The sequence below is a fragment of the Hordeum vulgare genome, chromosome 3H, assembly GCF_904849725.1.
Source record: "Hordeum vulgare subsp. vulgare chromosome 3H, MorexV3_pseudomolecules_assembly, whole genome shotgun sequence".
NCBI lineage: Eukaryota > Viridiplantae > Streptophyta > Magnoliopsida > Poales > Poaceae > Hordeum > Hordeum vulgare.
This window is the reverse complement of record NC_058520.1, coordinates 387,733,852-387,805,940: the sequence shown is the minus strand read 5'-3', so window position 1 is coordinate 387,805,940 and position 72,089 is coordinate 387,733,852. Positions and strand designations below refer to the sequence as shown.

General features: G+C 45.9%; 2 protein-coding genes across 3 annotated transcripts; one reads left to right on the top strand and one right to left on the bottom strand.

The window, feature by feature from the left end:
* The first annotated feature begins 35,921 nt into the window (after positions 1-35,921).
* Positions 35,922-36,465, top strand: LOC123440006. The gene is made up of 2 exons (XM_045116600.1): positions 35,922-36,100; positions 36,184-36,465. The coding sequence occupies exons 1-2, from the start codon at positions 36,041-36,043 to the stop codon at positions 36,439-36,441; spliced, it is 318 nt and encodes a 105-aa protein (XP_044972535.1). The 5' UTR covers positions 35,922-36,040; the 3' UTR covers positions 36,442-36,465.
* A 5,998-nt stretch (positions 36,466-42,463) lies between these two features.
* Positions 42,464-48,250, bottom strand: LOC123443939 (protein RAE1-like). 2 transcript variants are annotated; one of them, XM_045120504.1, is made up of 11 exons: positions 48,117-48,250; positions 47,933-48,019; positions 47,749-47,817; positions 47,447-47,640; positions 47,026-47,167; positions 46,204-46,284; positions 45,233-45,361; positions 44,934-45,011; positions 44,209-44,280; positions 43,317-43,397; positions 42,464-42,789 (listed from the first exon to the last, which is right to left on the bottom strand). In XM_045120504.1, exons 1-11 carry the CDS (start codon positions 48,177-48,179, stop codon positions 42,748-42,750), a joined length of 1,038 nt encoding a protein of 345 aa, XP_044976439.1. In that variant the 5' UTR covers positions 48,180-48,250; the 3' UTR covers positions 42,464-42,747. The 2 variants fall into 2 exon arrangements, 1 of the variants encoding a protein (XP_044976439.1); XR_006630889.1 differs by lacking the exon at positions 42,464-42,789 and adding an exon at positions 43,493-43,573 and having other exon boundaries at positions 43,316-43,397.
* Between the last annotated feature and the right edge of the window lie 23,839 nt (positions 48,251-72,089).

The window sequence follows — 72,089 nt, the reverse complement described above, 5'->3', positions numbered from 1 at the left end:
TCGCTTCCTAAGTCGGCAATCTCATTTGTGATGAGAGCTAGCCTAGAATACATCTCAGCGACACCTTCACCATCCTTCATCTTGAACTTGTTCAGTTGACTTTGAAGCACATCCAACTTAGATTCTCTGACAGAATCGGTACCTTCGTGCATATCAATCAAAGTTTCCCAAATTTCCTTTGCATTCTCAAGGCTATTGATTTTGGTGAATTCTTCGGCACACAAGCAGTTGAACAGGATGTCTGAGGCTTGAGCATTGAATTACGGCATCTTTAATTCTTCTCCTCTCGCATCACGATCCGGTTCTCTTCCTTTTCTGAAGAAATCACCTTGCAAACCAACACGAACAACAGGCCAAACGGCAGGATTATGACCAAGAATATGCATTTTCATTAGTGTCATCGAAATATGGACCTCTACGATGGTAATTTCCCTCATTAGATGCCATACTCTTCTAGGTTGTGAAACCAATGCAATGGGGACCAAAACTCTGATACCACTTGTAGGATCAAAAGTATGTCTAGAAAGGGTGATTAGACTACTTGACAAGATAAAAACTTAGTCTTTTCCCAAATTTTAGTGTGGGTCTGTCTTAGCAACTATGACTAGTCAAGTACACCCTACACATGCATATCTAAGAGTATTGTAGCGGAAAGTAAAACATGTAAGTGTAAATAGAGGATAAGGCAGGGACCTCAAACGCAAAGGTTGACATGGCGATTTTTGGCATGGTTCCGATAGGTAGTGCTATCGTACGTCCATGTTAGTGGAGACTTCAACGCGCGGAGGGTAACGGCTGCGAGAGTCCATGGAGGGCTCCACCCACAAGGGGTCTATTCCACCACGGATTTCGTCCACACAGGACTAGCCTCGCTCACGGTAGATCTTCACAAAGTAGGCGATCTCCTTGCCCTTACAAACATCTTGGTTCAACTCCACAACACTAAGTAGGAGGCTCCCAAGCGACACCTAACCAATCTAGGAGGCACCATCCTCCAAAAGGTAATAGATGTGGTAGAACGATGAACTCATTACTCTTGTGCTTCAAAAGATAGTCTCCTCAACACTCAATCACTCTCTCTCAGATTTGGCAGGGGTAGGAGAGATTAAACTTGTGGAAAGCAACTTGGGGAGGCTAGAAATCAAGGTTCAAATGGTTGGAATAGAATCTCTTGATCTCAGCACATGAGTAGGTGGCTCTCTCTCAGAAAAATGGATCATGGCAAGTGTAAGTGTGTTCCGAGTGCTTCCTCTGCGGGTGAGAGGTAGGTGGAGGGGTATATATAGGCATCCCCCAAAATCCAACCGTTACAACATTATTGCCAAAATCGGTGACACCAAAATGAATCTCTCTGGTATCGAGTTGCACTAAATGTGCCAACTTTTGAATTCTCGGTGAGGCCGATATAGGAATCTTGGTGGTACTGATACGATCATCTACACTGGTTTTCAAACTCGGTGAGACCGACTTCAAACTCGAAAATTTCAAAACTTGAAATTATCTCAACAAAATGTTGATCACCCAATCTCGGTGGCACCGATAGGAATGTTGGTTGTATCGAGATGGTGGGTTTGGCATAGGATTTGTCTAAGTGTAAAATCGGTATGGCCGAGTAGGAAATGTTGGTGGCACCGATTTTGCATTTGTGGCTTGGGACAGATATATTTTGTGGACAAGTGGCTGAGTATTTTTTGTGGCTATCTCTAAGCACTTGAGAAACCAATTCATCATAATACCTCATCCCCTTTTAATAGTATTGGTTTTTCTATGGACTCAAAGTGATTTCCCATAAAGTTTAAAATGAAGAGTCTTGTTGCTTAAAGCTTTAATCAATCTTATCACTGGCGGAGCTATGTTGAGGCCGAGGGGGGCCGCTCCCCCCCCCCCAGCCTTAGATCAAACTCTAAAGAAATTTTATAAGGAAGGGCTTAGATGCGATTTGTTTTAGCAATTTGCATCCCAAAATACACATGTTTTTGCATTAGCCCCCCCCCCCCCAGCAATTTGTACCAAGCTCCGCCACTGAATCTTATTCCTTCCTTGCATCAAACGGGTATCTCCACATGATACTATAGCCAAAACATCTTTAAACTTTTCTGAAATATACTTGAATAAATTCATTAGTCTAATAATGCATATGTTCTGATTAATTACCAAAATCATCTTAGGTAGCAATTATGCTTTCATCGTTGCCTCAGCGGACATGGCCTAGCGCGGGCAGCTGCGGCCACGGCTTTGCACAGCGGGGCGCATGCAGCGACAGGGCCAGCGTGGCCAGGGCCACGCGCGACCACGGCCTGGCGAGATATAGATTGATTTCCTTCACTGAATCATCATGTACATGAGTGTTACATATATATAGCAAAGAGAGGGAGAGTGGCATCCGAGAGAAGTGGCACGCAGGCCATGGAGCCGGTCCAGATCCTATATACAAGGAGGACTAAGTACATGTCAGTTAACACCCCCCATCAGCCGGGACGCCATATGGATGAACGTTCAGGATGGATCGAAACTCGGTGAACACTGGTGTTGGTAAGTGATAACCCACAAGTATAGGGGATCACAATAGTTTTCGAGGGTAGAGTATTCAACCCAAATTTATTGATTCGACACAAGGGGAGCCAAAGAATACTCTCGAGTATTAGCAGTTGAGTTTTAAATTCAACCACACCTGAAAGACTTAGTATCTGCAGCAAAGTTTTAGTAGCGAAGTAGTATAATAGTAACGGTAGCGGCGGTAACAGTAGTAGTAGTAATTTGAATAGCAATTGTGACAGTAGTAGCGGTAAAGTAACTTAGCAAGGACCAGTACAGGAAAAGCTCGTAGGCATTGGATCGGTGATGGATAATTATGTCGGATGGCATTCATCATGTAACAGTTATAACATAGGGTGATATGTAACTAGCTCCAGTTCGTCAATGTAATGTAGGCATGTATTCTGTATTTAGTCATACGTGCTTATGGAAAAGAACTTGCATGACATCTTTTGTCCATCCCTCCCGTGGCAGCGGGGTCCTAATGGAAACTAAGGGATATTAAAGTCTCCTTTTGATAGAGAACCGGAACAAAGCATTAGCACATAGTGAATACATGAACTCCTAATACTATGGTCATCTTCGGGAGTGGTTCCGGCTATTGTCACTCCGGGGTTGCCGGGTCATAACACATAGTAGGTGACTACAAGTTGCAAGATAGGATCAAGAACACACATATATTGATGAAAACATAATAGGTTCAGATCTGAAATCATGGCACTCGGACCCTAGTGACAAGCATTAAGCATAGCAAAGTAGTAGCAACATCAATCTTAGAACATAGTGGATACTAGGGATCAAACCCCATCAAAACTAACTCGATTAAATGATAGATCTCATCTAACCCATCACCATCCAGCAAGCCTACGATGAGATTACTCACAAACGATGGACAGCATCATGGAATTGGCAATGGAGGATGGTTGATGATGACGACGGCGTCGATTTCCCCTCTCCGGAGCCCAAAACAGACTCCAGATCTGCCCTCCCGAGGAAGAACATGCGGTGGCGGTGGCTCCGTATCATGAAACGCGATGAACTCTTCTCTCCTGGTTTTTTCTGGGCGAGAGAGACTATATAGAGTTGGAGTTGGAGGCTGCGGAGCCACGTGGGCCCCACGAGCCTGCGAGGCACGCCCTAGGGGGGCACGCCTCCTGGGCTCGTGGGCCCCTGGCTCCGTGTCTTCGGGTAATTCTTGCGCCAGTATTTTTTATATATTCCACAAAAAATCCTCGTAAGTTTCCAGGTCATTCCGAGAACTTTTATTTCTCCACAAAAACAACACCATGGCAATTCTGCTGAAAACAGCGTCAGTCCGGGTTAGTTCCACTCAAATCATGCAAAATAGAGTCCAAAACAAGGGCAAAAGAGTTTGGAAAAGTAGATACGATGGAGACGTATCAGTAAGCCTTTGGTGAACAGATCGGCAAACTGCGAGCTGGATGGAACATGGAGAGCGCGAGTGTCGCCAAGAGCCACCTTGTCACGAACAAAATGCAGATCGATCTCGATGTGTTTAGTACGCTGGTGCTGCACCGGATTGCTGGCAAGGTAGGAGGCACTGACATTGTCGCAGTAGACAATTGTTGCTCGAGTCGGTGGACGCAGAAGCTCATGAAGAAGCTGGCATACCCAGCAAGTTTCTGCGATGCAATTAGCAATGCCCCTGTATTCAGCTTCTGCACTGGATCGACTCACCATGACCTGTCATTTCAACGACCAGGAAACAAGGTTCTGTCCAAGGAAGACGCAAAATCCAGAGGTGTAGCGACATGTATCCGGAGATCCAGCCCAGTCTGCGTCTGTGTAGGCGAGGAGATGTGGCGAGGAAGTTTTGTAGAGTTGTATGTCGAAGTGAGATGTGCCCTTGATATAGCAAAGAACTCGTTTGACGAGTTGCATGTGGGTGTCGCGAGGTTGATGCATAAACAGACAAATCTGCTGGACTGCATAGGAGATGTGTGGGCGTGTGAGGGTTAGGTATTGCAGAGCGCCGGCAAGACTCCTGTAATGCGTGGGGTTGGACAGTGGGCGACCAGCGGTAGCAGAAAGCTTAGAGGAGGTGTTGACGGGTGTGGGAACTGGTTTGCAGTTTAGCATGTCAGCGCGATCAAGAATCTCAAGGGCATACTGTTATTGGCACAAGAACAGGCCGGAGGAGTTCGGTGTGACATTTATGCCGAGGAAGTGATGAAGTTCCCCGAGATCAGTCAAGGAGAATTCCCGTTTGAGGGAGTGTATGACATGGTGAAGGGTATGAGTGGAGCTGGCTGTGAGGATTATGTCATCTACATAGACTAGTAGGTAGGCGACGGATGATCCGCGACGAAGGATGAAGCGGAAGGTGTCACTTTTGGACGAGGTGAAACCGAGAGAAACTAGGAAGGAGCAGAAGCGGTGGAACGAGGTGTGGGGTGCCTGTTTGAGACCGTAAAGAGATTTGCGAAGGAGACATACGTGGTTGGGAGAATGTGGATCAATGAACCCGGATGGTTGGGCACAGTAGACCATCTCCTTTAGATCGCCAAGGAGGAAAGCGTTCTTCACGTCGAGTTGGTGTATCGGCCAGCTGCTGGAGGTGGCAATGCTCAAGACGACGCGAATGGTGGCTGGTTTGACCACAGGGCTTAACGTCTCATTGTAATCGACCCCTTCTTGCCGAGTAAATCCATGGACAACCCACCGCGCCTTGTACCGTGCCAAGGATCCATCGGGATTGAATTTTTCTTGAAATATCCACTTGCCATTCACCACGTTGACACTTGCAGGTTTGGGAACCAAAGACCAAGTCGAGTTCTGAATTAAAGCATTATACTCATCTTGCATTGCGAGACGCGAATGAGGATCCTTTAGAGCGGAACGATATGTAGGTGGAATGGGGGAGATCTATGTGGTAGACGTGGCAGTCAGGAAGAGTCGCTTGGTTTGACAAAACCCAGCCTTTGATCGGGTGCGCATGGGATGGGAGTTCAGTGGTGGCGCGGTTGGTATTGCATGTGGAGGGACACGTGGAGGTGTTCTGTTGGCCGGCATAGAAACGGAGGAGGATTTGGTGGAGGGAATATGCGCGGCAGGGGAGGTAGGTGCGGGATCCGAGAAGGATGGTGTGGGAGGTGCGACAAAGTCGGGGATTGGCGCGTCAGGTGGAGATCCGGTGGGGTCGGCTAGAGCAGGTGAGTGCGGAACGGCGATCGAGGAGGATGCGGTCGTGGGTGTGCCAAGTGTGGGGCTAAGAGAGGGTGTTGTTGGCGCAATGATCGTGGTGGGTGAGTGGGATTGGATTTGAGCGACAGAACCGGACGGTTCGGTGCGGTACGAGGTAGGTGGGGTAGGTGGCGCTGGTAGTGGTGGCAGGTAGCGGATCAGGTGGGGAGGATGGGGTGTGGCTGGCAGCGGGGTGGGCGACTGTGTGTCTGGAGCGTACGAGAATGTTGCTTCATCAAAAATGACATGATGGGAGACAATGACGCGCCGTGAGGAGAGATTGTAGCAACGGTAGACCTTGTGCTCTAGAGGGTAGCCAAGAAACACACAACGTGTGGAGCGAGGGGAGAGTTTGTGATCTGTCGTGGCGTAAAGGTTGGGGAAGCATAGGCAACCGAATACTCGAAGGTGATCGTATGTGGGATGGATGCCGTAAAGACATAGGTAAGGTGTATGGCCATCAATGGCACTGGATGGTCGCAGTTGAGCAGGTATGCTGCGGTGTGGAGAGCCTCGACCCAAAACGGAGGAGGTGGGTGTGCTTGGACGAGGAGAGTGCGGATGACATCGTTTGTGGTGCGGACAAGGCGTTCGGCCTTGCCGTTTTGAGGGGATGTGTGAGGGCAGGAAAACCGATAGGCAATGCCATTGAGGGAGAAGAAGGAGCGAAGGTGTGTGTTGATGAACCCTCCGCCGTTGTCACATTGGAGAGCCTTGATAATCACGTTGTATTGAGTGCGTACGAACGAGAAGAAGCGTTCGAGGGTGAGAGAGGTGTCGGATTTGTTGCGTAGGGGAAACGACCATGAGAAATGAGAGTAATCATCCAAAACAATCAAGTAATATTTGTAGCCCGAAAAGCTTACAATGGGGGATGTCCAAAGATCACAATGGATTAACTCAAACCGAGAATAGATGCGGCTAGTAGAGGAGGGGAAGGAGATGCGATGTTGTCGACCTAATTGGCAGGCAGTACATGGCGTTGCCGGGGGTTTATTACAAGGGGGAAGAAAATCGCTAGTCATGGATGAAAAAGACTGGGAGCCAGGGTGGCCGAGACGGCGGTGCCACAGGTCGGCGGTGGAGGTGGTGGCGGAGAGCGTAGCTGGCCACGTCGAGTTATTGCCGAAGAATGGGTAGAGACCACCGGAGCTAGCGGAGATCATGAGAACCTTCCTGGTGCACAGATCCTTCAAAAGAAAGCCAAAGCGGTAAAATTCAATGGAACATGAGTTATCGTGTGTAAATTGGCGGACAGAGATGAGGTTGGTGATGATGTGTCACGCCCAAGATGCGACCCTATCCTCAATTTGGCACGAGGACCTCGTCAGGGATAGAAGCGCATCTCGTCGTGTCGCAAGAATGGATATCGTTACAAGTACATGTACTGAAAAGAAGAGATATATGTATATAATTGGCTTACACTCGCCACAAGCTACATCAGAGTCACAGCAGTACAATACATAATCATCATGAAGAAGAGCAGGGTCCGACTACGGATGAAAACGAACGAGAAAAGAAGAACGACGTCCATCCTTGCTATCCCAGGCTGCCAGCCTGGAACCCATCCTAGATCGATGAAGAAGAAGAAGAATAAGCAACTCCAAATAAACAATCAACGCGCTCGCGTCAAGTAACCTTTACCTGTACCTGCAACTGGTGTTGTAGTAATCCGTGAGCCACAGGGGACTCAGCAATCTCATTTACAAAGGTATCAAGACTAGCAAAGCTTAATGGGTGAGGCACGGTTAAGTGGTGAGGTTGCAGCAGCGGCTAAGCATATATTTGGTGGCTAACTTAGGAGTACAAGAAATAAGAAGGGGAAGAGCTACGCATAGCGGACGCGACTACTAATGATCAAATGAATGATCCTGAACACCTATCTACGCCAGACATAACCCCACAGTGTCCTTGATCGGAGAAGGAACTCACGAAAGAGACAGTCACGGCTACGCACACAGTTGGCATGTTTTAGTTAAGTTACTTCAAGTTGTCTAGAACCAGTGTTAAACAAAGTTTCCACGTTGCCACATAACCGCGGGCACGGCTTTCCGAAAGATTTAACCCTGCTGGGGTGCTCCAACTAGTCCATCACAAATTACCACAAGCCGCATAGAAATCCTCGATCACGACACTCGCGATCTCGTCGGACTCCTTAGTGGAAAACCTCAACTCTGAGATTACCCAAAGCATCACCGGAATCCCGATGCACAAGATATTTCGTCAAAGGTAAAACTAATCCAGCAAGGCCGCCCGACGTGTCGACGATCCCGATAGGAGCCGCGTATCTCGTTCTCAGGACACGACGGATGGGTCACACTAGGAGAAACCAAACCTCGGGTTGCCCCGCGGTGGCCCCATAGTCTGCCAGTTTGGACCAACACTCATGAGGAGCACTGGCCCTGGGGTTGATTAAATTATCCTCGGGGTCCGGAAAGTCCCTATGTAATTTTATTAGGTGTTTAGGCGAATGTAGTACCAAAGTTGGGCCTTGCCAGACCAACTTTAATCTAAAACGAATTATCAACGGGGTCCCCATAACAACCCCGATCGTGTTAGGAGCACTCAATTATGGAACATAACACCGGTAGCCGAAAAACTAAGGGGGCAAAGGTGGAACAAAACACCAGGCTAGAAAGCCCAAGCCTTCCACCTTTTACCAAGTATATAGGTGCATTAATTTAAATAGCAATTAATATGGTGATATAACAAGGAACCATGTTAAACATGGAAGTAACTGCACCTGCAACTAGGGTTAAACAAGCGGTAACATAGCCATTCAGTGGTTTGCTAGGTTGAACGGGTTGAAGGTTTTCATGGCATTGTTGAGAGGCTGATATTTAACATGTGGTAGGCAACGAGACATAATCGATAGAAACGTAAAACTAGCATGGCAATGATAGTAATGGTATCTGGGGAAATGGTCATCTTGCCTGAGATCCCGCCTGGAAGAAGAATGACTCCGTGAAGCAGATGAACCGATGTAGTCGAACGGGTCCTCACAATCCGACACGCTTGCGTAACTCTATCGAGACGAAGCAAACCGGAAACAAGAATCAACACACGATATTCACCACACGATGCACAACACAAATGATGCATGAGCAGTTGAACACATGGAAGACACGGCATGACAATTCACGACAAACAGACACTACACATTAAGTGAAGTTCAATATGCAACGAGTTGCATATTGACGAAACTCCACGTTTATTTATTTAGTTCTATCCTTATTAGATACATGGCAATGTTAAATGTGGTTAAACATGGCAAGAGGTGAATTGTAATTAAGCTACCTATCTAGGCATTTTAAATGAGGTCGGAAATGACATATAGCATCTCCAAAACGACCTCGTATGTTAATTTACAATATGTGTGCAACGACGGTCACGAGCACTTCAAAACATACAACCAGCAAGATAAAATGAAACTACACGAGATTCTAAGCAAGTTTCATATAGGACACGATCAAAACGGAGCTATGGTTCAACAACTACGAGCTAAACAAGAAATCACTACAATCTGCCAAAAACAGCCACATGGCATTTTCTAAACCCCACAACTATGAGCTACACAAACCCAATATGCTCAAGCAAGGCATGAGACGATAGAGGTCAAGAAGCACTACAACATACAACTAACAACAACTAGCATGGCAGCATGGAACACTAGGAAAAGAAGTCACAAAATGGCTTCTCACACACAGTTTCAGACTTAGTGAAAATAACAGTTTATGAAACTGCAGTTTTCGATCTGAAGGCATATTGACAGCAGCAAAATCATAAGCTACGGGACTCCAAATGGCATGAACATTCACAACATGCTACAGAATCCCAAAGTCTACAACTAACTCCATTCGACCAACCCCAAAAGAGCTACAGATCACAAGATAGAAGCAAGACAAGACAGCAACAAAATATAACAGATTTTAGACTTAGAAATATTCCAGCATCTCCAAATCAGCACTATTTCCTAGCAACTTGAGAGCAAACAAACCACACCTAAACATGGATTTCTATTGCAACCAAAAATACCAGGGGCTAGACTAACCATCAAAGGGTAAATCTCTAGCTGACAACTCCATCAAACGAAGGATGGAATAAATCCTACGAAATAGACAAGAGGGCAACATAGCAAAATATCGCGCGAACTAACTTGCTCAAAACCTAAAAAAAATACACAGAAAAATTGATTTTTCTACCCCGAAAACATATAAAACATGTGGGGTTGCACAACAATAATTTCACCACACGTAAATGCGAGATAATGTCCTAAACACGGAAAATAAACTAGCGTCAAAACCCTACATGCAAAAATACCAACGACTACTCTAAAATACATGGCAAAGGGGTTCCTAAAACATGGACATTTCCACTACGGCATTCGAGCAACCCGGACACGCGCGAAAAATAAATACGGGATGAATCCTATTGGAATAGCACGTAAAACTATGCATTCGGCACGTCAAACAACGTCAAACAATTATGCAAGTAGCAAAATCGTATTCTACACGCAAAACTACACAAAAACCATATGCTACACGTCGCGATCCGATTTACGGAAAAAAAAATACGGGCATTCTAATATATGTCTATTCCTTGGGATTTTAGATAATTCCGAAAATTACCTGAATTAGCTAACGGGCCGAGCTAGGGCGCAATTCATCTAAATCTCGCTATGGGCGAGGATATACGGCTCGGGCGGGGCTTACCTTGGGCCGGTTGGGAGGCTGGTGGAGACGGGTCGTAGCGGATGGCGCAAGGTGGGCCTTGGGGGCGAGGGAGGCGCTCGCGAGGCACTAGAGCTAGGCCGGCTCGGGGCCCAGCCGAGCGGTTGGGAGGCTGGCCTCGGGCGTCGTTGTGCTCGGGCGGTAAACGAGAGGGCTCGTCCTCTCGTGCAAGAGCCCTGGCGGCGGTCGGGCAGGACTACAGCGAAAGAGCGCAGCCGGCGAGGGGGGTCCGGCGAGGATCATGCAGTGGCGGGTGGATCCGGTCACCGGGGCTCCGTTCCCGATGGTGGCGGCACGAGGCGGCGGCCGGACAGGGAGATCGGCGGCGGGCACAGCTCCGGCCGATGAGCCACATGCGGCAGGGCGAGGCGCGAGCGGCGCGGAGAGGCGCAGGCAGAGGACGCGGGCAGCTCGGGCGCACCGGCCGGCGAGGGAGAAGGCGCGGGCGGCTGCTCCGGTTGCCGGCGAGGAGGATTGGCTCGGGCTGGAGAGGAGCTTCGGGCAGGAGCTCGGGAGGTAGATCGGGCGGCGGCGGCTCGGGCCCGGGGGGCCTGCGATGGGCTCCGCGGGCCCGCGGCGCTCGGAAGAGAGAGGCTGAGGGAGGAGGCTAGGGATTATGGTTTGGCGCGGATCCCGAGGTGGAAGGAGGGGGTTGTCTAGAAATGCAGAGGGGAACTATTTGTAGATAATTGGGGGGGATAGGTTTGGTGAAATTCCGCCCCGGTCTCAACCGCGCGGTCGGATTCGAATAATTCCAAACGCGGGATAGACTAAATGGCCGTGTAGTGCAGATATTCGGAGACGAGAGGGAAAACGGGCGGCGCGGCAACGATTTTTAAAACATCGAAAGACGTCCGACGATAGACCGAATACGGTGCCGCTACGGTCGACCGTTCGGGTACCAGACCGACTCCGATTGCGACGAAACTTGACAGGCTGCCTAGCTATAACTAATAAAGACCGCATGTCAAATCTCAACCCAATCAGAGAAAGTTTTACGCACACTTTTGAAAACAAGATTTAAACGTTGCCGCGGGCACGTGCGTGTGTGGTGGGGCTCAGAACGGACAACGACGATGAACCGGCAACTAACAACGGATGCAAGTTTTGAAAACTGGCAGCAATGGAGATGCTGATGCAATGGTGATGATGCGCATGATGCGATGATGATGCGACAAAAGAAAATAGACACACGACTAAAACGTAATAAAGTGGGGAATCTTCTGAAACGTCGGACTCGGTCTGTCACAACTCTCCTACACTACAAGAGGATCTCGCCCCGAGATCCAAGAATGAAAGGGGAAGAGGATTAGAAATAACAAGAGGTAAAAATTTAGTCGCTTCTTTGACAAACGAGTGAAACCAACGATCCTTGAAGGTTGCAAAGAGATGAGGAATGATATGATAAAGAAGCAAAAGATTCACGGAAAATTTCGGCAGCACTTCGGTAGGAAAATGGGACAAAAATTCGATAAGATGGGAGAATTAGACAATATTCATAACAAACAACTAAATAGAACTAGGGAACACCATGATCTTGATAGAACAACAAGATTGACCCAAAAGAGCAATATCACAATGCCTCCGGAACAATAGAATAGGAACTAGCTCATACGGAGTAAACGAATGAAGAAAAGAATGACAACTACTATCTCAAATGAACTTGGCAAGTATCCTTGCAAAAAGAATTGAATGGAGTTGTTGTTAAAATAACAACGAAAAGAACAAGATAGTAGTGGGCTTATGGAAACCTTTTCAAACAATTAGTTGACAACCAGCCACTAATAGAAACAAGATTGGTTGAAAGCAAGATATGAAAACTTCTTACACCAAGAGGGTGCACCGAGAACTTGGATTAATGACAAGAACCATAATTGCGACAATCCTTAGGAAAGGCATTAGGTGAAACTAAACCAAGATACTCAACCCGGAAATCATGAGTTGAAAAATATCTCATGATCAAAGAATTGGTGGGTTTAATTATCTCATTCTTGATAGGAAATCTCTTAGAGACTCCTACACTAACAAGAATGCTATAATACCACCTCAAAGGATTAGGAAGAACAAATGCACTTGGAAATGCAAGAGAAGAAAACTTGAGGTTCTCCAATAAGAATCTTGAAGAACACTTGAGAATGAATTGAAACCTTGATGAACCACCATGAAGGACCACCATATACAAATGAATGATGCAAAGATATGAAGGTAGAAAGAATAAGATTATGACCTTACCAAGATTTAGATGAAGCCTCACAAAGAAATACTTAAAAGAACTTGGAACTCCGAAAAAGAAAGATAAGCACACGAGAAAAGAATTGAAACCATGAGCCACTCCGGAAGAAGAATTCAGATTACTATGAACAAGAATAAGAATTATGTTATGCTTATCCTTCATCAAGTTTAATTAATGACAAGCAACGGATTTAGCGTAGCACTTATTCTTTTAGAAATGATTGAGGAGAGATATATGAGCACAAACTAGAAGAATTCTTGAAAGAAACACCGGTGAGAATTGAAATGAATGAGGCAACCATGAATGAATGGAGATACATGAGAATGAAGAGATCATGAGCCACCTGAGCGAAAACTAGAACAAGGCACCAGAATAATTGAGAGACGAACAAAGAGACAACAATTGAGAAGAATTAGAGAACGAAAGCTGCAAGCTGAGAACGAAGAAGTCTTCTGAAATGATGGCCTTCGGAGGAACGAGAAATAAATACAACTCAGAAATGCACCGGATAGCAAGAAAGGGATACTCATGATTGACAACATTAAGATGATGGCACAAAGCTGAAATGACGAATCTCCAAGAGAATGGACCAAGATTTGAGAGGAACACTCCTTCGGTCTTCCAAGCTTAAAATGACGAGAAGAACACCACCAAGAATAACTGAGACACTCCGGAATAATGCGGAATGAAAGGTTGAGCCAACGACGAGAATAAATTCAAATTGAACTTGAAGAAGGAATATGAATGATGAAATTCATGCTTACGTCATAGTTGAAAAGATTTAGAGATCTCCGGAAAATGATTACAAGAGCTAAATAAGATCCTAGGAAAGAACCTGTGGGTTATGGGCCCACTCAAAGAAACCACCGTTGAAAATATTGCTAGAAAGAGAGATATTGCACCGTTATAAAGAAAACTAGATGAGGCTGAGCACCTCGAAATAATTGAAAGGATTGAAAACAAGAAATTCTGAAATAACTTCAACGCTCCGGATAGAATAGAGATAATGACAACAGAAGACTTGATAAGAATCTCCAACACAGGAAAGAATTTAAAGGATGGCCAGGATATGATGAACACGGATAACCGAATTAAATTCACGGAAAAGATAACAAGATTGAATAAATATGAACACGAAGCTCCTAAGAATCTTCACAAGAATCACCGGCTACAAAAGGAAGAAGAGATAGCGGAAGCAACAATGAAATGAAATGCACTTGGATGACATCCAATCACTGAAGAAAAAGGGCGGGAGGGCGGGGAAAACAAAGACAACTTGGGACAGATGAGATGAACTCCGAAAAGAAAAGAGATATTGATCTTGCAAAATTGGAGAGGATAGAATTCACTTGGAGAGAAACACACCGGGTGGAAAAGAATTGATATGACAACTCTGATTGACAAGAATTGATAAGACAAATGATTAAACAAAAGGATTAGCACTCCCATATGAATATGAGAACACTGCTTAGAAAATATCTGAAATCACCACTTGACATCGAAGCAACACGAATTACCACATTCAACAAAACAAAGTATGTGGCTAGCAATTAGCCAGAACAAACTCATGAGAAAGATTTTCGTTCGATATTTTCATGGACAGGATCGCACGGGCTCGAACCTTACCGTAGCCATCAAGTGCAAGGCAGTGCACCCGACATATGAAGCGTCCCCGAGTCGTAGCAAGCTACAAGGACTCTTTAAGACACAACAAGAACATGTGTAAGACGACCGTCAACAAACGAATCCACTAGATGTCGAACCCCAACCTAACATCATGCATTTGTTGGAAGATTGTCCTATAAGCAACTACTTGAATTCCCACCTAAGAATTCCCGAAATTTCTGGTCATGCAATCTGGTACACGGATACAAGGAGTAATATGTCACACAACTCCTATACTGACCCGTCCAATGTATCACATCCGTCAACACATAACCAGAATCTCGGACCTTCATCTACTACAGACCCTCGTGATCACAACGATACAAAGTATGGTAGTACTCCCGAAATATCTGCACCAGTACTGGGGACATCGGGGTTATCTCGCCACTACTAGTATTGAAGCAATTACGAACATCCTTCGTCCTGAGATACTAAGAAATCTGAATGATAACGATGTGCTCAAGAATCCCCTGGAGCTCAACTCCCTGGAAGAAATCAAGTCAGACAGGAGGCACCAAGACAGAACTCCGTCACATCGGCATCATATAGATTCCAAAAATATCCGTGTGATCCTAAAAAAATTGAGTGAGAAGAGGAGTAGAATTAAATTATTACGTCAAGATTCCTCACCAGAGCATAGAAGAGGAGAAAAAAGAATCCTACTCTCCGATATATAACTAGACTCAAAGTAGTTTATCTCTAGACTCAACTCGGCCAAGTTCGATCAATCAAGGGGGCTCCTAGGTCGGTACTGCTCTGATACCAACTTGTCACGCCCAAGATGCGACCCTATCCTCAATTTGGCACGAGGGCCTCGTCAGGGATAAGAGCGCATCTCGTCGTGTCGCAAGAATGGATATCGTTACAAGTACATGTACTGAAAAGAAGAGATATACATATAGAATTAGCTTACACTCGCCACAAGCTACATCAGAGTCACAGCAGTACAATACATAATCATCATGAAGAAGAGCAGGGTCCGACTACGGACGAAAACAAACGAGAAAAGAAGAACGATGTCCATCCATGCTATCCCAGGCTGCCGGCCTGGAACCCATCCTAGATCGATGAAGAAGAAGAAGAAGAAGCAACTCCAAATGAACAATCAACACGCGCGCGTCAAGTAACCTTTACCTGTACCTGCAACTGGTGTTGTAGTAATCTGTGAGCCACAGGGGACTCAGCAATCTCATTTCCAAAGGTATCAATACTAGCAAAGCTTAATGGGTGAGGCATGGTTAGGTGGTGAGGTTGCAGCAGTGGCTAAGCATATATTTGGTGGCTAACTTACGAGTACAAGAAATAAGAAGGGGAAGAGTTACGCATAGCGGACGTGACGACTAATGATCAAATGAATGATCCTGAACACCTACCTACGCCAGACATAACCCCACCGTGTCCTCGATCGGAGAAGGAACTCACGAAAGAGACAGTCACGGTTACACACACAGTTGGCATGTTTTAATTAAGTTACTTCAAGTTGTCTAGAACCAGTGTTAAACAAAGTTTCCACGTTGCCACATAACCGTGGGCACGGCTTTCCGAAAGATTTAACCCTGCAGGGGTGCTCCAACTAATCCATCACAAATTACCACAAACCGCATAGAAATCCTCGATCACAACACTCACGATCTCGTCGGACTCCTTAGTGGAAAACCTCAACTCTGAAATTACCCAAAGCATCACCGGAATCCCGATGCACAAGATATTTCGTCAAAGGTAAAACTAATCCAGCAAGGTCGTCCGACGTGTCGACGATCCCGATAGGAGCCGCGTATCTCGTTCTCTGGACACGACGGATGGGTCACACTAGGAGAAACCAAACCTTGGGTTGCCCCGCGGTGGCCCCGTAGTCTGCCAGTTTGGACCAACACTCATGAGGAGCACTGGCCCGGGGGTTGATTAAATTATCCTCGGGGTCCAGAAAGTCCCTATGCAATTTTATTAGGTGTTTAAGCGAATGTAGTACCAAAGCTGGGCCTTGCCAGACCAGCTTTAATCTAAAATGAATTATCAAGGGGGTCCCCATAACAACCCCGATCGTGTTAGGAGCGCTCAATTATGGAACATAACACCGGTAGCCGAAAAACTAAGGGGACAAAGGTGGAACAAAACACCAGGCTAGAAAGCCCAAGCCTTCCACCTTTTACCAAGTATATAGGTGCATTAATTTAAATAGCAATTAATATGGTGATATAACAAGGAACCATGTTAAACATGGAAGTAACTGCACCTGCAACTAGCAACGCTATCACAGGGTTAAGCAAGTGGTAACATAGCCATTCAGTGGTTTGCTAGGTTGAACGGGTTGAAGGTTTTCATGGCATTGTTGAGAGGCTGATATTTAACATGTGGTAGGCAACGAGACATAATCGATAGAAACGTAAAACTAGCATGGCAATGATAGTAATGGTATCTGGGGAAATGGTCATCTTGCCTGAGATCCCGCTTGGAAGAAGAATGACTCCGTGAAGCAGACGAACCGATGTAGTCGAACGGGTCCTCACAATCCGACACGCTTGCGGAACTCTATCGGGACGAAGAAAACCAAAAACAAGAATCAACACACGATATTCACCACACGATGCACAACACAAATGATGCATGAGCAACTGAACAAATGCAAGACACGGCATGACAATTCACGACAAACAGACACTACACATTAAGTGAAGTTCAATATGCAACGAGTTGCATATTGACGAAACTCCACGTTTATTTATTTAGTTCTATCCCGATTAGATACACGGCAATATTAAATGTGGTTAAACATGGCAAGAGGTGAAGCGTAATTAAGCTACCTATCTAGGCATTTTAAATGAGGTCAGAAATGACATATAGCATCTCCGAAACGACCTCATATGTTAATTTACAATTCTGTCCAGATCTGAACTAACGCGTTTAAATAGTTGTTAAACAGCAAAACAACTAGGTTCATGTGATTCTACGCGTCGTTGCAAGCAATTTACACATAGAGAACATCTCCAAGGGAGCTACGGTTCAAAAGATACGGACACCGCAAGATATGATGGCATGAATGCAATATGTGTGCAACGACGGTCACGAGCACTTCAAAACATACAACCAGCAAGATAAAATGAAACTACACGAGATTCTAAGCAAATTTCATATAGGACACGATCAAAACGGAGCTACGGTTCAACAACTACGAGCTAAACAAGAAATCACTACAATCTGCCAAAAACAGCCACATGGCATTTTCTACACCCCACAACTACGAGCTACACAAACCCAATATGCTCAAGAAAGGCATGAGACAATAGAGGTCAAGAAGCACTACAACATACAACTAACAACAACTAGCATGGCAGCATGAAACGTTAGGAAAAGAAGTCACAAAATGGCTTCTCACACACAGTTTCAGACTTAGTGAAAATAACAGTTTATGAAACTGCAGTTTTCGATCTGAAGGCATATTGACAGCAGAAAAATCATAAGCTACAGGACTCCAAATGGCATGAACATTCACAACATGCTACAGAATCCCAAAGTCTACAACTAACTCCATTGGACCAACCCCAAAAGAGCTACAGATCACAAGATAGAAGCAAGACAAGACAGCAACAAAATATAACAGATTTCAGACTTAGAAATATTTCAGCATCTCCAAATCAGCACTATTTCCTAGCAATTTGAGAGCAAGCAAACCACACCTAAACATGGATTTCTATTGCAACCAAAAATACCAGGGGCTAGACTAACCATCAAAGGGTAAATCTCTAGTTGACAACTCCATCAAACGAAGCACGTAATAAATCCTACCAAATAGACAAGAGGGCAACATAGCAAAATATCGCGCGAACTAACTTGTTTAAAAGCTAAAACTAAATACACAGCCCAAAAACATATAAAACATGTGGGGTTGCACAACAATAATTTCACCACACGTAAATGCGAGATAATGTCCTAAACACGGAAAATAAACTAGCGGCAAAACCCTACATGCAAAAATACCAACTTAAAAGACCTCGATGACGCCTAGAGGGGGGTTGAATAGGCTATTTAAAAACTTCTTCGGATTTGGCTTGAAACTAATGCGGAAATAAACTAAGAGGGTACTTGTCAAGCACAAATCCTAAATGCACTAGGCACTGCAACGTGTATCTATAACACGATCTACCAAGATGGACACAATACAGTTACTAACAAGCCCAAGTAAGTTACACAAACTTACTTGAGCTATATCACACGACAAGTAGGTGAACAACACAAGATACTAGATCACATTATATCACACAATATATCAAAAGCTGCAAGTATGAACGTGTGGATATAGAAGGTATACTTGAATGATTAATCTTGTACAAGAAATAGCCAACACAATATAATGAGCACAAAGAATATGCAATGTATGTATGCTCAAGTAACACAAGTAAACCACAAGTAAGGAGTTAGGGTTAAGGATAACCAAGGTCACTGAGATGAAGACGTATCCCGATGTTCACTTCCTTGGAGGGAAGCTAGTCACCGTTAGAGAGGTGGATGTTACCACGAAGGCACACCAACGCCACGAAGGCTCACCCTATTCTCCCTTTGAGATAACACCACGAAGGCGTCTCTCAACCACTAGTGGTAAGCCTTTGAGGTGGCTTCCAAACCCTCACAAACTTTTCCGGGGGTAATCACACGGATTGATTCCTCTCCGAAGAACTCCTACCGCCTAGGAGTCTCCAACCTCCAAGAGTAACAAGATCACGGGAAATGCTCAAAACTTGCTCAAATCTCAAATAGCTTGGGTTGAGAGAAGGAGAGGGAGACGATCTATCTTTTGATTTTAACAACTCTCAAAGGGGCTCACAAATGCTCTTGGGATCTAAGATTTGATGTGAGCAAATGTGTGTGAGGTGGAAATGTGTTCTTATGAGGATATGGCTGTGTTGGGCACCCTCTCGCGAAGTGGGAGAGGGGTATATATAGTGGGGAGTGTAAAACAGCCGTTGGGGACACTTTAAGTCACATAGGGTCCGGACGTCCGGCAGTTTCCGGAAGTCCGGGCGTCCGCAAGGGGTCGGACATCCGACATGGGTCGGTCGTCCGAGAGCTGTAGATATGACTGGAACCCCTGTGAAATGAACAGCGACCGGACGTCCGGAGAAGACCGGAAATCCGAGTTATTCGACTCAACTTCTTCTGGTGGGAGGTTCCGGATTTCCGAAAGGGGGCGGACGTCCGGGCCTCGGACGTCTGGAGGGAGCCGGAAATCCGAGTTATAGAGCTTATGTTCTTCTGGTGCAGGGCTCCGGATTTCCGAAGCTGGTCGGACATCCGGCGCTCGGATGTCCGGAGGGAGCCGGAAATCCGAGTTATAGAACTCAATTTCTTCTGGTGGAGGGCTCCGGATTTCCGAAGCCTATCGGTCGTCCGGCCCACGGACGTCCGAAGGGAGCCGGAAGTCCGAGGCAATAGACCTGTTATGAGATAGGAGCAGAGTAGAGAATATGTGGTATTGAGTAGGATAGTGAATATCTAGTTTGAGCAAGTTCATCACAAAAACCTGTGATCCCCTCTTAATAGTGCGGGATCCCTAAAGACTCAAGAATTGTAAAAGGGATACCGATGATCCATACTTGAGTGTGTACTTTTATTCGTTGATCATCACTCCGCACCGCTAACATCAAAGTAACTGATACCTTGAGTTAGCCCTTTCACTTGAGCTTGATGTTGTTGTTTCTTCTTGGCTCAATGTTGAAAGCAAGACATGATGAAGTCTTCAAGTAGCTCTCCCATACACAATGTGGAAAGCCTAGCTTATATATTTATCTTGATTTGTCCACCATGTGAACATCCACAAGGATCAAGCATGTAGTGCTCAGGAATGCTTATCTTGATCTTGTCCTTGTTAGCACATGAGCTTGTCCTTATCAACACATGATCATTCACAGTAGCTTAAAAAGGGTTAGTGATTAATTATCTATGTGTTTGTTGTCAACAACACCAAAACATGATTAAGGGCATGACTGCACTTTCAATCTCCCCCTTTTTGGTAGTTGATGACAACATACATATAGCTCTCAACAATAGTAATAGACATGTGTGGCTTAGGAGAGTTTTGTTACGATGCTTATGAAGCTCCCCCTTATTATATGCATAGTAAAATAGGTAAGTGCGGGAGCTCCCCCTTAATGTGTGCATTGAAGATAATAGCATGATATAACACCATAATAGTTCAACAATACATAGCATATCATATGAATCAATAGGATAGCATAAAACTCCACATGATAGTTCAACAATACATCATCCATAGGTGATGGCATAGCACACCATCCATAAGTACCGTTACATGATGATACATCATTAAGTTCGACATAATACATCATACCATACATTGTGAGAGGAACTAAAATCGAAAACTAAGATAAGATAATGTTCTCCCCCTTTGGCATCAAGGACCAAAAAGGAGGGAAATCCGGCAATGCTATCACATACTCAAGGATCACCCTCATCAATATCATCATTAATCAGGCATCATCCTCAACATCATCATCCTCATCATCAGGTAGACCACTGCCACCAGCCTCGTCAAGGAAATCAGCCCACTCCGGACCAGATGGGAAGCCAAAGTCAGAAGGAGGAGCAGCAGGAGGGGCCTCATCATCACTCACATCAAGAGCACCCGAGGCTCTCAGACGAGCCTTGAGTGCATTCTTGGAGGAGACTAAGCGAGAAACCACATTATGGGTTTGACCACACTGGAAAGAGATGGCCTTCATCATAGCAGAATGTGCCTTGCCAAGGAATTTGGCAATGCGACCGAGCGAGCGGAGCTAGATGAGGGGGTGGCTGACCGGGAAGCAGTGCGGCGAGTGGATGTGGAGGATGGGGCTTTCTTGGGAGCATAGTTATCTGCCATGTGAGAGGGAATGACCCACTTGCGATGTGTGTGAGTGACAGCAACAGAGAAAGCAGCAACATGATTAATAAGAGCCTGGATGAAGGGGGCATGAGGAAAGCCTCACTTGTACTGAAAGCTAGCAAGCCGAATCTCATGCCATAGAAAGTGAGGCACATTAATTTTGCTCTTGGGGTGCTCGTACAAGTGAGACATGATGTCAATACAATAGCCACTGCAAGAGCCCTTATCACCCATCTTGGGATAGATGGTGCGGATGAGACACTGAAAGATGATGAAGTAAGGTGAGCGCCAGATGGATACCTGGTTAAGATCCTTCATGCGTTCATCCGCATCAAGCTCACTGAGAGGTTTAAGAAGATACCCACACGCCTCAATGGACTTAGGTGCATGGTTAGGATCATTCCTATGTATTTTGAAGCCGGAGTTGGGGAAACCAAGTGCGGCAACAAATGTATCATAAGAAGCTGTGAAGCGAACGTCAGAGGTGATCCAGCTGACAGTGTGGTTTGGAGCAAAGTAGCATGTGGCATAGAACTGGTGAATGGCAGCAGCATTAAAATCGCGATGAAAAGCAAACGAGGTGGCAAGCCCCGATGCCTCAATAAGCTCAATGGCACCTGGGTATTTCGCGGGGTGCATGCGAATATGCTCAAGATCTATATAGAGATGAACAGATAAACCCTTAGGAACTATGACTGTAGTAAAAATGTCCGCCTGGACGTGTGTGTGGAAACGTGAGTCCGTAGAGTCACGTACGACAGCGTATTGATCAATGTCGCGGCGGAAAGTGAGGTATGACGACTTGGCAAGTGTGGTGAAGTTCGTGATTGCACGACCTAAGGTAGCAGGGGATTCTAGTGAGATACGACGAGCTTCACCTGCGGGCTGAGCAGGAGGAGGTGGTGGCATGTAGGACGCCCTGCGAGTCCCGGGCTTTGCTTGGACCTTCGATCGGCGGGCTGGTCAGCAAGGTCCTCGGCAGCAAGTTCATCCTCGAAGTCGGAGTCATCACCATCAGACGACAAGGGGAGCTGTGGAGACGGAGAACGCCGGGCAGTCCGTTTGAAAGGACGACGTGGCCCGTCCGAGTCCGACCCCGTGCTAGTAGGGGCGCGAGAGGATGAGCCAGCAACGTTCTTCCGAGCGGCGTGCTTGGTCTTGGGCATGGTGCACAATATCCTACACGGATGGAAATCCCAAGTAAGGAACGAACATGTGGACTTGGGAGAGAGGGAACCAAACGCGAGGGGAACGGAGGAGCTACCTGTAGACGGATCCCGCGGAGGAAGAAGAGGAAGAAGAGAAGGATCCACGGAGGAGATCGGGCAGATCTCGGGAGTGGCGGCGCTGGCGAGAGCTCCTGGAGCTGGCGGCGGCGGCGGCAGGGGAAAAAAGGGGCGCGTGAGGGCTAGGGCAAAGCCCGGCCCCGCGCCCAGCTATTTATAGGCCCCGATGCGTCGGACGTCCGACAGGCGTCGGACGTCCGGAGAGGATTGTGCCGCCGGACGACCGACACTGGTCGGACGACCGGAAGGAGATTTGTCGCCGGACGTCCGAGACAAGTCGGACGACCGAGAGAGAGAGGAGGAGGCAGAAGCTGATTCTGGAATTTTTTTTATGATGAGGTGATACTAAGTATTCTCGCATGTGTAGCAGCCAAAGAGACCTCTCAACTAACATATTTTGGACATGGTCTGATGTAAGTCTTTTAGTACGATTACTACGATAAATGTGGGTCCAAAATACGTCAAACGCATGAGTGCATAGAATCATGCACAAGTTATCCTCTTATAAGAGCAAGGCACATGACACAAGGGTCATGGCACAAATTTGTCTCATTCATATGACCATGAAAAGCTAAGAGAACACCAACACTAAGCATTTCATCAATGTGATTGACAAGGACATGCAGGAAATTACAAAGTGGAAAAAGTATTATGTTCATGCCATGATGCAACCTACACAGTGTTGACTCTAATACTGTACATGCATGAAGTAAATACTTGTTACCAGAAAAGCATTGGTATGACGTAGAAGTAGCCGAGTCCTGTCTTGACTCTAATTTCTTCGTGACTAGCACCATCTTTTTCTGAGAATAAGTCAAAATAGCAATGCTTCTCCAAAGTACCTAAACCACCAATTGAGCACAATATGGTCCCCAAACTTATTGGGTCCGAAGTAGTTAGTCCAACTACATATATATATAGGGTAAGATCACTCAATTATGTGCATATAGATATAAGGTTTACTTTCAAGCACACCCTAACCTTTTTAATGAATACGTCTAATTTACCATATACATATATTGATCAAAGATACGATAGACACGGCATGTGCATCTACACATAGTAGATATGCTTACACAATCCTATCAAAATCCAAGGATGTACAATTTGGACAAATGAACACATAATTTTCTATTACAGAACATTCATGTCATCCAAAATGGATAAGGGTGACAAATCAACACATGGTAGCACCCCAAGTTCAACACATGAACTGGCCAAGGCATCAAGCCATGTAAGGCATGCATTTTGCACAACCTTACATGCATGTCTCACCCCAGTAGATTTATAGGTGTAGGTAATTTGATTATAACTCCCACAACATTATGAAATAAGTAGTGCAAGCTTTACCGGGAGACACATGAATTTCTCGGCACGTTATGTAGGTCAACTGAAGATAGAGCCGAAATAAAGTGACCATGAAAAACACTACCAAGCCAGAGATACCATGTGTGAGAGAACACATGACATTTAGAGTTATCAGTGGTGGTAGGTGCCAACGAGCACAAGGATCGTTTCATACTCACACAAGTGTGATATGGGAGTTCAACCATAAGCATAATGTTTAGATGACATACGTTAACATCCCAATTAGTTAGATCATAGTGTGGAGGATTAATTCGAAAGGCATGCATCAACAATGCCCTTCTTTTAGATACGATCTAGCGGCTAAGCCATGAGCATTAGTGTAGTAGGACATTATACTCACGCACATCTAAGGAATTTAGATACCAACAGGGCTTATTATGCGAATTAAGATATGTGTAGCATGACACGCCACACAGTTATAGGATAACCACATGTGGTGGATTCTGAGTGGCATACATCGGATGTTTTGTCTTACCAGGGGATGTGACATGCACAAAGCATATCATCCTCACATAATGTGATAATCCATGTATTTATCATACAAGGCAATCAATCATCCAACTAAGGTGATGGTGGATGCCAATTTAAACTTCGGATGGCCTTGACATCAAACTAATTGATTGGATAATCTTGCACCGAATACTACATGGAGTCCAACACATATGTACACATTTTGGGTTAGTGGTGTGCGTAGAGCTGAACACTCCCCCTTAATGTGATGAGCCATTAACGTCGCAAAAAACCCACACAACGGTGCAACTAGGATGCAAGTAATGATCAGGACTACACACAACTATGTGACATACGTAACGACCTACACATGATAGATAACATATAACAATCATACTAGTAGGCGCAACATGTCAAAGTACATGCTAGGAACCAAACCTAAACATGAGAGGGAGTGGGGCAGGCAACTTTCAATGTAAACAATTTAAGTACAAGTCACCGCAAAGAGGCACATTGGATATGGGATATGGGCTCGATAATCCAAGTGACTTGGCTTGAGATGATACGAATGATGAAGAGTCCTCAAATCTTCACTGTGTATCCAAGTCTCCAATGTCCTCCAGAGTCACCTATTGATCAAGTTTGAGCTTGTTGGTCCCCAACCACGTTGGGTCCTAAGAGGTTAGTCACAATAGGCTTGGCAACCCAAATGGTTCTTTTCTTGACACCATTTTGAGTTCCAACAAACTTGGCAAACACATTGCCAACCTTATCCTTCCCAAGGGAATAGCTATCATCAATGGTAATTGGGTTGGATAAGTTACCTCTCGTGCAAGACGAAGCGACATGACCCTTCTCACGACATAAGTAGCAACATCTACCCTTTATTTTCTTCCCAGATGATTTCTCACCTCGGGGAGTGTTGGCTTGGGTCTTATTGGGAAGAGGCCTACCTTCAACTTGTAGCTGAGTGTGTGATTGAGTTTGTGGCCGCTTCCCTTGTTGCTTGTGACTTTGAGACTTCGTCTTCAGAGGACAAGATCTAACATGGTGCCCTTTAACTTTGCACTTGAAGCAAATGATTTTGGCCGAATTCTTATCTCGTTCTAGGACACTCTTGTTCTTGTTTGAGTTTACTCCAACATCATTTTTGTCATTCGGAGATGTTTGCTCACACAGGACGTTGTTGAGTGTGGACATCCCTTCATGACACTGTTCCAAGTCATTCTTCAAACAAGTGACTTGGGCCTTGAGCTCTTTGATTTCCTCTGCACGGTTAGTGTCAATAAAAGTACTAGAGGAAGTGTAAGTTTCATTGTTAGAGCAACAAGGCAAGGAAAGTAATTCATCACACGAGGTAGCAACATTATGAGTAGACGAATTACGAGATCTGCCACATGGAGATATAGTACTTTGATTAGAAGTGGTGCCATTGTCCACATGAGTCTCACTTGATGTTACCTTGGTGATGATAGCCTCCTGAGCTAACTTTTGCACATTATGGGATGTTAGAAGATCGGCATGAGAGCTTGTGAGCATTGCATGGTTTTCTTCCAACTTCCCATAATTGCTAGTTAGTAAATCAAATTGAGCACGTAGCTCAACATTCTCCTTCAATGTTGATACTTCAAAAGAGATAGGGTTAGGTATACAAGTATCATCAACAATATGAGAGGAGTAAGTAGCGATTAGAGACTTCTCATGAGTAGATTGAAGCTCCTCATAGATCTTAGAGGTTTTGATGAGCTCTCCCTTGACACTCTTGCATTCAAGGAGAAGGACCTCAAAATCCTTTTTAAGTTTCTCATGAGCAACTTCAATCTCTCCTTTTGAAGATCTTAAGTCTCTACATGCTTGGTGACTCTTCTCAAGTTCATGTTCAAGTTGTTCACATTTAGCTTGTTCATGATTAAGTGAATCATTACAATTTTCAAAGTAAGCAAGAATATCTTGGAATCTTTGAAGAGCGTTATTTTTAGCTTTATGAAGAATTTTGCTGATCACATAGATGTTTTCAGTCAAGTCATCATCATCATCCTCATCGCAAATATCATCGTTATTGCACAGGGAAGATGATACCTCATTATTACCTCTTGCCATGAGGCACATGTGAACTGGAGGAGTTGATGATGATTCTTTTGGTGAATCAGATTCTTCATTAGTCAAAAGTAATTCATATTTCTTGGTTTCCCCTAAATGATTAGTCATAGAACAACAAGGGAGAAACAAGATATTTTGATCAAGAGGACACGGGAAAGCAGGCATATCACCACAGACATTTGTCGAGGGATCTTTAGGTGAAATGCATGACCTATCAGCACAGTAGTTTACACTATGTGTGGTGCTAGATATGCGCGTGTCCATGGAGGCAATGAGATTTTCATCAACATGTATTTCTTCACTCACCATATCGTTACCTTGTGAGATTGAAGATGCGGAGGTGTGCAAGCAATCGGATATGGAAGTAGTGGTGGACTCTTTATGATCGAAAAGAGTGAAGAGCTCATGCACCAACTCCTTCATCATAATATCGTCTTCATCAAGATTGGACCCACCATATATATCTTCAAGTTTAGTCCAAACTTCATGAGCTGACTTGCAAGTCGAGATAGACTTAAACACTTCAGGACTTATGGTTCGATGAATGGCAAGAAAAGCCTCACAATCAAGATACATTTCATTAGTAGATGAAGATGCACCATTCTTTTTGTCGGCAATACCTACAAGAACAATTCGTAAAGTATTTGGGCCCATGGCCCGAAAGTAATGAAGCATACGAATTCTCCATATGGTATAATTTGTGCCATCAAAGTCAAAGGTGTCATTGTGCACTAATCCAATAGTCGACATCGATACTCTCTAGGTCGTGAAACCTAATTAAAGAGAGACCTTGCTCTGATACCAATTGAAAAGACCTCGATGACGCCTAGAGGGGGGTGAATAGGCTATTTAAAAACTTCTTCGGATTTGGCTTGAAACTAATGCGGAAATAAACTAAGAGGGTACTTGTCAAGCACAAATCTTAAATGCACTAGGCACTGCAACGTGTATCAACAACACGATCTACCAAGATGGACACAATACAGTTACTAACAAGCCCAAGTAAGTTACACAAACTTACTTGAGCTATATCACACGACAAGTAGGTGAACAACACAAGATACTAGATCACACTATATCACACAATATATCAAAAGCTGCAAGTATGAACGTGTGGATATAGAAGGTATGCTTGAATGATTAATCTTGTACAAGAAATAGCCAACACAATATAATGAGCAGAAACAATATGCAATGTATGTATGCTCAAGTAACACAAGTAAACCACAAGTAAGGAGTTAGGGTTAAGGATAACCAAGGTCACTCAGACAAAGATGTACCCCGATGTTCACTTCCTTGGAGGGAAGCTAGTCACCGTTAGAGAGGTGGATGTTACCACGAAGGCACACCAACGCCACGAAGGCTCACCCTATTCTCCCTTTGAGATAACACCACGAAGGCGTTTCTCGACCACTAGTGGTAAGCCGTTGAGGTGGCTTCCAAACCCTCACAAACTTTTCCGAGGGTAATCACACGGATTGATTCCTCTCCAAAGAACTCCTACCGCCTAGGAGTCTCCAACCTCCAAGAGTAACAAGATCACAGGAAATGCTCAAAACTTGCTCAAATCTCAAATAGCTTGGGTTGAGAGAAGGAGAGGGAGATGATCTATCTTTTGATTGGAACAACTCTCAAAGGGGCTCACAAATGCTCTTGGGATCTAAGATTTGATGTGAGCAAATGTGTGTGAGGTGGAAATGTGTTTATGAGGATATGGCTGTGTTGGGCACCCTCTCGCGAAGTGGGAGAGGGGTATATATAGTGGGGAGTGTAAAACAGCCGTTGGGGACACTTTAAATCACATAGGGTCCGGACGTCCGGCAGTTTCCGGAAGTCAGGGCGTCCGCAAGGGGTCGAACATCCGACAGGGGTCGGTCGTCCGAGGGCTGTAGATATGACTGGAACCCCTGTGAAATGAACAGCGACCGGACGTCCGGAGAAGACCGAAAATCCGAGTTATTCGACTCAACTTCTTCTGGTGGGAGGTTCCGGATTTCCGAAAGGGGGCGGACGTCCGGGCCTCGGACGTCCGGAGGGAGCCGGAAATCCGAGTTATAGAGCTTATGTTCTTCTGGTGCAGGGCTCCGGATTTCCGAAGCTGGTCGGACGTCCGGCGCTCGGATGTCCGGAGGGAGCCGGAAATCCGAGTTATAGAACTCAATTTCTTCTGGTGGAGGGCTCCGGATTTCCGAAGCCTATCGGCCGTCCGGCCCACGGACGTCCGGAGGGAGCCGGAAGTCCGAGGCAATAGACATGTTATGAGATAGGAGCAGAGTAGAGAATATGTGGTATTGAGTAGGATAGTGAATATCTAGTTTGAGCAAGTTCATCACAAAAACCTGTGATCCCCTCTTAATAGTGTGGGATCCCTAAAGACTCAAGAATTGTAAAAGGGATACCGATGATCCATACTTGAGTGTGTACTTTTATTCGCTGATCATCACTCCGCACCGCTAACATCAAAGTAACTGATACCTTGAGTTAGCCCTTTCACTTGAGCTTGATGTTGTTGTTTCTTCTTGGCTCAATGTTGAAAGCAAGACATGATGAAGTCTTCAAGTAGCTCTCCCATACACAATGTGGAAAGCCTAGCTTATATATTTATCTTCATTTGTCCACCATGTGAACATCCACAAGGATCAAGCATGTAGTGCTCAGGAATGCTTATCTTGATCTTGTCCTTGTTAGCACATGAGCTTGTCCTTATCAACACATGATCATTCACAGTAGCTTAAAAAGGGTTAGTGATTAATTATCTATATGTAAGTTGTCAGCAACACCAAAACATGATTAAGGGCATGACTGCACTTTCACCAACGACTACTCTAAAATACATGGCAAATGGGTTCCTAAAACATGGACATTTCTACTACGGCATTCGAGCAACCCGTACACGCGCGAAAAATAAATACGGGACGAATCATATTGGAACAGCACGTAAAACTATGCATTCCGCACGTCAAACAACGTCAAACAATTATGCAAGTAGCAAAATCGTATTCTACACGCAAAACTACACAAAAAGCATATGCTACACGTCGCGATCGATTTACGGAAAAAAATACGGGCATTCTAATATATGTCTATTCCCTGGGATTTTAGATAATTCCGAAAATTAGCTGAATTAGCTAACGGGCCGAGCTGGAGCGCAATTCATCTAAATCTCGCTACGGGCGAGGATATACGACTCGGGCGGGGCTTACCTTGGGCCGGTTGGGAGGCTGATGGAGACGGGTCGTAGCGGATGGCGCGAGGTGGGCCTTGGGGCGAGGGAGGCGCTGGCGAGGCACTAGAGCTGGGCCAGCTCGGGGCCCAGCCGAGCGGTTGGGAGGCTGGCCTCGGGCGTCGTCGTGCTCGGGCGGTCAACGCGGGGGCTCGTCCTCCCGTGCGGGAGCCCTGGCGGCGGCCGGGCAGGACTCCGGCGAAGGAGCGCAGCCGGCGAGGGGGGTCCGGCAAGGATCAGGCGGTGGCGGGTGGATCCGGCCACCGGGTGGATCCTTCCCAGTGGTGGCGGCATGAGGCGGCAGCCGGACAAGGAGATCGGTGGCGGGCACAACTCCGGTCGGCGAGCCACAGGCGGCGGGGCGAGGCGCGAGCGGCGCAGCGAGGCGCAGGTAGAGGACGCGGGCAGCTTGGGCGCACCGGTCGGCGAGGGAGAAGGCGCGGGCCGCTGCTCCGGCTGCCGGCGAGGAGGCTTGGCTCGGGCTAGATAGGAGCTTCGGGAGGAGCTCGGGAGGCAGATCGGGTGGCGGCGGCTCGGGCCAGGGCGGGCCTGCGATGGGCTCCGCGGGCCCGCGGCGCTGGGGAGAGAGAGGCTGCGGGAGGAGGCTAGGGATTAGGGTTTGGCGCGGATCCCGAGGTGGAAGCAGGGGGTTGTCTAAAAATGCACAAGGGACTATTTATAGACAAATGGGGGGCTAGGTTTAGCGAAATTCCGCCCCGGTTTCAACCGCGCGGTCGGATTCGAATAATTCCGAACGCGGGATGGACTAAATGGCCGTGTAGTGTAGACATCCGGAGACGAGAGGGAAAACGGGTGGCGCGGCAACGATTTTTAAAACACCGAAAGACGTCCGACGATAGACCAAATACGGTGCCGCTACGGTCGACCGTTCGGGTACCAGACGGACTCCGATTGCGACGAAACTTGACATGCGGCCTAGCTATAACTAATAAAGACCGCACGTCAAATCTCAACCCAATCAGAAAAAGTTTTACGCACACTTTTGAAAACAAGATTTAAACGTTGTCGCGGGCGCGTGCATGTGTGGTCGGGCTCAGAACGGACAACGACGATGAACCGGCAACTAACAACGGATGCAAGTTTTGAAAACTGGCGGCAACGGAGATGCCGATGCAATGCTGATGATGTGCATGATGCGATGATGATTGGACAAAAGAAAATAGACACACGACGAAAACGGAATAAAGGGGGGATCTTCTGAAACATCGGACTCGGGTTGTCACACGATGTGTGGGGAAAAGAGGACATCACGAAGGTGGAAGGGGGAGGAAGAGAGCGTGGTGGAACCGGTGCCGATGATGGGAAGGTGATGCCCATTGCCGACGACAACACTAGATAAGTTATGCTTTAATGGAGAAGTCGAGAGGGTGAGGTTACCAGGGTTGACGGTGATGTGTGATGTCGCGCCGCTGTCGAGGTACCAGTTGTTGTTGGCGGAGCCCGCGGGTGGCTGGTTGTTGGCGTTGTAGGCGGCGTGGAGCATGGCAAGGTGATCCCATGCGGGCTGGTGGTTCGACGAGGGAGGATTGGCCGGCGGGTGGTGAGCATGATACGCCTGTGCATGGGATCCCGAAGCGGGCCCAAGGACGTCGGCAGAGTTGGGGGACCCATCCAGGGCGAGGTGGAGGGATCGCCATGCCGTATGGGGCGAAGAACCCCATGTAGGGGTTGTACGGGAGGTGGAGAGGAGGCCCACGGCCGGAGTGATCGCCGCAGCCACGACCACAGCCACGACCCCATCCGCGGTCGCGATCACCATCGTCCTGACCACGACCACGACCCTGGGGCTGGCTGGGCCCGCGATCGGTGGAGCCGGCAGGTCGATCAGCAGGACGTGGAGTGGAGGAGCCGGGGTGGTGCCACTGGTGACGGCGAGGATGGTGGCGCGATCGTCGGCCTCCCATTGGGAGAGATTATCTTTGGCAAGTTTGAGCCGAGAGAAGATTGTCTCAATCGGCGGGAGAGGCACCGTGTCGCGGAGAACGACACGGATGGTGTCGAGCCGTTTGTCGATGCCGTGGAGGTACTGAGTGGTGAGATCCACCTCAGTGACACGGTAGTCGATGTCGGCGAGACCGGCGGTGAGAAGCTTCATGCGGCGAGCGTATTCGGCGACAGAAAGATCCCCCTGTTTAAGATTGCGGTACTGGTGATTGAGGGTCATGTATCGGGCGGCGTGATTGGCGAGGAAATAGTCGCGGATGCGCCCCAGAGATTTAAGGTGGTGGTGGCGCCCACGACGTGATCGATGAGGGGATCAACCAGGGTGGAATAGATCCAGAGAACAAGGTGGGCGTCGAGTTCACAGAGATGAGCATCGGTGTTGGGGGGGAGGGGCTGCTCAATGAAGTGGGTGACACCGTAGCGACGAAGAACAAGGAGGAAGAAGGACTTCCACTTATGATAGTTATGATCGTCGGGGTTTAGTTGAAATTTGATGTGGTTCTGGATGCTGTCGTGGAAGATGGGGTGGCGTGGCTGATAACCAGCGGGCGGAGGGGGTGGCGCAGTGGAGATTGGTGCGGTGGTGGAGAAGAGGGGGGCGAACGTAGATGGAGCAGAGGGTGTACCAAAGACGAAGGGGGAGGATGCGGCGATGGCGGCACGGCCGGGTGCCGCGGTTGTGTCGACGACAGTCATCGAGGAGGAGGAGCTGTTGCCGGAGCCGGTGGCCGGCGTTGAGGGGAGATCGGAGGTGGACATAGAGATAACCTGGTGTCTGATACCAAGATAGTGATTGATTTCCTTAACTGAATCATCATATACATGAGTGTTACATGTATATATAGTAGAGAGATGGAGAGTGGCATCCGAGAGAAGTGGCACGCAGGCCATGGAACCGGTCCAGATCCTATATACAAGAAGGACTAAGTACATGTCAGTTAACATGGCGCTGCCTGCCACGGAGCTGGCGAACGAGGGCGATGCCATGGATGAGAAGACGGGCGGCGTGAATGATGCTGGAGTCAAGGCCAGATTGGTGCGGGCATAGTCGACCGCCGCTGTTGTTCTCCGACTGGACGCCGAACGAGAGAACCCGTGGACCGCGCACTGCATGGCGCTATCGTTCCGTACTTCGGTTGACGCGACCATGCACTGGAGAAAGGCAAAATTGACAAAAATGACCCCTGGGACGAAAGAACTCACGGATTGACCCCTCGGGAGAAATAATTCACCGGCCTGACCCTTTTGTGTGGCGCCCGACACCTCGGCGCCACACTGTACTGTGTGACGCCTAGGGGTTAGGCGCCACACCCCCGACCACGTGGCAGGGAGGGCCCACCCCCCAGGCAGTGTGACGCCTAAGCCTCAGGCGTCACACATTGTAATGTGTGGCGCCTGACGCTTAGGCGCCACACACTGACTTACAGGGCCACGGGCCAGCCCCCTCCCCACCCCCCTCCCCACCCCCTCCCTCATTCAAACAGAAACTTCCATTGCGGCGGCTGGCTCTCATCCCCTCCCTAATCCCCTCCCCAATCTCCTTCAGATCTGAGGATTTCTTCCTTGGATTGATCCCCCAAGGTAATGTCCTCCCCCATCCCTTCCCTTTCCCATCCTTCTATCCAATTTTATTATGTTTTGGTTGAGTAGATTGATTTTAGTAGATTGATTTGAGTAGGTTCTTAGGATTTGACTAGTTAGGATTTGGTTGAGTATATGAGTAGTTAGTAGTTAGTAGTAGTAGTAGGTATAGGAATTGCATTAGGTTTTGGTTTTGGTTGAGTATATGAATAGTGAGTAGTAGTAGTAGTTAGTAGTAGAGGTAGGTATATGAATTGTATTAGGTTTTGACTAGTTAGGATATGAGTTAGGACTTGACTAGTTAGTATATGAGTTAGGATTTGCATTAGGTTTTAACTAGTTAGGATATGAGTTAGGTTTTGACTAGTTAGGATATGAGTTAGGATTTGCATTAGGTTTTAACTAGTTAGGATATGAGTTAGGTTTTGACTAGTTAGGATATGAGTTAGGATTTGACTAGTTAGTTGAGTATATGACTAGTTAGTAGTTAGTAGTAGTAGTAGTAGTTAGTAGTAGTAGGTATAGGAATTGCATTAGGTTTTGGTTTGTAGTTAGTGGTAGTAGTTAGTATTAGTAGTAGTTCATATGAGTATATGAGTCTTATTTGAATATTAGTAAATGAGTAATTTTTTGTGATTTGTAGGATGGTGTGGCTTCTGAATGATGTTTATGACGCTGAACACCGGGCCTATTTCATGTCGGAGAAGAAGATGGTAAGTAGAAAATGATTAGTAGATTAGTAATATTTTGAAAATGTAATAAGCACTTGATATCTTCTTCTCCTATATGTTTGCAGGAGCTTACGCCCCTGAAGATCCGGTCTCATGGGGCATCCTCTGTAATGCATTACGATGAGCGGTACACCCCGTACATCGAGATGACGGGACTCCTTCCATTCGTGCAGCTTGTGAGTCAGTCAACTCCAAATCTGAACGTTGCGGCAGTCACAGCACTCATTGATCGTTGGAGGCCGGAGACACATAGTTTTCACCTCCGGACCGGAGAGATGACGGTTACTCTTCAAGATGTTTCCATGATCACCGCTCTTCCCATCGAGGGGAAGCCACTATGTATGAGCACTGATTCTGAGGGATGGCGGCATCAAATGGAGGCTCTTATTGGTATGTCGCCGCAGGAGCCGGAGGTGGAAGATGGAGGGAAGAAAGATAGAGTCCCTGCCGGCGCCACTTTCACTTGGATTGCCGCCAACTTTGCTCATTGTCCTGAGGACGCAGATGACGAGGTCATCCAGAGGTATGCTCGCGTCTACATGTGGTACGTCATCTCTAGGACTATCTTTGCGGACGGCACAGGCAAGAATGCTCCTTGGATGTGGCTGAAGGCGTTGACTGTTTTGGACAACAAGTTCAGCTGGGGCTCGGCCGCACTGGCTTACTTGTATCGGCAGGTAACAAATTGTTAATATTAAGTACTCTCTGTTATCTTTTTCTGCTAAACTGATGCATGTTTGTTGTTACTTGTAGTTGGACAATGCTTGTCGCAGGACGACAAAGGACGGTGGAGTTGGTGGTTGTATGCTCCTACTTTCAGTATGGAGCTGGGAACGCCTACCTGTTGGACGCCCTAAAAGCTCAAAGTGGAATACCTGGGATGACCACGACAACCCTGTACGTCAACCTACATGGGCTTACAAGTGGGACTTGGTATCGGAGGTGGCAAGCGAAGTGAACCTATTGTACAAGCAGTACACCAACGAGATGGATTCGCTTACCCCCGAGCAGGTAAGATGGTTTCAGAGTTGACTTCCAGCTTCTATGTTGTGAGTGAAATGAATTGTGGTATTCATCTTGTGTTGTAGGTTGAATGGGAGCCATATGGTGTCGGGACAAACTTTGGTGATGCACACACGTTCCAGCTGAATCCACTATGCGTGCAGGAAAGACATCTTTGGCTAATGCGTTGTCCCCTAATATGCAATTGGGCGGTTGAGTGGCATCTCCCGCATCGTGTGCTGCGTCAATTTGGTTACTTTCAGCCACACCCGCCGGAGTGGGTGGACACGGACACACAGCTTCACAGGTAACAAAAAATAATTAGTGATTAGTTTTGTTCTTAGTGTTGAGCGAGCTACTGATGTGTTTTGTTCAAAGCAGGTTGGATAGGAGGAGGCAGCGAAAAATCAAGGACTGGCAGAAGCATCATAAGAGCTACGTCCTTATGTTCGAGCAAAGTGTGCAGGCAACTTCGAGCATACAACGAACCCAGTACCGTCAGCATTGTGCTCTTGCGTTCAGCAACTACCTAAGATGGTTTCAGGAGAGTACTCGTGTCGAGATTTGTCCGCCGGCTTACGAGGAGGACATATTGGAAGAACCCACTGAGTACGATGAACTTGCCCAAGGCGGTTACAGCAAGTTGATTCACGAAGGGTACCAAACTTCCTTCGCCCCTGTCCTGAACTTTGTGGTAAGTGTGCTCCCCTATGTAAATTATGAATTCTAGCGGACCTATTCACTTGCACTTATTTGTTGTCATTGTCTTGTGATCATAGCGCAAAGAGGTCAAGAAACAAGCTGACGAGTCCGAAGATATTCTAGATAACACACCTGGAGGAAAAAAGGGAGAATGTGCACTTCGTCTATTCATAAAGGTGTTGTGTCATTATTATTATTTTGCCCAGAATGCAACATTATAGGTTACCTAATATATGTCATTTATATTTGAATCTAACAGGAACAGGGCAAGAAGTTACGGCGCCTATCCAACATTTTAGGTTGCCGTGACCCTGAATATGTTTCACCTTCGAGATCCGGTTCATCCGAAAGAAATACTCTTGACGATTCGGCTTCTTCGGGCGCTCATATGGATGATGGTGACATTACCCAAAGAAATACTCAGGAGGATGATGCTGACACTCATCAGGTATGACATAGCCATGCAGTTTGCACTTTCAACCTTCAGCCTTGAACCTTCAAATTTGAACTTTCAACCTTCATGTGTATTAGGCTGCGGACGACATGACGTTGAAGGCTTTCCAACGCTCCGCTTGCGTGTTGAAGCCCAGGAAGGAATTTAAGCGCTACTCACCGGATGATTATGCTAAAGGGAAGAATCCGGTGGCCGGGAGCTCTCGTTTGTCAAGGATGAGAAGCAGGGAGGATGAGGTTGAGGATGACGATGACGATGAGTCCGATGACCCGGATCAATTTGTGGTTGCGAGAAGGAAGAAGCTAGTATCCAAGAGGGGACGAGGCCCTAAGTGATTTGTAGTTGGTGTTGCACTTGTCGAGCTGAACTATTTATTGTAGTCTTGAACTATTTTGAGTTGTGAACCATTTAGTTCTAGTTGCAGTTGTTGAGAACCATTTAGTGCTATCAAAAGATCCTTATTGCTGGAAATATATTGCTTTATTGCACTCACAAGATCCTTATTGCTGTCAATATATTGATGTATTGCTGTTCTAAGATCTTTATTGCTGTCAGAAATTGCTTTTCATATTCAGTTCCAGCAGGTTTTCACATGTGTGGCGCCTAAGCCTTAGGCGCCACACATGTGCAGTGTGGCGCCTAAGGCTTAGGCGCCACACATGGGCTTATACAGCCTCAACGCAGCCCCTCTCCACCCCCTCCCCAGTATAAGTCCATGTGTGGCGCCTAAGCCTTAGGCGCCACACATGGGCTTATACAGCCTCAGGGCAGCCCCTCCCCACCCCCCCTCCCCCAGTATAAGTCCATGTGTGGCGCCTAAGCCTCAGGCGCCACACTACACATGTGTGGCGCCTAAGGCTTAGGCGCCACACACTCTGTCATGCCTAGAACTGCATCTTAATGGAGGAGGAGTTCAAAAATAGTGGTGGAGCTCAGATACATACGTCCAAACATACAACACAAAGCACATAGTAGTGGTGGTGGAGTTCAGACATACATATGGTTATTGAAGTAACTTACGTCCAAAAGTGCATACATAGTGGAGTTTCATTGTCATAAAGCGCGGAACCAAACAAGGTTCAACAACACATAGATTACAAGCATCCGGCTCTATTGGGTCGAGCAAGGCCCCTTACCCTTCTTCTTCTTCCTCTCTTCTTCCTCTTCCTCTTCCCTTTTGCGCAGTTTTGAAGCCTCTTCCTTAACCCTCTCCGTGAAGCGCTGATGCTCCCGCTCTCTCTTTGCTGCGGCCTCTGCCAACATCTTCTTAAAGTTAGCTTCATATTCTTTTTTACGTTTCTCTAGCGTCTTCCTGTCATTCTCCTTTATCCTAGCCTCATATCGCTTATGCTCAAGCAACATTTGCCACTCCTCATCCCTCTTTGCCTTATCCTCCTCATCCTTCTTCTTTCGCGCTTCCGCTGCATCCTCCTCTCTCAACTTCTTTGCAGCCCTATCCATCAACAGCTGCTCCTCACTGGCTGCATCCTTCTCCTCCCCCCACTCCGCTTTTGCCTTGTTCGGCTGAGAAGCGGCCATACCTACAAAACAGGCATCATAGCTCATAGTTAGTAAAATAACACACAAAGGAGCATCAAAAACAACATGATAAAGATAAGTGAAATATGTGACATACGGAAATGGTCCTTGTAGGTATCCACGCATACCAATCCTAGTAAGTCCACCACCTATCCCACCACTGCCTCTAGCACCACCACGACCTATCCCACCCCTGCCTCTAGCACCACCACGACCTATCCCACCACTGCCTCTACCACCACCACTTCCTCTAGTAGCACGTCCTCTAGTAAGCCCAAGTTGGCTAGGAACACGTTGAGTAGGAACTTGTTGGCTCGTGCTTCCTTGACCCGTCCCTTGTTGGCTCGTGCTTCCTTGACCCGTCCCTTGTTGGCTTGAACTTGGTTGGCTAGGACTTGGTTGGCTAGGACTTGGTTGGCTTGACCTGGAATCATTGTTTTTGGACTTCTTCTTTCGCGCCGTACACCTTCTTCTGTTGTGCCCTGTTACACCGCAATCTCCACATTGTGATCTCTCAGTAGGCTCTTGGAATTGGTTGTTCCCCATTTCTCTGCCACCACCATGGCCCCATCCATCCATGTCTCCTTTAAAACGCTTTGTCTTTCGTCTTCCTAGTTTCACAACCTTCCACTCTGGGTCGGGCCATAGTTGTACTCCATGATACTCCGGCCATTGTGATTGGTCAAAGTATGGTTCAAATCTAGGAGCCCATGTATGCTTCGTGGTCATGATCGAGAACTCGGACTCCCTCACGGTTAGTGGATGGTTGACGTCCACATTCCTACTGCGAGCTGCCGTGTACAAATGCGAGCATGCGAGATGAAGCAACCTTGGTCTCCCACAAGAGCAATCACACAAGGATAAAGAAACCTTGAACGCCCTGTTTCCGTGTTGCTGGCCATCGTTTGTCGTTGCTCCGGGCTCATTCACTTCGTATGTCCAATCCTCGTTGTTGTACAGGGTAGCCGTTTGGGTGTCAGCCTTCCGTGATTGAAATACCATCCATTTGTCAACCTTTGGTGGAAACTGGTACTTATACTTTTTCTTGTTCTCTCCCGCAATCTGATCATCTGTTTCTTGTGAGTACTTTAGAAAGTATGCTCTCAACTTGTCGAATGTGTATTGAACTATTGCCGTCACCGGCAACGCACGGACACCCTTCAACACCCGGTTGAAGCATTCTGCCATGTTACTGGTCATTTGACCATATCTTCGGCCATCTTCGTCATAAGCTCGTGCCCACTTGGCCCGAAGTTCAATGTGCCTGTTAAGAAACTCAAGCCCACCTGCATCAAGTTTTTTGTTTACAAGCAAAGCATTGTACAATCTTGCAAATCGTTTGTCAGAAAATGCTTGACAACAATCCTGAAGATCATCCGCCAACTCCTTGCTACCACATGCCCGGTAGAAGTTTGCACAGAAATGCCTCATGCACCATCGATGATGCAAAGGAGCATGGCCGGGAATGACAATGTCAACCGCGTTAAGTATGCCTTGATGACGATCCGATATGACACATATTTCCCTCTCAAACGGTAATACCTTGGTTCTCAAAATATGCAAGAACCATTCCCAGTTAATATTGTTCTCTGCCTCAACCAAAGCAAAAGCCAAAGGCATCAACCGGTTATTGGCATCACTTGCTATTGCAACCAACAAAGTGCCCTTGAATTGTCCGGTCAAAAACGTGCCATCGATGGAGATGACAGGACGACAGTGCTGGAAAGCGCTCACACATTGCTCAAATGCCCAAAATGCACGGCCAAATACGCGAACCCTATTTCCATTCTTAATCCTTGTTTTCTCCCCATACGGCTCGACCACATGAACCATGCCCGGGTTAGTGTGGGCAATAGCTCCCAACAACCTAGGTATGCGGTTGTATGCTTCCTCCCAATCACCATACAACATCTTGAATGCGGCTTGCTTTGCTTTCCATGCCTTACCATATTTCACCTCGTAGTGAAAGAGGGCTTTCACAAGGTCTTGTACGCTTTTTATGCTCATTGTAGGAAGAGAGGAGATGGAGTTGGAAAGCCTATAAGCGATGAACTCGGAGGTTAGTTGTCTATGGCTTTGCGACGATAGGGCACCATCAACCCTCTTGCCTTGACACATGTGAGGCATACAACTGACAATGTTCCATCCTGGCCCTCCTTTCCATGGTCTTGCACGGACAATCCAAGGACAACCTCTATCCTCACAAGCAACCGTGTAACGCAGCTTCATGTTTGAATGAACAACTTTGTGTGGCCTGTAATGCGTAACAGAATATTCATCCAACCACATCTTCAGTTCAAAGAATGTTTCGAACTTTGACCCCGGCAAAATAATATTCTTCCCATGTGTGTCCCGATGAGAAGGTGGCCTAACTCCAAACAATATGCCTTCGCCTCCGTCAACCACGGCTTCATCCGCAAGGCTAAGATCCTCGAACAATGGTGTCCGGTGATCACGCTTTAATACCTTCGTGAAAGCTTCAGCCTCCTTTGCCGTGAACCCTTCCTCATCAACTTCTTCATCGGGACCCTCATCGTCAGACTCAGAGGCATACCCACGTGAGTACGGAATGGAATGGTCCATTGTCTCTTGCAAATTATATTTGTCCAAATCACCAAGATTGTTGTCATGAAGAACATTACCATCATCATAGTGCTCATAATTAGCCTCTACCAATGGTTCATGTTCAATGTTGACCTCTTCGTTAGCCTCATACACACAAGAAAGAGGTTCAATGCTGGCCTCTTCGTTGATGGTTGCAGGAATAGCTTCAACAATCGAAGAGGAAACCCGGTTCAAATCCAACAAGTTAGGAACATTTGTTTTCATGGCAAATAACTCTAGAGCCTTGTCTAGTGATTCGGCCACCGTATCCTTGTATGCAAGCCAACGTTGCTCGGAGTTGACACGCATGGTCTTCCAACGAATGTGCATTCCGAATCCCACATTATGCCTACCAGCAAACTCAACTACATCACTAGGGTCCATCCAATTCAAATCCTTTCGGACTTGTTCCAACAATTCAGCATAGCTAGGACACAAATCGAACACCATGTCAAGCTCATCCGGGTCCGTATCAATATTGCCTTTTAAAAAGGCATCCTTGTCCACGTGATGAATATAAACACATGTTCTTCCCATACCTAAACAACAAAACATAGAACCTTTTTATGAGCAATCATACAATTACAATAACCATAGCCTAACTTCCAAATAACCCTAACCCCCTCATAACCCTAACCCTAGCCTAACCCTAGCCTAACCCTAGCCTAACCCTAAAACAACCATAATGCACACATCCAAACAACCCTAATCCTAACCCCATCATACCCCTTATCCTAACATACAAACAAATAAAACAATATGATATACATCCCACATTTCATGAAAAACTAGGTTTCCTCAAATTTGCAAAAAAAAAAGAACACAAAAGATTTTCCTTTGGATGAGAATGAGGGGAGAGGTGGGGATTACCTTAGGGGAGTGATTGGACAACAAATGCCCGCTCCAAACCTTCAGATTTGATGATGTAGAGAAGGATTTGAGGGAGGGGGCAGTGGCTGGGAGAGGGGCTGGGGGAGGGGAATGAGGGAGGGGGCTGGCCCGTGGCCCTGTAAGTCAGTGTGTGGCGCCTAAGCGTCAGGCGCCACACATTACAATGTGTGACGCCTGAGGCTTAGGCGTCACACTGCCTGGGGGGTGGGCCCTCCCTGCCACGTGGTCGGGGGTGTGGCGCCTAACCCCTAGGCGTCACAGAGTACAGTGTGGCGCCGAGGTGTCGGACGCCACACAAAAGGGTCAGGCCGGTGAATTATTTCTCCCGAGGGGTCAATCCGTGAGTTCTTTCGTCCCAGGGGTCATTTTTGTCAATTTTGCAGTGGAGAAACCCGCATGGGGTGCCTCCGCGCTGGCTGTGCCCTCGCTGGTGGAGGGCTGCAGCGTCGCGTGCCAGTTGATGGCCACCGCTGCCACGCATGCTACACAGGCTGCATGCGGACACGTCGCCAACCACATATACCGGTGCCGACGACCTTATCAGGGTCAAGTGAAACGCCGCCTCGGCGTGCTGGACGGAGCAGCCTGATGACGCACCACCGGGATCAGCGGGTGCACGTGGAGTCGCCGAGTACAAGACGCACATAGACGTAGCCGGCCGACCGAAATCCTTGGAAGCTCCTTGTTTAATCACAGAGAGGAAATCAAATTAGTGCGCACCTGATTGATTTCTCCTGTGCAGATGCATGCATGCTAATCCGTTTCCTTGGATGGAATGGTTCGTCGCTTCCGCCGTGGATGGTTTCTGGGTTGCGCGCGGCCGGCATAACGGCAGTCTTGCGCGTGGCCTTTTTCCACGCCCTAGTGCCGGAGGTTTCCTGCCGGTGCTATATCCGTCTCGCGCCGATGCAGTCTTGTGTTGGGAATGCTTAATTGTTCTATAGAGAAACTATCGCGCTGACAACGTCTTTGAAGTAGAACTAAAGAATCCATGAAGGTTAGCAATAGTGAAGATTCTTCTTAATTAACACATAAATTAATTAAATCGCAACAATAACAAAAAATGGCACCTCCAAAAAGAGTACATAAAAACATCACATTATTGTAAGAAAAACACTATCATCACCCTCACGCACCAAATGATGTTTCCAAAAAGTTTCTTGTTGAACTTCAGTAGAATCACAAGAATGGTCGGTCATTTTGGTACCCAAGATTTTTTTTTTCTACTATTGTCTTTTGATTATAATAATAATGTTCTACCAGGTGCGCGTGGAACCAGGTTCCAAAAATTCCTGTTGTCCCATTCGCTCCGTAACTCCCATGTCAGCAAATCAACGGATTTAAAGCCGAGTAGTCATTCAACTCTTTGTTCCCAACTCTGACGTCCAACTTGCGGAAAAACAGCTGAACTACAGCAACAAAATACGACCTGCCATTTACATGGGAAGAAATGCAACTGCTTTTTATAGAAGATATGCTTGCAGTCTCAGAGATGAAAAAAATGCCCTGCAGAGTCAAGATCTAAACACTAATGCGGGTAATTAGCATCAGGCAACAGCAAACTCATCAGGTTCGGAGCACAGATCTGCAGCTTGTCATTTCCAAGTCTACTTTTTTCCAGTACGGGGCTTTCCTTTGACATCAGATTCCTATATGACAAAAAAAAAGAGTAAAGAGCGATTGTCAGAGAAGTACTAAACAAAAGATATCTGGCATTCCCTAAAAGAAGGATATCTGACATTGTAAAAGGATACTGTGACGATGTCATGTGATCTTTCAAAGGGGGGTGCCTATTTCTAAGGTGAATTGCGTCTAATTAAGTACTCCCTCTGTAAACTAATATAAGAGTGTTTAGATAATTAAAATAGTGATCTAAACGTTCTTATATTAGTGTACGTAGGGAGTACTTCACATTTTTTACGATTGGATTAATCCAGAATGAGGCACAAATATATCTAACTAATCCAAAGATCAAGGATACTTATTAACAAATCAGGCCAAGGAACATGAATGAACTAATTGTAGGCAATGGCTAGCCGCCAGAAAAAAGAAATATGTGTCCACTTTTGTTACATAGAAATGCAGGTATATACTGTAAATGTTTATCGTGTCTTTGTAAGGAACTTTGAAATCAATGGAAGACTTAAACATGCTATACATCATAAGAAGCACCAACCTGCACGCTATGCAGAAAGATATTTGTCTTTGCAGTAGAAGGATTATGCTTCTCAGCACCCTTGCTCCAATCATAACATACCTAACCGATTTAGGCAAAAATAGCAATTTAAACACCAGTATACATGCCTAAGCACAGGAGAACAGAATACAGTACATGACATTCAGAATACAGACTTGATAACTTGAACAGAGTAGGCAATTTTGTTCCCGCCGCACCAATGATTACTAGTCCCTCCACTCCTAAATACTCCCTCCCTTCCAAAATATAAGACCTTTTAGAGATTTTATTAGAAGACTACATACGGAGCAAGATGAGTGAATCTACACTTTAAAATATGTCTATGTACATCCGTATGTAGTTTATAATGCAATCTCTAAAAGGTCTTATATTTAGGAACGGAGGGAGTATAAGTCTTTGTAGAGATTTGAATATGAACTACATACGGAGCAAAATGAGTGAATCTTCACTCTAAAATACGTCTATATTCATCAGTATGTAGTCCATATTCAAATCTTTTAGAAAGACTTATATTTAGGAACAGAGGGAGTACTTTTTAACATTGAAAATGGCATACTTCCCGTTAATCAAAGCCTTTTCAGTTTTAACATTTACAAATTTGTTACAATTAGGATAGAAAACATACTAGCTAGTATCACATGTAATAAACTCTGACCCTGCAACTTAAGCACCCTATTTTATCCATTAGCATCATGTACATTCAATGATACATTAGGTATTCCTCCCACTCTCACTCTTGGCCACTACTGTTTGATTGCTATCTGTTGAGATCTAGGACAATACAGAGCAATAAATCTAGCAAAATTGTCAAAGAAAGAAATCCATATTTAACGATTTATTCTGGTGCAGATAGCAACAACAGATGGCCTACCGCATAAGCAAAGATTGAGCCATCCTGATTGAATGTGCTGCACGTGACGGGTGATGGGCACTTGCTAAAAGCCTGTAAAAGAAGAATAATACATCAAAGATAAATCTTTAAAGAGCACAAACGAAAGTCTTATACTTAAGGCACTGAAGTCCTGAACCAAGTATATAGTAAACTGAATTCCTATAAATTATCCAAGTCTCTCTGATTGTAAGGAAACACCACTGTATGAATCTTTTAATAATAAGCATTGTTTTTAAGGCGTCTCGTCTTGGATGCTTAGGCGGCAAGGCACCCTGGCAGCGCCTTGCAGTTATTCCTGCTTTAGGTGCTTAAGTGTCAGGGCGGTGGATGCACACCTTAGGTCCCCAACCATACTTAAGGAAAATTTATCACTATTAGCGATGGGGTTACGTAAGAACACTGAAGGTTTCATGTGGATCATGCATCCTCAACTCAAGATGATTGGGCGCTTATTGCTAAGCAAATGTGATCAACAAAAAAAATCTTTGGAAAACAAGGAAATGATGATTTCTCTTTGAGAAACTAATATTTCACAAAGAAATATGACAACAATTTCCAGCTATTGCATTACAGATTGTCCTGTTTTTTCAGTTTAACATAACTATAATCTAGTTGAAAACACATTAGAAAACACGGCATTAATTACTCTGCACCAATAGAGAATGGGAGAATCATTTAACTAATTACGGGGGAGGAGGGTGGACCTTCAGTCTTTGTTTACTGTCCTTGTCCCAAAAGTTGAAACCTCCATCAGAGCCTGCAGTAGCAAATGTATGGTGCACCTGGAAGGAATGCAAAGCACAGAAATTAGATTTGCTTAGTTGAAGATAGTTCCTGGATCATAGGACAATCAGCACATATTCATGTATTTGAATTTATGAACATTCATACTTCATAGCAAGTGAACGCAATTTTCTTCTCCATTTTTTTTTAAATATAGCATCCTACAATCTCAGGAAATAGACAACAAAACAATTTAAGTGTTATAAAGAATTTATCTTACAGGATGAAAGTTCAGCGAGTTAACAGAGTATATATCAGTGCCCTCACGGTGACATTTGAATGTGAAATTCTTGCTTTGATTAGAGTCATCCACATGATGAACACCAACGCGTCCTTCTATTGATCCAACCTTCAGAACAAGCCATAGATTAATCAAATGCTCACAAAAAATAAAAAACAATAGTACTTTTATCTGCAATGGCTTCAAAACAGCATTGCCAAACTATAACACAAAACATAAGCAGTTGACAAACGGTGAAAAATTACAAGAACTGGGAACAATTTGTACAGTGGACTTATAGATAAATAAAAAATCCATGGACTTGAAACATTGGGTGGAGTGATTTTGCCAGGGAAGGTGAAAAATACAATGAGAAATAAGCATTCAGTCGCAAAAAAGGGGAGAAGCATTAATTTCTCATAATCAAGTCATTTTCTTCAACAATTCTAAAGTGTGAAATTTCTGCAGATATAAATTTTGAAACAGAGAAATTGAGTGATGATGCATCCAGGACAACTGAATGGTGACACAACTAACATAGCATTCAACAATTCATGATATTTCTATATTCTAATAAATGCTACCCCCTCCGATCTATATTACTTGTCTTAGATTTGTCTAGATACGGATGTAGACAAATCTAAGACAAGTAATATGGATCGGAGGGAGTAGCAAAAATACTTCTAGATTTAACTTATTTTTCTGAATGCTCACTAAATATAGTTTCAAATTTGGACTCTACGTCTTAGGGGGTTTTATTATGTGTAAGATTGGAGGACACAAATGGCCAAACTTGAAGTTATGTGCAGACGACCTAGTTAGGATTTGATTATTTTTCTCAGGATAGGAGGTATGTTTACTAGTTAGCCACATAAGTCATTGCAGAGATGATGGATAAGGAAGAGCTAAATTCACTGGAAGAACCCAGCAAACTGGGCCACCTATTTGGGATCAAACAACAGTATTCCTACCAAGAATCCTTGTTGATCAGGGAACGCGGCAATACACCTTGTCTGGAATTTCAAAGGTGACACGATCCTCTTGAATTCAGCCTGTTACAAGTATGAGAATGTCAAATATGCAAGCAAGACTTAGAGCATCTAAAAAACATATGCACATTATTATTGCAGTAGCAAACATGCGGAAATTCAATTGGACAGGATAACCCACAGCAAATCCTTGCTTATTTACTCTTGCTACTACAGATTGAGGAAAGAAATTGCCACCTTGACAGAATTTTGACCTTCAAACCCTATACTCCAACTAAATGTTCATCAGGCCAGGAATAAACCAGCACCGAGATTGTTGAGAAATTTTAAAATCTAAACCACATTAGGGGAATTATCAGAGTTTGAGTTTTAACTTTTAAACAACTAAGAGAGGCAAGGTATTTGTTTTCAAACCTTAAAAAAAATTATAACAACTAAGAGAGGCAAGCTATTTGCTAACACCATTTACCATACCACTGAAAACACCATTTACCATACCACTGAAAACACCTCACACAATTCTAGGGCAATCGCTATAATGGATATCTGCCGACTGGGGTAAGACTTTGTTGTAATAGCACTGGAAAAACAGCGCAAATAACATTCAGGGGAAATCAGTAGAAGTAGCGTTAGGGAAAGCCATAGACTACATACTTGCACATTAAACAATAGTAGCTAGCAATTGATTTAAGAAACAGAATATGTGTAAACACTGTACAAGAATAATGGATTAAAAATAAAGTGTGTGCAACTCCATTGCATCCATGTACATAACCAGATACAATGTAAAGAGAAATAATTTACCTGTGGATTCTGCAGATTGAAGATAACAACGTTGCGATCAGCAGTACCGACCGCCATTAGAGGATAACTAAGTGAGAGAGCATAGCAGCGCTCTGGAAGTTGCTGAACATGGGCTGGATTAGGTTGTCGAATGTCCCAGTACCTGATAGACATAAGGTTGGACGGAACAAAATGATCAGCAATCGTGTTAACAAAGTCGATTTTGTAGGCCCATTGTGTTTGTATGTATATCAGCATGGTGCTTGAAGATAATGTAGCATGGTCCTTTACAAATTATCTAACTGGGCATTGCATCAGTATTCAGCAATCCACTGTTATGATGCAACATATCATGTGCAATTGGACAAACAACGCCAAATATTTGAGTCGCGGTTAATTCTAAAGGAATCAATGTAACTTAGGTTTGTGCACATTTGATCACCTCAGAGTCTTATCCCAGCTCCCACTGACAAGAAGACTCATCTGTGGAATCCAAGCGAGTTCTTTGACCGACGCCTCATGGCCTGAGAAGGTCGTGGCCTGCCCGCCGGACAGCAGCGGCCACATCTTCACCATTTTGTCACAACCTCCCGAAAAAACAGTAGTCCCATCATCCTTCCACGCAGAGCACAAGACCTATGCCAAACAACCTAGCTAGCTTAGTGGTCAGGTAATTTAAACATGAACAGAGCGATTTAACAGTCCACAAGGGCTAAAATTGAAGATCCATGTTGAGCACAGTACTGGCTGATCGTGCGAAATAGACGCCTTCGCCTGGCATTGGCCGCCAGGCTGAACCTCCCAGCACCGAACCTGCGTCCAAAACCAAACGGCCCAATCGCATCTCAGTATTTCACTCACCGATTCACCAAAACAGAAAGCGATTATCTGCACAACAATAGGCCTCAGACGGCCGCGGTGAGCTCACCTGGTTGTCCCAGGAGGTGGCAATCAGGTGGTTCGCCTTGGGGCTGAAGCTGAGGCTGGAAACCGAGTCCCCGGGCGCCGGATTCACCTGCACGAAACGAAGGCAATCCCCGGTCAAATCGACCCATACATTAGGTTTTAGCCATTTAGACCAAGGGCAACTAGTATTGGCCAAGCGCACGCACCTCGAGGGATTTGTTAGGGTTAGGGTTGGCTGGGGCGGCGCCGGCGGCGTTAAAGCTCGCCATTGCGATTCCGAAGGTGTTGGGCGAATTTGGGGGAGGGAGGGAAGGGGCGGGGTTTGCGGTTTGTGGGGAGGGTTTTGCTTTTAAGGCAGGGCAAAATCGCGTCGGATGGACGCCCAAAGTCCCAAACCAGCAGGTGGTCGCGTGAGGTTGACGCTTCGGGGAGAAGAGTTTGGGCTTGCGCTCAGGCTTGGGCTTGGGTTTAGGCTAACTCGAACCGACCGATTCAAATGGACACACAATGTGTGTGTCTTTTGTTACCCTATAAAAATAATATGTTTATTTTTTATTCATTTGGGTCATCAGTTCGGCCGGCATCCACCACTTGTTCATATCAATTTTGACGATGCATCACCGGTGACTCATTTGTTCCGTCTTGATCGTTTATTTTCAACAAATATAATTTCATCATCAAATAAATGTAGCTAGCAAAATAAATGTCAAACATTGCACCAAAAGGATAGTCGCGGCCATAGTTCATGTATAACGGTCATAGTTCATAAAAAACAAAAAAAAATGATCATGCATATTGGTCCTCAATAAAGTTGTGTTTCACCTCAAACCAGGCCTTTGGGATGGGGTGGGGATTGTCTTGCTCGTGTCAGCCTCCATGATCTCCACTTCCTTGGAGATTAGTGCGAGCTCCACCTCTTTGGCTCTTTTTATCGGGCATTGGCCTCATCAATCTTGATATTTTTATTTTGTGTGTTCATCTTTCTCTTGGTACCTTTCTCTCTTCACTCTCTTCATTTTGGGTCATGAATGCCTAAGATTTTTGCAAGGCGGTTGTAGAAGCATCACGCTTTGCGTCCACCTTAAATTTGGTCTTGCTCCTTGGCTTCTTCTCACTTTCACTTAGGTCGACATTCGATGAGGCACTCCACCTCTTTTTTGGCTGCATATTGCTCCTTATACTTTTGGCAATCATTTTTCTTGAACAATGACTCAAGGTGATGGTTTGCCCGCAGTTTGGACCTTGAAGGTATCCAAAGCTTAAAACGCCTACATGTAGGGATGAAAACTAACAAGACAGATTTATGTTCATAGAAGGATAATATATGCTCATATGAACAAGGGAAGGAAAATAAACCATGTTGCCAATGCCACTCATGGGGCGGCCGGTGACATTCTCGTGAGCACCACAAAAATTGTCACACTCCAATTGCATGAATCGTACAATCAAAGAAAGAAAAGGCCTAGTATGTTTTGCGACGTAATTTCGTTTTGTACTGGTCGATCTACGTTCAATTGTCTTTCCATTGTGATGCATTTCTTTCTTGATAAATATCAACTACAAGATGCCATTTTTGGTGTCTCTTTAAAAAATCTACATCGGTTTATTTATTTCATTTTGTTGTTTGTTTTCAAATTTACACATAATACATGAACACCTTTTCCATACTTGTGAACATTTTTTGAAAATATGGAACATATGAATAATTAGTTATATTTTTTTTATATCCATATATAATTTATAAGATAGATGAGTACCTTTTAAAATTACATGAACGTTGTAGATTAAACAAAGTATATTTTTAAAAAATCAATAGAAATTTTTAATACATGATGAATACTTTCAAATATACATCTATTCTTTTCTTTACAATACACGATGGAAATTTTTAGAACAGACGATGAATCTTTTATCTTTTATATCTAAATAGCTAGTCTCTAATAATTTTTTCTCTCGACATGCAAGCATGTCACATCATCGCACAACATGCATGAAAAAGGTCCATCCCAACTACTAGATGCCTCACAGCATGCAAGCATGCCACTTCATCATGAAACATGCATAGAAAAAGACCCACATCTCATCATACAAACTCAACATGCAATCATGCCACATCATCTCACATCATGTAAGAGAAAAGGCCCACCCCCAACTACTATGGACACATTTGGTTACTTTTTGGGTGGAGCGTGGCCAAGTAGAGCATGTTTAAGTGTATACAAGCTTTAGGTCATGTTCTGCATGTCTTTTGATTGGTTGCATCAAGCCCACTTGGTATCCTCCTTGTAGTGTAAATTGCACTAGGCACAACCCTCACTTGAAAAAACGGTTGTTCTGAGCGTTCCTCGCAAGCCTCTAAGAGCGCTTTAAGTTTCATGCGGACCAATTTCTATGTGTGAGCTAGGCAATCAAAAAACTCACTACTTAGCCCACCGAAGGCTGGTTGGGCTTGATGTAGCCTACCAAACGCAACGTATGTGTCTTTCAACATGCAAGCATATCACTTCATCATGAAACGTGCATAAAAACCCCACATCTCAACATGCAAACATACATGAGAATTTTCATTCCATTTATATTTAATTAACATTTACAACTATACAACGATCAAATAATAAATTATATGTATTTTTTCATTTTTAGCCTTTTATATTGTTACTTCAAATATTCATGTGTTGACCTCGTCTCTCTTGCCGAAAGGTAGACGAAAACTAATAATACCATTGTCATGCAGATTGTCCATGGCTAATGATGGACATATTTGATTTCTTTTTGCGGGTGATGGACGGATTCAATTGATCGAAAGTGTCACTAAAGTGCGCTTTTATCACGTCCTTGATTCATCGACAACTAGAAGGGTTGGGTGATTTTTGCCCCGCGGTTGGTATTGTTGTTGGGAAATGTAATAGAAAATAATATTTTTCGCACCTACACACAACCAGGATCAATATGAAGATGCCTAACTGGTTGTGATCATGATCATTACAATCACCGGGTTGAAGTGGAAGAAGAACATGATGATGTAGATCGTACTTGACGTGCCTCGAACCGTAGATGAATGATCCCGCGAACCGCCCACGAACGATCCCTAGAACTGAAGACCGAAAGCATGGGCACTCTACTTGGTTGCAAGCGTGTAGTCTTCACGATCTGATAGCGCTTCACCGTCCTGAGATAATCGTCGCGGGAGAATTAGAGTGAGGAGATTAGAACCACATTGGGCTTCTAATTATGAGGATTTAGAGGAACTAGACCTATATCTAATTAGCCAACTAGAACCAATTATCAACAATAGGGCCAATGCCTTAAGTATATATATAGGTTGGAGGGGAGAGGAGGGGCGCCACCCAAGGAGGGAAAGGTCTCCCTCCTTGTCTGACCAAGGAAGGAGGAGTTGGACTCCCCCCACCCCAATTCGGCCTTCTCCCTTAAGGAAGGGAGGTGCCTCCCACTTGAGCCCGTGTGGCCCAAGCTGCCTTCCACCTCTTGGCCTTTTAAGGCTTGTTGATATTAAATTAAATATGAATTTTCTCTAAATACTTTTAGACCATTTTATATATAATTTAACATCCTCGAAAACATTTTCCACCTATATATTATTAATCGTTATTACTCGATATTCTCCTAAACCCTTTCGGTGACCCCGAAGCGCTTCCGGGTCCTCTTGAAACTATTTCGATTATTAATGAAACAGTTTCATAAATATGTTATTATTACTCCCGTGCTACTAACACTGAGAAGATCGTGGTCACCTTAAGCTTGTGACCCCATGTAACGCCTCGGACACACCGCCAATCAATTTCCCAGTCGGTCACCCATCCTAGAACTACTCCAAGCCGAGCACGCTATCAATATGAAGATGCATAACTGGTTGTGATCATGATCGTTACAATCACCGGGTTGAAGTGGAAGAAGAACGTGATGATGTAGATCGTACTTGAAGTGCCTCGAACCGTAGATGAATGATCCCGCGAACCGCCCACGAACGATCCCTAGAACTGAAGACCGAAAGCATGGGCACTCTACTTGGTTGCAAGCGTGTAGTCTTCACGATCTGATAGCGCTTCACCGTCCTGAGCTAATCATCGCGAGAGAATTAGAGTGAGGAGACTAGAACCACATTGGGCTTCTAATTATGAGGATTTAGAGGAACTAGACCTATATCTAATTAGCCAACTAGAACCAATTATCAACAATAGGGCCAATGCCTTAAAGTATATATATAGGTTGGAGGGGAGAGGAGGGGTGCCACCCAAGGAGGGAAAGGTCTCCCTCCTTGTATGACCAAGGAAGGAGGAGTTGGACTCCCCCCACCCCAATTCGGCCTTCTCCCTTAAGGAAGGGAGGTGCCTCCCACTTGATCCCGTGTGGCCCAAGTTGCCTTCCACCTCTTGGCCTTTTAAGGCTTGTTGATATTAAATTAAATATGAATTTTCTCTACATACTTTTAGACCATTTTATATATAATTTAACATCCTCGAAAACATTTTCCACCTATATATTATTAATCGTTATTACTCGATATTCTCCTAAACCCTTTTGGTGACCCCGAAACGCTTCTGGGTCCTCTTGAAACTATTTCGATTATTAATGAAACAGTTTCATAAATATGTTATTATTACTCCCGTGCTACTAATACTGAGAAGATCGTGGTCACCTTAAGCTTGTGACCCCATGTAACGCCTCGGACACACCGCCGATCAATTTCCCAGTCGGTCACCCATCCTAGAACTACTCCAAGCCGAGCACGCTTAATCTGGGAGTTCTCTCGCCGACGGTCGTTACTCCTGGCGGGATCTAGACTGACCCTACATATCAATACTAGTCTTTTCTGCGCACCCGGGATCAATTTCCCGGTGAGTTCTGTTCGAATGGGCTCCCGGAAAAGAAGGAATTTCTTATTGATATGAGTAGTATATCATCCCTAATAAGCCAGGCTATCACACCCCAGGTTCGATAACTCATAGATATGAATAAAACCCCTTTGTTAAATGAGTGATAGCGGAGCCGTCGACGTCCATATCAATCCCTACGAGCACACGAATGATACTCGAGTGAACATTTGGTTACCATGTGACATTCCATTTGCTTCGCGATACTTTAAAAAACCCGGGATACATCGGTATTCTCCTGAGTCAACACATGCTCACTATATTGTTATCCTCGTTACCAGTTTTCTTCTTCTTTTCTCGTTTTCATATTCCGGCATCCCTATGACATAGTCATCTATGTTTGGACATACGATGATGGATGCCATCACATCGAGAGGGACCTAAGAATATATCTCCATCATCGGAGTAGCAAATCCCACTCTTGAGTTATCTAGTCCCTTGTTAAACTTCCCGATGAACCTGTAAGTTGTGTTTAGGATCACCTAGTTATAGATGACGATTGAGCAACCCCAAAGCTCATCGTATGGTAAGAAGTGACTACGATACTCTCATGGTCTAAGGAACATAAAACACATGTTAACATTCGATGTTATAATAATTGATTTCAGACGGTATTATGTCAAATTATAACAAACAAGTTTGGGTCGATTCCATATGATCATTCTTATAACGTCATACTCTCAATGTTATTGGAGGATCATCACTACACTTAATGATATCCTAATATCTAGAAAATGTGATCACCAACAACACTTGAGGTAGTTTTAGAGGCGATACTAGGAACCTTTATTTAACGGTTTATCATTCCACATGTGCATATGAGTTTTCCACTACATCGCATATTCCACGATCATAGCAGTTATAGCATAGAATATAAAATCTTTAATTATGAACACGGAAATATAGTAATACAATATAATTGCCTCTAGGGCATATTTCCAACAGCCTCCCACTTGCAGTAGAGTCAATAATCTAGTTAGCACTTTTTTCTTTAAACCAATGGCAATCCGGTGTTTGTGCATGCTTTTCTTGTGGTAGAGCCTTCGTCCTACATCATCTTGACAACTGCAGATCCGTGTGTATAATTTGCATTTCTATGCATCTATCATGCTTTCACATGAATTAATAATTTATGTGAAACAAGCTTAGTATATATTGAATCACTGGTAGGACCTTTGGTTCCTTAGATTGAGCTATAGAACCACTATTAAGAACAATGTTCTATTTACACAATCATGTAGAAATCATACCAAGTTCATAGATGAACATTTGATTCACCACCCTCCATTGTTGCTTCTAAAGCGGCAATATATTCATCCTTTTGTTATAGAATTCACCAGAGTAACTTTCTTGGACCAATTCTAAGTTACTGTGCCACCATAATTATTTAATTAAATCAAAATTCGCTTCGAGAACTGTTTGAAGATTTTTATCTATGTAATGCTTACTTCAAGCATGCATTGATGTAACTCCTTACGTAAATCTCTTCATTTTCTCTGTATGCGAGAAACATGTCATTTGTACTCAATGACATTTTCTTGGTTGTCCTATGATCAAGAATTTAACCATTTTGGTAACTTTACTCACAACTTACTTGGAGTACTAGGCATATCTCTTTATTTGCATGCCATGGAATTAACACAAGTGTGACTGAAATCATGTATTTCACTCATCAACACTTCAAGATATCGCTTCTTGCTAAGAAGTCCTTCCATGTGACTTTGAAAAGAAACTCTTCTTGACGTTTTTATACTAAACTGCTTTAGTACTTTGTTAATATGTATTTTGGATAAGCCCTGATTAGACACTACTATCTCCATAGATTATAATGCATAATACAAGGGCTATATTGCCTAAGTACTTTAGCGAAAAACTAGTTTCAAAAAGTCTTACTTCATGTTAAAAAATTATATAATTTCCAATCAACAATGTGTAATGCACACACAATGTTTAGAAATATTATCATGCTTCCACTTACTTCTTTATAAATACAAGCATGTGTGCTTCTATCGATGAAATCATATTATTTGACCACTTCATCAAAACAAATATTCCAACTCCACTATGCTTGCTTGAGATCGTTACAGGATATCTTGAAGTTTGTACACTTACTAGCACCCTATGGATTGACAAAATTACCTTGGATTATATAAAAGGTACAACCTTGGTTCTATTTCCATCTCATGGGAATCATGTTGATGTCCATAAGTTATATCTAATAACTGAAACATTTAGTAATTGATATTTTAATCTGAACTGACTTTAAGTATTATTATGATCAGACAATCTCATCATAATCAATTCCTTGATCTTGTCATAAACTATTTGCAGCAAGTTCAAGCATTATAAAGTATTTTTATCTTTGTCAATTTGTAGATCTATCACTACACTTTAGACTTCAAGTCTTTCAAAGGGTCCATCAAGTTCTGAACTTGAATTGTGTGTTTGGATACCATCTCGGACTATTTTGGCGTATAGCCAATTACAGAGTCAGGGCCCATCAACACTTCTTTGTGTATGTTCATTGTTTGTTTCAACAACATTTCGTCTACATACTATGAAGGTCTGCGCAAAATTTCCCAACCTATATGGTTCAACTACAAGTATGACTGAAGTCTCTATATCTCATGTAGAGTCTTGTGACACCCCGGCTGAGAGGAACCGAAACACCCTGTATTCCATCCCAAAGTTCAAGTCTTGTGGAATACGACACTGCTTGTCATAGAACAAATCAGTTCTTTTATTGCAAATGATAGGGGTACAAGGGTTCTGATATTACAAAGGCTCGATGGTGAGGCGACACTACGCCCGCTAAGGTAGCGCTATGCTAGTAGTGGAACCAATCATACAATGGAATAACTTTTAGTAGCGGAACAACAACGGTGGTGATGGACTCCACGCAATAGGGACTCTGGCTGGGACACATCCTAGAGTGCAACTCAAGATGCTCGACTAGCAATCAATCATGGCATCACCTGCAATCTGGCATGACACGCCATGTGAGTACTTTGAATGAACTCGCAAGCTCACATCAACCAAAGCAATCAAGGCAGACAATAACATGGCATTTACAAGTTAATTAATAATGGGCATGATGCAACAAGAACCATATAAGATGAGCATGTCATGAACATATTACACATGATATGAACATGATGAGACTAGCATGAGAAACGGGTGATGTTTAAGGTCTCATGGACCAACATACTATGCTCGAAGGTTACTTCGCAACCACCAAATATAACCATCTTATTTACTGTCATGGTGATCACACGATCACATCAATGATCAAGCATCATCAATAATACCAACATGATTACCACAAAATCACCTCATAAGAATACCATCGTGATCATCTCATGACCACATAAATATCAACCAACTTCTTTCCTCATCGAACCGGGGTTATTCATTATTTAGGTTATTACTATTTCTATTGACCCATAGTGTGACCTACTACGAACTGTGTTCATGACCGAGGACACGGCTATCAATAGATAAAACACTCTACACATGTTAGTACATTGTATCCACACCATAGAACTCATGGCCTAGTGCTCCCATTTTGGTGGACCAATGACATTCCGACAAAACCAATCTATTGCATGACACTCTCGCGACCACTCTGACACGCTCCCCTTTTGGGCTGTGTCATGGGTGACCCCTAAAGGGATCAATATGGTTTATTATAGGGGGATGAATAGGCAACTACAAATTTTAAGATTTTCTTTAACAAATTAAGTTTAGCAACAAATAGGTTGTCTAGATATGAAACTAAGTGAGCAACCTATATGATGCTAACAACAACAACAACAATAAGCAAGTAACAAATACAAGTAAAGGTAAGAAGTAACCACAAGTGGAACCAATGAAGACGAGGATGTGTTTCCGAAGTTCCTTCCCTTTGAGGGGAAGTACGTCTCCGTTAGAGCGGTGTGGAGGCACAATGCTCCCTAAGATGCCAGTAAGGCCACCGTATTCTCCTCACGCCCTCACACAATGCGAAATGTCGTGATTCCGCTAGTGGTGCCCTTGAAGGCAGCGACCGAACCTTTAGAAACAAGGTTGGGGCAATCTCCGCAACTGAATTGGAGGCTCCCAACGAAACCATGAAGCTTCACCACAATGGACTATGGCTTCGAGGTGACCTCTTCCATCTAGGGTGCTTAAAAACCAAAGAGTAACAAGACCTGCAAGGGATTAATGGGGGGGAACAACTTTTCTCTTTGTGGAAGTGTAGATCGAGGCGGTCTCCTCCAAATCCTGGAGCATCAACAAGAATTGATGGCTAGGGAGAGAGATTGGACAAGATTGAGCTTAGGAGCAACAATGGAGCTTTAGGAGGAAGAAAAATCAGGTCTCTTGGGGGAAGAAGACCTATATATATAATGGGAAGAATCTGACCCTTTTTTTGCCCTCAAGTCGCACATAAGCGGTAGTACCGCTCGGGAGCGGTACTTCCACTTGCGGCAGTACAGGGCACCATAGTCAAAAGGACACAGCCAGGGAGGCAGTAGTTCTGCTACAGCGTTGCTACCGCGCTGCTCCCAGCAGTACTTCTGCTCAAACTGGACCAACGACACTGAGGGCACCATATTGAAAAACTAAGCGGAAGAAGGCGCGGAAGGGGAGGGCGGCAGTACCGCTGGAGCGGTACTACCACTACTCCCAAGCGGTACTTCCACCCAAAGAGGAAAAAACATCAAAGATGCTAGAGAGGAGAACTAAGTGGAAGAGGGGACGGACCTGGAGGGCGGCAGTACTACTTGGGCGGTACTACCACTCTTGAGAGCGGTACTTCCGCTTAAGAAACATCCTGGTTCTTAGGGGTAGAACAAAAGCTCCATTGTGCCGGGAACCGGATGGGGTGCAAGTGTGTACATATTTGTTTCTCCCAACCTTTCCACACGCGGATCCCCTCTTGATAGTATGGGTTTACCTATGACTCAAGTCTCCCAATACTAAATCGATACAAAAACATCGTCTTCTCTTTCAACCACCGAGGGAAAAATATCCATCTCATGCCACGTGATAATCTGTGAAAGTTTAATGCACACGATTAGTCTGCAAGGGGAATCGTCATCAACCACCAAAACTACTTAGGATAAATTATGCTCTTACAATCTCCCCCTTTTTGATGGGTTGATGACAATATGAGATTTGCCATTTCAAAATAAATAGAAAGACTTAGGCAAACCCAAAATCTACAAAATATAGACATGCTCCCCATAGATGTGTGCTCTATTTGAATATGCTTTTGGAATGCAAAAAACACACACTAGGATCAACACTCCCCCTGTATTTTATAGACATGGCCATATACTTGCATAAACAGGAAATGAGTTAAGCATGGATGCAAGTAGAGGAAATGTGATCTCAGATAATAACTAAAGTAGACATAACATAGTAGGAGAGATAGCATATGTCTTACACCATACTTTAGTTCACATAAGTCCGGTAACATAAACCAAAGCAAACAAATAAAATGAGTTCACGAGAGGAAATAGGAGATAGAAGATAAAATCGCTCGTGACTCAGCAAATCCAGAATAAACACTCTCTCCCTGTTTGGCATGGAGACGCCAAAAGGGTCGTAGAGGACAAAAACACACCAAAGTGATGGTGAATAGAGTCCTCCTCATCCTCATCTCCCTGGGACTCGTTAGAAGCAGCAGGCACCTCCTCCTTGGACTCAGACCATGGGCAGTGCGACTTGATCCAGTTCTCCTCATCGGTGATCTTGTCCTCTGACCCGCTCTGGACATCAAGGCCAATCTTCCTCATGACCAGCTTGTCGCGATTGCGTGCCTTCTTGTCTTATACATGGGCCTTATACTGTCCCTTAACCTGGAAGCAGAGAAGATTCTTCATATTCTTCAGCTTGTATGCCCATGAAGGTTCAGTCTCAGACCTGGGGACAAACTCATAGTCTCGCTCTGGCCCATCATCAGAGTCAGTGGGGGCAATCTCACGAACCGCATGCTAAATGCCCTAGTTCTCCTTCACACGGAGCTTGAGAATACCATTGTGCACCAAGTGCTCAGTCAATAGAGACTCTGTAGGGAATGAAGCATTCCAGGTATCCTCAGTCAGTTTGAAAAGATAAGGGCCATAGATGGGCACCTTCATGTAAAGGACGGTTGAACGCAGCTCCATCCACATAGTGTGGGAATCATCCAAAGTGGACTCGCGATCCCGCTCCTTGATGCGGAGAAGTAACAGGTTCACAAGATAAGAATGCACTCGTCCTTGTTTCCAACACGAGGAAACATAGTGTTGTAGAAAATCATGTGCATGATGTCTATAAAGGGAATGAGCTCAGTGCGATCACCCTTGGCAGTCTTCACAACCTTGGAGTACCGAATAAGCTTGGACTTGTGAATAGCCGCATCACCCTCAGTGTGAGGCATCATGCCAATAGGCTGATCCAGTCCTCGGTCAGCGTAACCAGAGAGTTCATGAAGGTCTTCCAGTTGGAGTGCAACACACGACCACCACTCATCCATGGCAGACTCCTCTCGTCATTCTAGTGAAAGTGAATAGTGACATAAAATTGAGCCACAAACTCGCTGTCAAAGTCCTTGTTGAAGTTGATGATAGGAACAAGACCCCACCGTTGACCGAGAGAATGAGCTTCAGCAAAATATTCAGTGTGAGGATAAGAGCCCATGTACCTTGTATCAATAGACTTGACATCCACATAGAGGTTAGTCTTGAACGTGAGAACCCCCACATAAATGAGTGGTTGAGACTTGTTCTAGAAGGGACGCCGATAAAACACCTCGTCATGAGGATGTTAATAGGGATCAAGCTGACGAAAAGCCAGAACTCTTCTTGCGACATATCCTGAGGGTCTTTGGCAGCCTTCTTTTTGCTCAGAAGTCTCTTCACAAATTGCCATTGAGGTTGAGCACTAGAACCAGCCTCTGCATCGTCAGATGTGCGGGAACGCTTGGGGCCATGATGAGGGTTCACGAGATGATACAGAGGAGCACAACTACCATCACTTGGAACCCACAAAAAAACCACAAGGAAACATAGGTGTAAAAGAACTGCATAAGCCGAGAAAACAAAAGAAAAGACTAGATAGAGACAAAGGAGAAATGGGTTCTGTAACCTAACAATAGTACCGTGGGTGCAGGAGCGGTACTTGTGTTGCAGAGGTAGTACCAGTCATGCACGGGCCATAGTACCGCCCAAACTACAAAAAAATGCCACGGTAAAATGATGGCAGTACCGACACCGTAGAACCCAAAATTCCGGTGACTATCTACTCTACTTCAAATAGCAATCATTTCACGCCCATCCCATGCCAAGACAATGCGAATTAACATGGAAACCTCATGCATGCCCCAGATCTGAGATTCAAAGATAAAAACAAGAGAGACAAATGATCAAGGGTAGTACCGGTGTCCATGGGACGAGGGAGATGAGGGGAATAATCCCACAAGACGGAAATGCGAAGGACAACACGGAGTGGGAGATCCGGAGCCGACCTTCGGAGGTGTTCTTGGTCACCACGGGGAGAAAAACTCGAGGGGAGGAGGAGTGAATGGGTATGAGGGGAGTTAGAACTCCCCTGCCCATCACTTCAACCGTCTAGGAGTCCCTGAAACGGTAGTACTGCTGGCATGCATGGTAGTACCGGCCTGAGAGAGGTAGTACGACTTGCGACCAACAAGATAGCCTGCCAGCAAGAGAAAAAACAAAACCTATGCAACTATTTGAAAAAAGAAAAAACTAGAGACAGAGACTCTCAAAACATTCAATACAATAAGAGACACTTCAATTAAAAATAGCACAAACAGAAAGAAAGCAAACCTTGGAGTGACTCAGCGCATGAATAAGCTCTCAAATGCAAATGCCTCACTCGGAGGGGGCAGTGGCCGAGGCCACCTATGTTTGAGTCAATTGGTATGGCACCGTGAAGATTTTAACCTTGGGCCCATGACCAAAACTCGTGTTTGAAGCACAAGTGTCCTCTAAGATGACTAGTGTGAAATACTTGATTGATTTATGCATAATAGGGGGAGGGAGAGTTCATTGAGAGAACAACACTATCATGGTAATTCCGCGGCAGATGCCAGGGGGTGGCTTAGTTCGTGGTTTGGGGATGACGGGCACCGGCATCATCTGGGAATGGGTGAAGGCGCGAGACACATGACGCTGATCTACCAAGGTTTAGGGCAATCAGATGGAGGTAAAACCTCTAGACCTCCCGGAGTGATTAAAGGTGGTCACAATACAGGGCGCTCCTCGAGCTGTTCATGAGGAGGAAGATGGAGCTTTTGCTACCAGTCTTGCTCCCTCAATGGTGTGTGGAATGTGGTGTGTGTCTGTGTGTGTGTGTTCGCTAGGTGGCCAGCCCTCTCTCTCGGGGTGGGGTTTGGTTTTATAGTGCACCCGGATGGTTACAATATTGGGGGAAAGGGGGGATGGGCTCCAGCCGCAAGCCTCTCTAGCTCGCCTCGGGGCCTGTCGGTTGTCGGATCTTGTCTGGCGCACGACCCACAGGCCGGGCGCCACAGTGGTTAACATGCCCCATCGTCAGGGAGCGGGGGGATGCATGCTTGCTACACGGTAGGCTCATTGGCCAGCCTCAGGGGTGACCGGAGTCCTGTAGCCTCACCTTGTTTGCATCATGAGGTCATGTAGACTCGCAAGACTTGTTAACACGCATTGTAGCCATGCACGCCCCTCGTCGGGCTATTGTCTTGTCACCTATGCCGGTACGGGTGGATGGGACGGGCGCTAACCAACCAGCTGCCGTTGGGGCCAGCCAGACGGCCGGTCGTCGCCAATCGGCGAGCGGGGCGACAGCTAGACGGGCGCGAGCCGCCAGCCGTCCTAGGTGCAAGTCGGCCCCCAAATGTCTTGGAGTGGGGTTCCCTCCGCTTTGGCATACCCAGGGGCCATAACCCTGTCAGTAGCCCCCGAAGCCGTTGGGGGTACAGAGGGCTCCAGGCGAGGGGGCCAGCGGCTTCCCCAAGAGATTAACATTGTTGGAGTCGGTGGTCCCGTCAGGGTCGGCGTGCGAGATGTTGAACATGGGTGGCCAGCACAAGCGACTGGCCGCGCCCCAATGCCTGGGGGCTCGTGACGTCGCTTCGGTATGGCGCCGGATGGAGCACACCAAGTGTGGCCCGTTCGGGGGAGACATGCCCACCACCACACGCGTGATGTAACGCGCCGTAGGCCTAGCCCGCTAGGCCTCTGCCCGTGAGCGGGATCTTCTGCGAGTGCGGCCGTCAGTTAGAGTCCCATGCACGATTAGTGCACGTGCACGTCATGAGTTAGTGGGGGGCGTGGGCGTAACGGATCCCACACCCCCACGTCTTCCAGGCCTTTATAATGGTAGGAGGAGGAGAGGCCATCGCCATAGACGCTCTGCCCATGCTCCTCGTCTCCCACCTTGCGCCATCGCCTGGTCGTTCTTCACCGCCATCCTCCCTTGCTCCTCTCGCCCGCAGCGGTCGCCGTCGCCCCACCTTCCTCCACGCACCCGCAACGCTTCCCCATGGTCAACTCGATGGGTGGTCGCATTTCCAGCTTACTCTTTGTCGTGTCGTCATCAACGATCGCGGAGATGGCCGCGCTGGTCGTCGGCTTGTGGGAGTGCTCTCTCATCACCGACGAGCACATCGACTACCTCCAATGGACACACAATATCCCACCGGTGGAGAAGGATGAGACTCACGTGCTAGAGGGCGAGTGTTATTGGGGATATTATCTATGGGTAACCCGCCCTTAATGGGCCGAGTCACCAAAGGGGTGACTCACCTTTAATTATGCGTTCAATGGCCCATGAGATGTAGGGCGGTTCAGAAAGATCGTGCGGATGATGGAACGTCAAGGAAGCTCCTGATCATGGGGAACACGACGACTTAGAGATAAGGAAAGCTACCAAGCGTAGGATGGCAGGACTTTGTAAACCCTAGGGCCTCGACCTGTATATAAAGGCGAGTCCCAGGGAAAGGTCAGGCTGGTTGGAGAGAACCGAGAGCTAGGTCAGGCGAGTTACGCTTTCCTTGTAATCGAAACCACCATTAATCCACACAAAGCAGGACGTAGGCATTTACCTCCTCACGAGGGGCCGAACCTGGGTAAATCTGAGTCTCGCTTTCGCTCACCCCCTTTGAGTCGCCACCAAGGTGTGATGGCTCCATCTCTAAGTCCTTTCACGAGTACATCTGCCGTGACAAAACAACGATAATTGGCGCCCACCATGGGGCCAGCGCACGGTGGAGTTGAGTTCTCGAAGGGAGCCCTATCAGGGTTAGAAAGCTATGCGGTCGGCATCATGACTACATCGACAACTCGCTATGGGAATTGGAGGCCAATTCCGTCGAAATTGGCTACGGAGTCCCCTTCGGCAAGATCAACATCTTCATCGGCATGATCGGGATGCCTGTTCCTGAGCTGGATACCTCCACCGACATCGTCGAGCCGGCCAGGTACGTCCTCCCCATTACACGGCAGAACAAGAGTCGCCAGGTTGTCGTCAGTTTTACGCAGGGAGGCGACGCGCAAGACGAAAAGGCGGGCCAGGAGATCCACCCTCTTGAGGAAGGACAGCTCGGGGGGCTGTCGTTGGCAATGGATCCCGAAGTCCTCGAGAGGTCTCGCCGGCAAATCGCCATCTACATGGCGGGGTCAGCCCAGCCTCATCAGAATCCGACTAGCAACAACGAGACCGGGGGAACATCCAAGCCCGAGCGCAAACCATGACGGAACTAGCAGCGGAGATAGCCAGCCTTATGGCAACCCCGATTACATCTAAAAATCAGGAGTCGGTCAATGCCGAGCTAACCAAACTGCAGGAGGCGATGGCCAAGGCACAACGCGACATGGAAGCAGAAGCCGCCGGGATCGAGACACAGCGAGCTGCGGTCGCCGCAGAGATCGAGCGGCTGAACACCGAAGGTTGGTGGCTCGAGATACAACAGCGCGCGTCTAACGTCGTCCATCAAAGGAGACACAATGGGCGCGTCCCGGCCGACTTACACCCAACTCGCCTTTTTGACACTCCGCGCACCCCTGGGACGGGTCCTGATCGGCCTTTGCAAACCGCCCCGAGGGGAGGAACGGTTCCACCGCCCAATCCGCCGCCGGCTCTGCCCATGGACGCCCATGCGACTTGATTCCAGATGCCGTGGGGTCACTTCTCAAACCCCGTTGAAAGGATCAATATGGTTGGCTAGAGGGGGGGTGAATAGACAACGACCACTTTTTAAATAATCTTAGCAATTTAAGGTAAACAACATACGGGTTCAGAAATAATACAACAATGAGGTGAACCCTAAAGAAGCTAACAACGAGAGCTATTAAGACAAGTAAGATATAGTCACAAGCATAAGCAAATACAAAGTAAAGGATAGAGATAACCACAAGTGGAACCGATGGAGACGAGGATGTGTTACCGAAGTTCCTTCCCTTTGACAGGAAGTACGTCTCCGTTGGAGCGGTGTGGAGGCACAATGCTCCCCAAAAAGCCACTAAGGCCACCGTATTCTCCTCACGCCCTCGCACGATGCAAGGTACCGTGATTCCACTATAGGTGCCCTTGAAGGCGGTGACCGAACCTTTACAAACAAGGTTGGGGCAACTCCACACAAAGCTTGGAGGCTCCCAACTAGACCACGAAGCTTCACCACAACGGAATATGGCTTCGAGGTGACCTCAACCGTCTAGGATGCTCAAACACCCAAGAGTAACAAGATCCGCAAGGGATTGGTGGGGGAATCAACTTTTCTCTTGGTGGAAGTGTGGATCTAGGCCTTCTCAACCAATCCCTAAAGAATCAACAAGTTTGATTGGCTAGGGAGAGAGATCGGGCACTTTTGAGCTTAGGGCGCAACAATGGAGCTTAGAGAGGTAAGAGATAAGGTTCCTCAGCTAGAAGAACCCTTTATATAGTGGGGGGGAAAATCAGACCGTTTTCCCACTCTCTGCCCGAGCTCCAGCGGTACTACCGCTGTCTGCAGCGGTACTACCGCTGGCACTCCAGCGGTACTAGCGCTGACCAGGGGCGGTACTACCGCTGGCTGCAGCGATACTACCGCTGGCACTCCAGCGGTACTACCGTTGGGCCCCTGGTAGTGCAAAAAGCACTACCACCGCCAAGAAAGTCTTCACAAAAAGGTCCGTCCATGAACTACCGCTAGGCAGGCGGTACTGAGCTCCTGGAGCGGTACTACCGCTGACTAGGGGAGGTACTACCGCCAGCCAGCGGTACTACCGCTGGCTGCAGCGGTACTACCGCTAGGGCTAGCGGTACTACCGCTGGGGACCAATTTGCAAGGAGGACAGAAACACAGTGGCGGGGGCCGCTCCAATGAAGAAGGTAAGGGAGAATATGTGAAGTGTGCACGTGCAAAGATAGATTCCACCCAAACCTTTCCACTACGGATCCCCTCTTAATAGTACGGCTTTCCTATGACTCAAATAAAGAGAATCGTAGAGAGCGCCGTGCTTCCGTTCCATGAATGAGGAGATGAGTCGTCTTGTGCTGTTGACGTGTGTTATATGAAACCTTAACACACACGGTTAGTCCTTTACGGTACTGTCATCAATCACCAAAATTACTTAGGCATAAACTATGCCCCAACAATCTCCCCCTTTTTGGTGGATTGATGACAATACCGGATTTGCACAGAGAATAATATGAGAACAAAAAGATAGAGATATATGACAATACGGGGCATATGATTCACAGCATATGATGGAAATAAATCTCACATAAATTCATGTCTCACAAATGATAGCAAACTAGAAGCAAACCAAGTTCGAAGGAAACCACACGAAAGAAAGCAAAGCAAGGCAAAGTTCGACTATGAAAGCAAATCCAGCTCCTAGACTCTCCCCCTTTGGCACAAGACACCAAAAAGGGGCACACCTAATGCCACAGGTAGCTACTCCTCATCCTCAGCATCGCGAGACTCGTCGGTACCCTCCTGATCGTCCTGCTCCTCCTCTTCCGCCTCATCGCCAGACCACTGATATCCTTGAGCCTGCATCCAAGTAGCCACTGGAGTGATGTCGTCCTCTGATCCGCTGGAGATGTCCACATCAAGAGTCCTGAGAACACGCTTGTGCCTCTGGCGGCTCTCCTTCTGAGCCACGTGCGTCTGGTACTGACCCTTAGCCTGCATACAGAATAGAGTCTTCATCTTATCCTGAAGTTTGATGGCCCAAGATGGCATGGCAGAAGAGCGGGACTGAGAGGCGGTTCCTCTGTTAGTAGCAGTCTCTGTGTCAGTATCCATGTGCTGAGAGGAAGTTGATGGGTTGGCCCATTTCTCCTTGACGCGAAGCTTGATCGGGTCGTGCACAATGTAGTCAGACTGAGCGTAGAGCACCTCCTCCGGAAAAGCCTCTTGCCACTTATGACGAATATATGCGAACAGATAGGGCCCCTAGATGGGAACCTTACGCATGACGATGCAGTTCCAGAGCTCCGTGAACATCCACATCAGAAATATCCAGAGGGGTAGACTCCTTAGACATAGCCTCCTCACAAAGCAGCAGCATCTCAGCCAAGGAGCCATGAACCTCGTCGAAGTTACCAATGCGAGGGAAGAGGGTGTTGCGAAGGATCCGATGCATGATGTCCAGATGCTTGGGGAGCACACCCTTCCTCACATAGAGTTTCTGCAATCTGTCCTTTGCGGGGTCCCTATCGGTGGGGCTGCAGCATGAGGACGCAACCCAAGTGGAGTGTCAGCTCCCTGGAAGTCAATGTTGAGGAATTGCATGAATTCACGTCAGGTACCGGTCATCTTCTGAGTCCCAGTCATCCACACCATAGAGCGCTCTTCATCAGGAGAGAAGTGGACCATGACATAAAACTGAGCAACAGAAGTGGGCTCAAAATCTGTCTTGTAAGTGATGATGTCCTTGATGCCCAGTTTGTCAATCAGAGAGAGGGCATCACCAAAATAGTCCAGGTTCTGCTGAAGATGAGCTAGGTCAATCCACTGAACGGAGACATAGTTTTTCTTGAAGTGCGCGACAACATCACGGTAGATCCTGCACTGATCCTTTGCCCAGACATGGTCAACATCCTTGATCACAGCCCTCTCGTTGAGATAATGGTTCTGAGTGCGAAACCACAGAAAGTCCTTGGGGGAAATTGTACGGACATTGATCCTTTTGTCCTTGCTTGCGGTCTTCTTGAAGGACTGCCTTTTGGGTTGAAGAGCTGAGGTGGCAGACCCCTCGGGAGCCTCTGGGTTGCGAAACTGCTTTGACTGCGTGTCCCGTGGGGGGTTCGAACGGCGAGCACTACCTGTGACACAAAGCACACAGCAAAAAGAAGCGACAAAAGGAGTCAAGGCAATGAACTAGAAAAAGCAGAAAAATAAACACTCATTGCCAAGCACATGAAAAGAATGCACAGCGAATCCTCCTGGCGGTAGTACCGCTACCCCTGGCGGTAGTACCGCCGGGGGTCCTAGCGGTAGTACCGCTACCCCTGACGGTAGTACCGCCGGGGGTCCTAGCGGTAGTACCGCTACCCCTGCGGTAGTACCGCCGGGGGTCCTAGCGGTAGTACCGCTACCCCTGGCGGTAGTACCGCTGAGGTTCCTAGCGGTAGTACCGCTACCCCTGGCGGTAGTAACGCTGGGGTTTGACTTTCAGATCTGACAGATAAAAATAGACCTCATGCATAGGGCTACACGAATTTTACGAGGGCATGGGTTGTATATGAGCACTAAGAATACCACCCCAGCCCTACTCACATGAGGATCACAGGTAACACCGAAATAAGTACATGCCTAGGCAAGAGAGAGCAAGTTTTAGATCTAATCCAAACATAGTTCAAGTGCTAGATCTAAAACAAGTAAATCCTAGGGCATGGCAACATAATCAACAACGATTCATAGGACCTACACTCCCCTCAAATATCTCCTTCATGCCATCCAAGAACAAGGCACAAGATCAAAGACATGGATCCAATCCCCAATGCTCCTAACCCTAGAACAAGAACATCAACCAAATAGAAGAAGGGGAGGAGCTTTACCGGGATTCATGGCCCTTGGAGGAGGAAGGAGAGGTGGAGCAACCCTTCCAATCCAACAGAGAGAAGGAGCTCCACGAAACGAGATCCAAACAGGGAGATTTCGGGCTAGGGGAGGGAGGAGCCGCGAGAAAGAAGAAACATGCTGAGAAAAACGGGCTCCCCTCCTTTGTATAGCCCAAGGGGTACGAGCCAGCGGTAGTACCGTTGAGAACCTAGCGGTAGTACCGCTGCCTGGCGGTAGTACCGCTGGATGCAGCGGTAGTACCGCTGGGGTCCTGGCGGTAGTACCGCTCCCCCTGGCAGTAGTACCGCTGCCCCTTGAGACAGCCCTAAAAATTTCCTAGCCGATCGTGTTAGATTGGGATCCTGGCGGTAGTACCGCTATCCCTGGCGGTAGTACCGCTGGGGTCCTGGCGGTAGTACCGCTACCCCTGGCGGTAGTACCGCTGGGGTCCTGGCGGTAGTACCGCTACCCTGGCGGTAGTACCGCTGCAAATGTCACAACGCGGCCTAGGATAAGAGAAGAACTTGGGCAAATGACAAGTAAGTAAAAACGAGATAGCACCTAGAAAAATGTACTGACTTGTCATTGTATATCCTTTCTTCTATACAAAAGAAAGGGGCGATGGCCGAGGCCACCTATGTTCGAGACAATGGTATGACACCGCGAAGAATTATCCTTGGGTTCATGACCATATCTCGTCTTTGAAGCACAAGTGCCATTTGACAATGGCCAAAGTGAAAGACTAGATCGATTTATGCATAATGGAGGGAGGGAAAGTTCATTAAGAGAACAACACTCCCCCTATGTCCATGCCTACATATAGACCAAGATGGAATGCAAAGTGAGGTGCAATATGCCTAGTTTCAATCCACATTACTTGAATCAATGATATTTAGCTCATGCCTTAACTCCCGGAACCTTTCTTCATCTAGAGGCTTAGTGAAAATATCTGCAAGTTGCTCTTCAGTGTGGATGAAGTGAACCTCAATATCACCTAGCTTGATATGTTCACGAATGAAGTGATGACGAATATCAATATGTTTGGTTTTGCTATGTTGCACTGGGTTGAGGGAAATCTTGATAGCGCTTTGATTGTCACATAGAAGAGGCACTTTGTCACAAGTGACACCATAATCCTTTAAAGTTTGCCTCATCCATAGCAATTGTGCACAACAACTTGCAGCTGCCACATACTCAGCTTCGGTGGATGATAAGGAGACACAATTCTGCTTCTTTGACGACCAACTTACCAATGAGCGACCAAGGAATTGGCATCCTCCAGACGTTGACTTCCTCTCCACACAATCTCCTGCCCAATCTGAGTCAGAATAGCCAACTAGATTGAAGTTTGCTCCTTTGGGATACCAGAGGCCAAAGTTTGGGGTATGAGCCAAATATCGAAAGATTCGCTTAACAGCCATGTAATGACTTCCTTTGGTGCGGATTGAAACCGTGCACATATCCCTACACTCAACATAATATCCGGTCTAGATGCACAAAGGTAAAGGAGGGATCCAATCATGGAGCGGTATACCTTTTGATCCACTGCTTTACCATTGGGATCACTGTCAAGCTTGCATCTTGTTGGCATGGGGAACTTGACCGGTTTGACATCTTCGAGCTCGAACCGTTTGAGCATGTCTTGAGTGTACTTGGCTTGTTTGATGAATGTCCCTTCTAGACCTTGTCTAATCTCGAACCCGAGGAAGAACTTGAACTCTCCCATCATGGACATCTCAAACTTCTCAGTCATTAGTGCAGCAAATTCTTCATTGAATGAAATGTTAGGAGAGCCAAAGATAATATCATCAACATATAGTTGGCATATGAACAAATCCCCTTTAACCCTCTTAGTAAAAAGAGTGGGATCTATCTTCCCAATTTCAAACCCACGATCTTGTAACAACTCAGTAAGATACTCATACCACGCGCGTGGGGCTTGTTTAAGGCCATAGAGTGCCTTATTAAGTTTGTACACATGATTGGGGAGCTTGGGATGTTCGAATCCCGGGGGTTGTTTGACATAGACCAACTCATTCAAAGGACCATTAAGAAAGGCACTTTTCACATCCATTTGTTGTAATTTGAAGTTATGATGAGAAGCAAATGCAAGCAACATGCGAATAGATTCTAGACGAGCAACAGGGGCAAAGGTTTCACCGTAGTCGATACCCTCGACTTGGGAGTAGCCTTGAGCCACCAATCTTGCCTTGTTTCGAATCACAATTCCATTGGCATCTTGCTTGTTCTTGAATATCCATTTGGTCCCGATGACATTATGTTCCTCCGTTGGCCAAGGCACTAAATCCCAGACTTGGTTGTGCTCGAAGTTGTTAAGTTCTTCGTGCATGGCCATAAGCCAATCCTCATCATCGAGCGCTTCCTGTACCTGTTGAGGTTCACAATACGAGACAAACGCGTGATGCTCACAATAATTCGAAAGCTGTTGACGGGTGGATACTCCCCTTTTTAAACTGCTAAGTACATTCTTCATAAGATGTGACTTGGCTCTCAGCTTGTTCGCATTCTTGGCTGCTCGACGCTCCAAGAGTTCTTCATTGGATAACGGGGGAGCATCCACTTGTTTCCTTTGCTTGCCCTTGCGTCTTGAGCCGGCTGTTGGAGCTCCAGAGGGGAATTGTGAGACAGTCTCCTGATCATTTTGTCCTTGTATTAGAGGTTGCTCTTGATCTTGATCTTGTGCTTCTACTTGGTCTGGATCTCGGGGTTGCACTTGATCTTGATCATGAGCAGGTTCGGAGTCTTGCGGTAGTGCTTGAATATCATGGGACACATCACCATTGTTGGGCAATTGATCTTGACCTTGAGCTTGTTCAATTTGTTGAGAGTCTTCTCTTTGTTCATCGGAAGCGTGTGGGGCTTGTGGGGGTGATGGCTCCACGTGAGTAGAGCATTGTCCTTCTCCTTCGACCACAAGGGTTTCCTCAATGGGGAGTATTTGACCAATCCCCATTCTTCTTATGGCTTGGGGAGGAATTTCATCACCTACATCACAAAGACCACTTTGCTCCACTTGGGAGCCATTATTTTCATCAAACTCTATGTTACACGTCTCCTCAGTTAGTCCGGTGGACTTGTTGAGGACACGGTAAGCATGAGAGTTTGTAGCATAACCAACAAAGATACCCTCATGTGCTCTAGAATCAAATTTAGCTAGCCGTGCTCCTTTCTTGAGAATGAAACACTTACAACCGAATACCCGGAAGTACTTGACATTGGGTTTGTTTCCAGTTAGAATCTCATACGGAGTCTTGTTCAAGCCTTTGCGGATGTAGAGCCGATTGGATGCATGACATGCTGTGTTGATGGCCTCTGCCCAGAAGTTATATGGAGATTTGAATTCTGCCATCATTGTCCTTGCAGCGTCTATCAAGGTCCGATTCTTCCTTTCTGCCACGCCGTTTTGCTGAGGGGTATATGGTGCAGAATATTGGTGCTTTATTCCCTCATCACCTAGAAACTCATCTAAGGTGTAGTTCTTGAACTCTGTGCCGTTGTCACTCCTAATCATCAAGATCTTTGCATCATGTTGACGTTGCGCTTCATTAGCAAAGTTGATGACCGTTTGTTGAGTTTCACTCTTCTTTTTAAAGAAGTATACCCAGGTATATCTTGAGTAGTCGTCAACAATCACTAAGCAATACTTTCTGCCTCCAATATCAAATGATGGAGGACCAAACAGATCCATATGGAGAAGTTCCAATGGCCTCTTAGTGTAGATAAGAGTCGTTGGACGATGAGCAGTTTCATGAATCTTTCCTTCAACGCAGGCACTGCAAACACGATCTTTAGCAAAGCTCACATTTGTTAGTCCACGAACATGGTCCCCTGTCAGAAGACTTTGCAAAGATCTCATATTGAGATGAGCTAAACGGCGATGCCAAAGCCAGCCCACGTCAACTTTAGCCATTAAACATGTCGCAGTCTTAGTGGGTCGCTTTGAGAAGTTCACCACATAAAGACCATTTTCGACATGTCCAACATAGGCTACTTTAAGAGTCTTGCTCCTCAGGAGGACCACAGTGTCAATATTAAAGAATGTGGAAAAACCCATAATTGCAAGTTGACGAACTGAAAGTAAATTGTAGGCAAGTGACTCAACAAGCATGACCTTCTCAATAGATAAATCTTGAGAGACGACCACCTTACCAAATCCCAATACCTTTGAAGAGGATGCATCGGCGAATTGGACTGGGTGGGCATAGATGGAGAAGGATGCACATCCACCACTAAGTCCTTGT

Coding starts and splice junctions, on each gene's coding strand:
- LOC123440006 (XM_045116600.1), top strand. CDS start 36,041: ATGGATGATGGTGACATTACCCAAAGAAATACTCAGGAGGATGATGCT. Junction 36,101..36,183: donor ATGATGCTGACACTCATCAG/GTATGACATAGC, acceptor CATGTGTATTAG/GCTGCGGACGACATGACGTT.
- LOC123443939 (XM_045120504.1), bottom strand. CDS start 48,179: ATGGCGAGCTTTAACGCCGCCGGCGCCGCCCCAGCCAACCCTAACCCT. Junction 45,362..46,203: donor CTGATCAACAAGGATTCTTG/GTAGGAATACTG, acceptor CTTGTTCTGAAG/GTTGGATCAATAGAAGGACG. Junction 43,398..44,208: donor GCTCAATCTTTGCTTATGCG/GTAGGCCATCTG, acceptor TAAATCGGTTAG/GTATGTTATGATTGGAGCAA.